At 34.7% G+C, this 71,236-nt stretch overlaps 6 protein-coding genes across 14 annotated transcripts; 3 read left to right on the plus strand and 3 right to left on the minus strand.

Annotated features, from left to right (window-relative positions):
• Positions 1 to 11,453: 11,453 nt before the first annotated feature.
• Positions 11,454 to 13,683, minus strand: LOC123899666. Of its 2 annotated transcripts, XM_045950874.1 has the most exons (3): positions 13,343 to 13,683; positions 11,959 to 12,051; positions 11,454 to 11,743 (listed from the first exon to the last, which is right to left on the minus strand). In XM_045950874.1, the coding sequence occupies exons 1-3, from the start codon at positions 13,409 to 13,411 to the stop codon at positions 11,669 to 11,671; spliced, it is 237 nt and encodes a 78-aa protein (XP_045806830.1). In that variant the 5' UTR covers positions 13,412 to 13,683; the 3' UTR covers positions 11,454 to 11,668. The 2 variants fall into 2 exon arrangements, with proteins under 2 accessions (XP_045806830.1, XP_045806820.1); XM_045950864.1 differs by lacking the exon at positions 13,343 to 13,683 and having other exon boundaries at positions 11,959 to 12,714.
• A 1,115-nt stretch (positions 13,684 to 14,798) lies between these two features.
• LOC123902105 (probable CoA ligase CCL10) lies at positions 14,799 to 20,981 on the minus strand. The gene is made up of 6 exons (XM_045951763.1): positions 19,640 to 20,981; positions 16,081 to 16,276; positions 15,633 to 15,778; positions 15,402 to 15,469; positions 15,192 to 15,294; positions 14,799 to 15,085 (listed from the first exon to the last, which is right to left on the minus strand). Exons 1-6 carry the CDS (start codon positions 20,654 to 20,656, stop codon positions 14,963 to 14,965), a joined length of 1,653 nt encoding a protein of 550 aa, XP_045807719.1. The 5' UTR covers positions 20,657 to 20,981; the 3' UTR covers positions 14,799 to 14,962.
• Positions 20,982 to 26,201: 5,220 nt separating this feature from the next.
• LOC123899066 lies at positions 26,202 to 30,787 on the plus strand. The gene is made up of 5 exons (XM_045950124.1): positions 26,202 to 26,534; positions 26,952 to 27,052; positions 28,614 to 28,727; positions 28,806 to 28,907; positions 30,465 to 30,787. Exons 1-5 carry the CDS (start codon positions 26,300 to 26,302, stop codon positions 30,633 to 30,635), a joined length of 723 nt encoding a protein of 240 aa, XP_045806080.1. The 5' UTR covers positions 26,202 to 26,299; the 3' UTR covers positions 30,636 to 30,787.
• A 3,824-nt stretch (positions 30,788 to 34,611) lies between these two features.
• Positions 34,612 to 39,483, minus strand: LOC123902299 (exosome complex component RRP45A-like). 6 transcript variants are annotated; one of them, XM_045951991.1, is made up of 8 exons: positions 39,163 to 39,483; positions 37,698 to 37,767; positions 37,079 to 37,537; positions 36,577 to 36,691; positions 36,416 to 36,496; positions 36,143 to 36,331; positions 35,386 to 35,648; positions 34,612 to 35,057 (listed from the first exon to the last, which is right to left on the minus strand). In XM_045951991.1, exons 3-8 carry the CDS (start codon positions 37,519 to 37,521, stop codon positions 34,994 to 34,996), a joined length of 1,155 nt encoding a protein of 384 aa, XP_045807947.1. In that variant the 5' UTR covers positions 37,522 to 37,537; positions 37,698 to 37,767; positions 39,163 to 39,483; the 3' UTR covers positions 34,612 to 34,993. The 6 variants fall into 6 exon arrangements, with proteins under 6 accessions (XP_045807947.1, XP_045807946.1, XP_045807942.1 ...); XM_045951990.1 differs by having other exon boundaries at positions 35,374 to 35,648; positions 37,079 to 37,528; positions 39,163 to 39,482; XM_045951986.1 differs by having other exon boundaries at positions 35,374 to 35,648; positions 39,163 to 39,482.
• A 1,786-nt stretch (positions 39,484 to 41,269) lies between these two features.
• LOC123921028 (protein PTST homolog 3, chloroplastic) lies at positions 41,270 to 52,301 on the plus strand. 3 transcript variants are annotated; one of them, XM_045973410.1, is made up of 13 exons: positions 41,270 to 41,654; positions 41,793 to 41,912; positions 42,666 to 42,820; positions 42,913 to 43,599; positions 44,173 to 44,272; positions 44,375 to 44,435; positions 44,513 to 44,563; positions 44,715 to 44,768; positions 45,604 to 45,723; positions 46,317 to 46,441; positions 51,144 to 51,195; positions 51,333 to 51,474; positions 51,845 to 52,301. In XM_045973410.1, the coding sequence occupies exons 1-12, from the start codon at positions 41,467 to 41,469 to the stop codon at positions 51,429 to 51,431; spliced, it is 1,812 nt and encodes a 603-aa protein (XP_045829366.1). In that variant the 5' UTR covers positions 41,270 to 41,466; the 3' UTR covers positions 51,432 to 51,474; positions 51,845 to 52,301. The 3 variants fall into 3 exon arrangements, with proteins under 3 accessions (XP_045829366.1, XP_045829376.1, XP_045829384.1); XM_045973420.1 differs by having other exon boundaries at positions 41,397 to 41,654; positions 44,721 to 44,768; XM_045973428.1 differs by lacking the exon at positions 41,270 to 41,654 and having other exon boundaries at positions 42,918 to 43,599.
• Positions 52,302 to 52,922: 621 nt separating this feature from the next.
• Positions 52,923 to 55,074, plus strand: LOC123922911. Its single transcript, XM_045975574.1, has 6 exons — positions 52,923 to 53,297; positions 53,412 to 53,509; positions 53,598 to 53,669; positions 54,110 to 54,234; positions 54,372 to 54,444; positions 54,854 to 55,074. Exons 1-6 carry the CDS (start codon positions 53,048 to 53,050, stop codon positions 54,956 to 54,958), a joined length of 723 nt encoding a protein of 240 aa, XP_045831530.1. The 5' UTR covers positions 52,923 to 53,047; the 3' UTR covers positions 54,959 to 55,074.
• Positions 55,075 to 71,236: the final 16,162 nt, after the last annotated feature.

Here is a 71,236-nt window from a genome sequence, read left to right on the forward strand (position 1 = left end):
GAGCTTCAGGGAAACTTTTTCTGGCAGGTATGGACAAAGAAGGAGGGCTTGTCACCAGACCACCTCTTCTGGTTGGTGCTTCAAATTATGACTATTGGAAGTCTCGTATGATGGCTTTCCTAAAACAAATTGATAGCAAGACATGGAAAGCAGCTCTGAGAGGGTGGACACCACCTGTGAAAATGGACAAAGATGGTAAACCAACTCTTGAGTTGAAACCTGATGAAGAATGGTCCAAAGAAGAGGATGCGCTTGCTCTTGAAAACTCAAAAGCATTATACGCATTGTATAATGGTGTTGACAAGCACATATTCAGACTCATCAAAAAGTGTGTCTCTGCTAAGGAAGCTTGGAACATCCTTGAAACTGTTCATGAAGGTACCTCTAAAGTGAAGATGTCAAGGCTACAACTCCTAACCACTAAGTTTGAGAATCTAAGAATGAATGATGATGAAACCATTCAGGAATTTCACATGACCATACTTGACTATGATAATCAGTTTGATGCCTTGGGTGAAAAGATACCTGAAGAAAAGCTGGTAAGGAAGATGCTTAGGTCTTTACCTAAGAAGTTTGATATGAAGGTCACAGCTATAGAAGAAGCCAAAGATATCTCAGAAATGAAGCTGGATGAACTGGTTGGTTCATTACAAACTTACGAGGTGACTACAAATGAAAGGATGGATAAGAAAACCAAGAGCATTGCCTTTGTCTCGAATGCTGAGGAAGAAGATCAACAGAGTGACACGGAGTCTGAGAATAGCATCTCTGATGCAATGGTTCTTCTAGGAAAATAATTTAATAAGGTGCTAAAAATAATGGACAAACGTCCAAAGACAAGTGCAGCTGACACTGGTCGCAACACTTACAGAAATTTCAGAAAACCTATGTCAGATGAGAAGACAACTCTTAATAAAAGTGTCCAATGTCTTGAATGTGAAGGGTATGGACACATTAGAACTGAATGTGCAACCTTCTTGAAGAAACAGAAAAAGGGGTTAACTGTTTCATGGTCAGATGAGGATTCTGAAGGAGAAACTGATACTGCAAAGTCTATTCATGCACTGACAGGTGTATGCACATCTGACACTGAATCATGTGATGAAGAGCTGACCTTTGATGAACTTGCTGAATCATACAAGGAGTTGTGTCTAAGGAGTGAAGAAGTCTGCAGAATCTCAGAAAAACAAAAGGAGACAATCTCAAAGTTGCAAACTGAAAGAATTGTCAATCTAACAAAAATCTCTGAGATTGGTGTTAAGTGTGAAGAAGGGTTGAAAACAATTGAGGAGCAGAAGGCAATCATCGCCAATCTGGAAACAGATAAGCTTGAGCAACTAGCAGAAATATCTAAGCTGAATGAAGAGGTAACTGAATTGAACTCTCATCTTGAGAATCTAAAGAAGCATGTTGTTATGTTATTTAAAGGAACTGACCTAGATGAAATCCTAGAAAAACTACCTACCCCTAGTAGAGCCAAAACAGGCATTGGGTATGAGTATAAAAGCGTTAATAGAATTAAGGATTACAACAAAGATGGAAAATATATGCATGAGATAAGTAAGCAACCCTCTCCAACAATGTATGGAAAAATGTCACCGCACTTGTCCACCGGACATCATACTACACACAGACAAGTGTTACCACATATGGCTCCACATCGTCAAAGAAGGCAGAATCCTAGATTTATACCAAGGCATAAAAGCAAATATCGTTCATGGAGATGTCATCACTGTGGAAGAAAGGGGCACATAAGACCTTACTGCTATAAGTTATATGGGTATCCAAATGAAACTATTCAAGAAAAACTTGATCCATCCATAACTAATGCAAAGAAGGAGTGGAAACAAAAGGTTGATGTAACCAACACCAAGGGTTGTGCAGCTGAAAGTTGTGAGAAAAGCTTGATTGCTCACACCTCTCTTAGAGTCTCATCAAAAGAAGATTGGTACTTTGATAGTGGTTGCTCTAGACACATGACCGATGTTGAAAAATATTTGATGGATATAAAATCCTATGCAACAAGTTTTGTAACATTCGGAGATTGAGCTAAAGGAGAAATTAAAGGTATAGGAAGGCTGATTGACAATGGTCTACCTAAACTTGAAAATGTTCTTATTGTAAAAGGGCTAACTGCTAATCTAATTAGTATACGCCAACTATGTGATCAAGGCATGCAAGTCAACTTTACAAAAAATGAATGTCTTGTTAGCAATGATGAAGGTGACATCCTGATGAAGGGTGTTAGATCGAAGGATAATTGTTACTTGTGGGTTCCTCTAGAAGAAGCTAATGTATCTACATGTCTCTTAACAAAAGAATATGAGGTTAAGTTGTGGCACCAAAAACTAGGACATCTCAACTTGAAGAATATGAAGAGAGCTATATCTGAGGAAGCTATCAGAGGCTTACCAAACTTACAGATAGAGGAAGGCAACATCTGTGGCGAATGTCAGATTGGCAAGCAAACCAAAGTGTCGCCCCAAAGGCTGCAACACCTGTCCACTTCTAGAGTTCTTGAGCTACTACACATGGACTTGATGAGTCATATGCAAGTTGAAAGCCTTGGAGGTCTTCAAATAAAACAAATGGAAGACACTATACTTATTTCTCAAGAGAAACATGCAAGAAACATTGTAAAGAAGTTTGGTATGGAAGGTAGGAGTCACAAAAGGATGCACCTACACATCTGAAACCTACCGAAGATGAGAAGGGAGTTGATGTAGATCAAAGTCTCTACAGAAGTATGATTGGAAGCTTGTTATATCTTACAGCTAGCAGACCTGATATCATGTTTGCAGTAGGAGTTTGTGCTAGATATCAATCTGAACCAAAGATGAGTCATCTAACTCAAGTGAAGAGAATCTTTAAATATGTGAATGGAACTTGTGGCTATGGGATATTATACTCTTATGGTAATAATTCTACCTTAGTTGGTTATTGTGATGCAGATTGGGAAGGAAGAGCTGATGATAGAAAAAGTACTTCAGGAGCATGTTTCTTCTTAAGAAGTAATCTCGTATCTTGGTTTAGTAAGAAGCAGAATAGTGTGTCTCTATCCACAGCTGAGGCTAAATATATAGCATCTGGTAGCAGTTGCTCACAATTATTATGGATGGAACAAATGTTGAAGGTGACAGATGTAGAGACTAATGCAGCAACATCTGACCAGCACTTAGATGTATCTATTTCTGAAGTATCTAATTCTGAACCAGTTAATGTCCCAACAAACAAAGGTCCATCAATCAGAGTTCAGAAGAACCACTCAAAAGAAATGTTTATTAGAAATCCTGACCAAGGAGTTACCATAAGAAGATCTACATATGTAATTCTCAAGAATTTGAAAGAAGAAGCTCAATCTGGAAAGTTAAGGGGCAAGCTAAGTATTTGCCTATTTAAAGAATTGTAACAGTTACTGCATGTAATGCGTGCACCCGCCTCTTTTCCCTCTCTCCATTGTATGGTGTACGTTAATCAAGGGAAATGTGATATGAGTTCTTCTTCTAAAGTTAATGTTAATGTTGGTGCTTCTGGTAAAGTCATGATTGACTATGTGATTGATTGGCTCAAGAAAATCGTTCTTGAGACTAATGTTGTGCAAGATGTTGACACATCTTTGGCCCGAGAGAATAAACTGGGTGAAACTGTTCCTGAAATCCCCGAACATGTGACTGTTCCTGGAAATGAAAATGGCCAGGTGATGACTGATAATAAGGAAGAAGTGTTTGACGAACACACTGATGTTAATTCCCCATCTAATGAGAAAAGTTGTTTGAACTTGAAGAAGTTCATATTGGTTGAATGGTCCCTAGAAGTGGAGGATGGACTATTCATGACAGGGTGTGTAATAGACTTGTCCATTATTATTCAGGCGTGTAGCTTTGGTGATGAATTGTTGTATAGTTTGATTTATTTTCAAACATATATTAACCTATTGCACCTAGAATGTGGAGTTTGTGCAGAGGTCATTATGTTGTGCCTGAAGTTTGTTGATGAGTTTTCTAGTTTGAATTCCGCTGCATATATATCTGATGGAAAACTAATGGTGGTTTTGGGTGCTGAGTATGCAAAACTATGTTGTTCTTTGAAGATGTAACCCTTGGTGTGGTGATATTCGATGAGAGGTCCAACTAACTTGTTAGAGATGCCAAAGATACTTGAGGGTGATCTCAAGTCCACTAAAAAAGGCACTCATATATGAGTTTGTTGAAGAGAGATCTGTAGGATGTTATCAGCAATTTATTTTTTTTCGACCTAAAAGCCAACCTCTAGTGGCTTTGATAAAAGATCTTGTTGTATGTTCCTTGAAAATGGAATTGATGTCCTCCCAAATGTTGGGACATCTGACCAGCAGATTATGCAGTTATTAAGGGGAAGTCCTTAATCTGAAGCTGGAAGACCTTGAAGACATGTCAGACTCAATGTCTTGACATCTTTATATCGAGAATTTATTTTTCTCAATATGAATGGTGGTATTTCTCTGAAACAGGACGGAGGTTGTTTACTCTAACTTGATATTATCAAGTCTATGAGAGCATGAAACTCTTGTTCTGTTGTAGTAAAAAGCACTTCAAGGGATTATGAACATTAGAGTTATTCAACTTATGTTCAATGGTTGATTGTTATCTGCACTTTGGAGTGTCATCCAAATCACCTAGGATGGGCATTCTAGTTGTTTCAAGCCACAAGTGAGTTGCTGCTGATTCACTCATGGAACTCGTCCCTAAGACGGATGTTGTGTCAGATGTAGACACATCTATGACATTGGAGACAAATGTTGTACCATGTGTAGGTACATCTGCTCAGCCAATGGTTAGTACTCTCACTATGAAGCAAATGAAAATTCTTATGTTCTGAATGTGCTCAGATATGGTTCCTCCACTACTGATTTATATATGATGAGGTATGTATCCCATTGTATTATCTTCGGTTGTAGTGGCTCCGTGCACTATGTGGTTGATGTGATGAAGATAGTATAAATTTATGCCTTATGACTTATGATCTTCATGCTATACTGTTGGAGTTTGGTTACGGTATTGTGGATAAAAGCTCGCATGTTCTCTTTCCACTACTTTTGTTCTCCGCATCTTTTGTGGGCTAGGCCCTGGATTTCTAGCACCTGTGTGTGCATTATGGTCTGTAATATGTGCACCCTGGACTTCTTTTGTCTGCTACTCTGTGTTTTGATATGCATCTTGTTTGTCAAAATTATGGCTAAAAAGGGGGAGTAGTGTGTGTGTGTGTGTGACAAGTGTGTGGACAGATGTTCTCACATCTGGTGACTATTTCTGTGCTGTGTGGACAGATGTTCTCACATCTGGTGACTGTTTCTGTGTTGATGATTTATGCTCGTATTGAGGGGGAGTATGAGTAATATGCATGTATTGAGGGGGAGTAGTGAATATTCTTTCTCTATCTAATGATAAGTATGCATGAATTCAGGGGGAGTGTGAGTGATAATATCTCTTGATCGCCTGAATGTATTTGATGACAAGTGTTGTGCCAAATGTAATGACATCTGACTAATGAATCCACTATTCACTATGACTGAGAATTTAGTTTTCTCAGATGTTTATGGGAATTTATTTTTCCTGATGTTCTTATGATGAATGGATGTGCTTTAAACTATTAGGAGTTTATTTCTCCTACTTCTTAGCATCCACTATGGGAGTTTGTTTCTCCCTTGTGTTGTTCCATGAGGCTAGTTGTGTTTTTATTCCGCTGTTGCATTGCCTCTGATGTTACTTAATTCTCTTGGAAGTAGTTTTATTATGTGTTACTTTCTTTCCTAGTTGTGTGATCATGTTGACTCGAAGGAAAGATAATACTGTATCTCTCTATATACTGGTCTAATATTGTTTTAGCCAAAATTTGCCAAAGGGGGAGATTGTTGGGTTTTTGTATGTTGGCTACATTTTGCAAAAACATATTTTAGTCAAGTGTTGAGACATATGTGCTAACCCCAAGTGTTGTGCCAAATGTGGGTACACTTTGGAACAACATATGTCTGTGTATCTGTGCGCGCCAGCTAGCGGGTTTTAATTTCTACTCAATCTTTTGAAGATTTGATTGAAGAATTGTTTCAAGGTTTCTTACAGAGGAAGGCGCACATGTTTAATGTGTTTCAGGAGGCAGCCAAACCCTAGTTATATTTTCTAAAGGAATTATATTTTTGGAAAATATATTTTTGTGTTTCAAAAATAGAACTATTATTTTCAAAAATATATCAGCTGCTGCCGCAATTCTAGAAGCCCTAATTTTGTCTTGAAGCCCAAGTCGTTCTACTACTATAAATATGAAGGCAAGCATATGGTTTCAAGTATCTAAAACCGTGTTCTTACAAAGCGTGTGTTATTAGGGTTTTAGAGTGTTAATTGTGAGCCTTTCTTGTATCTCATTGATGCAAGCTTAGGACCTGTGTTTTACTGAGTTGTAATTGTGAACTTCTCCCAAGCTTTGAAGTACGGCGATTGTTCTAGTGTTATGTGTGATTTGCTCGTAAGCTTTTAAGCAAGAGTAAATCTTAGTTTCATAGGAGTGTGTCTCCACCATTCGTGATCGTTGAGTTGATAACAACGCTGAATGTGTTGTTAAGGTGGGAATTGGGACATGGTCTCATATCTAGGAGTTCCTAGGTAGAAGTGTCATTGGGTAGTGATTAAGTGAGGAGTTGTAAACGGGTGAGTTTAGCTTCGAAGTAATACTGCTGATAGTGAACTTCATTCCTGGATTGGTATCCCCCAGAGTAGGCAGGTTGGCTGAACTGGGTTAACAACTCTTGTGTGTTATTTACGTTACTGTCTTTATTATTTTGTGTTCTGTGTTCTGTGTATAGACAAGTGTTGACGCACCTTGGTCAACATATGTCTACTACGTGACGGACAAGTGTTGACACACTTTGATCAACACATGTCTAACTGTGTGCCAGGAATTTCAGAACAATACACTTGTAAGTGTGTCCAAGTGACACGTGTCAGTCCACATATGCAAATTGGCTGTCACATGTGACAAAATTGACGGAAATAACTAACTTGAAACCTAAAATAAACGTAAGGGGCCAAATTGATACTTTTTAAACGTAAGGGGCCAAATTAAAACCTAAAAGAAACGGAAGGGACCAAATGTCTAGTTAAGTCTTAAGTTTAATATATATTGTTGGAATTCTCTCTATTTTCTATTTTTTTCACTTTTTAAGATATCAAAGTTTTTAAATATTTTGGAGTATATAAAAAATATTTAAACTTACTTAATGTCATATTTTTGCATTTATATTTTCAAAATATAGTATAACAATTCAGGAAATGGAAAGGATAAAAAATGAAGAATATCCTTAAAAAATTTGTAACACTGTTTGGCATAAGTGTTTTTTAATTATTTTTATAAATCCTCTAATGTAACTTAAAAAGAAAAAAGTTTATAGTATACCGTCGTATAAAATAATTTATATTTGACCCTACTTATTTATTTAATCTGATATCTTATATATTTCAATTTTTTCTAAGCATATCAGTTAAATAAATGAAAGCGTGTGTTTTACAATTTGTTTTATCGATTTTTTAATCCTTCGTATCAAATGTGGAAAATACAAATGAAGAACAACATGATGCTGAGTTGCTTGAGTCGCAAGCTAACGATGCTGAGCTGCTTGAATCACAAGATAGTGACCACAATAAGAGTCATAAGGAGAATGTATCGTAGTTTAGTCCTTAGACAACTTAGTTACGCCACGTCAGCAGGCAGTTAGAGTCTAATCACTTGTATATAAGGACATTGTAACTACAACACTTTGTAACAATTTTCATTTTCACTTCAATACAATTCTCTTGGTTTCACTATGAATCACATCTTATCTCATCTTCTTTACCATATTTGAGATAGTATCAAGCAATAAGCTTTGTTGCGCAACCGTAACAGTTTTCTAACCGTTTCTTTCATCCTTTGTTTCTTTCTTCCATGGCTCGCAACGCCGTTACCAGAGCTGTTGCACCGCCGGTGCAACCTCCACAAGATCCTTCACAAATCCCTGGGAATGTGTATCATGTTCACCCTTCTGATGGACCTGCTTCGGTGTCCATCAAACTTGTTATCACGCATTCGAACTATCATGCCTAGGCGCGTTCTATGTGTCGCGCTCTCGGTGTGAAGAACAGGTTCAATTTTGTTGACGGTACCATTTAGGTACCAGATCTGTTCGATCCAAGCTACAAGGCGTGGTCTCGCTGCAATATGATTGTGCATTCATGGATCATGAATTCGGTAGAAGAATCCATTGCTCAGAGCATTGTTTATCTTGACAACGCAATCAATGTTTGGAATGAATTGAAGGAACGTTTTCACGTGGTGATTTCATTCGCATATATGAGTTACAAGTGGAGATTTACAGCCTAAAACAAGGATTAAGATACGTTTCGGAGTTTTTCATTGCTCTCAAGGTACTTTGGGAAGAACTTGAAGCTTATCTTCTTGTACCGGTGTGTAATTGTCCTCGTAAGTGCGTTTGTGTGACTATAGTAGGTAACGCGAAATCTCAACATGATTTTCTTCGCGCTATTCGTTTTCTTAGTGGTTTAAATGATAATTTTGATCTAGTTCGTTCACAAATTTTACTAATGGATCCATTGCCTCAAATTAATAAGATTTTCTCTATGGTTATACAATTTTAATTCTTCATTCTTCATCTTTAAGCAAGGTTATTGTTGGACTGAAGAGAATGTAGTCAGCATCGTGTGACTATGCAATACCGTTTGCTTTTAGCATATGAGATAAAAATTCACTTCTCAAATATTAAATAAGAGAACCTCCATAAAAGACATGCCACCTCCTTGAATAAAACAGATAACTAATTATTGATGTTATGCTAGTGTTTCTATTTTAATTGGGTTCATTCATATATTTTCTATATTTTTAACTTGTTTCACTCATGTTTGATTTTGTTTAAACAATGACATAATCTCGCTGAATTATCATCGCGTACTTGTTGTCCAACACCTTGTCTCGCTATCAATCGTCATGGAAGCTACAACTTTGCTCGCCATCTGTTTCAAACATGGACATCATCGCTGTCAAAATCATGTTACTGTTTATTTGAAATCAGAACGCAAACAAAAATATTATCGGATAATTTGTTAGCTTGAACGATCATAATCCAGGTGATACGTATCAATCCAAACCCAGCGAGGAGGATATTCCAATCACTATGAGCGTTTTCTATCGTCTCCACGAAATGGTAAAATCGGCTACACCTGGTGATCTTGGCGTTTTTTATCATAGTGGTCATGGAAGTCGTGCACCTGCCGAACCAAACACAAATAGTACAAACTTTGTTGAAGGCATGAACTTAGTAGATCGTCATATGACTAATATTACGATAAGACAAATCGTTGAGTGTGTTTCTCAACGAACCCGTTTCGCTTTTCTTTTTGATTGTTGCCACTCAACTGGTTTGATTAAAGGAGCGGCATAGCGAATCGATTCTAGTAATCGCGTAATCAATCGAGTTCGTAACCCTCGTCCTCTCACTGGTGAGATCCCGACTGGCAGAGATCTAGGTGTATTGTTGGCTTCCAGTAAGAGTTGTTAATGGTCGCATTTTGGTTACTATATTCATGAGGGTAGAATTACGGCAATGTCGTACTTCACCAAAGGAATGTTGGATATTATATCAGAAACAGATGGTGCGACGATTCTGGCTTATGAAGACATGATTACCAGAATTAATCAGAAGTTTGAGGAGAGAGGTATTGAACAGAGAGTCAGGCTTTACGAAAGTGAAGAACAAGTTCGAGAACACTTTTTGCAGTAGAGTAGAGGACGAGATAAAAAATAAAAAATAGAAAAAGAAGAGAGAGAGAGAGAGAGAGAGAGAGAGAGAGAGAGAGAGAGAGAGAGAGAGAGAGAGAGAGAGAGAGAGAAGGAAAAGAAAGAAATAGAATATTTACTATTTATTTTGTGTTTTTTATGTTAATTTTAGTATTTGAACCAAAGACTTAGGGGGTGGTGTTTGTTTCAAGGTTAGGAATAATATTCCTGGGAATATATGGGTTGGAATAAATATACCTATGTTTGTTACAAGGTTGACATGAAATTATTCCTGGATATGAAGTTTCCTTGGAATAAAATAACTTCCAATAACTTCTCTTATTCCCATGATTTTATTCCCAAGGAAATGGGTGGGAAAGAAAAGTTCCCATGAAAATGGGAATACATTTTAAATAACTTCCAATAACTTCTCTTTTACCCACTTTTATCAATAATTCCTATGAATGTAGTTAATATGAACCAAACATGTTTTTTCTAAAATACCTGGGAATAAAGTTCCCATTATTATTTCCTGGAAATATGATTCCTGGGAGTAAAATTGACAACAATCATAAATATTACAAGACAACAAATAACTTTTATCATAGAAATTATATATTGAAGAACAATCCAAAGTATAATGTTATATGTTTGAACCCACAACTACAAGTAGCAAAAATATGTTATTCTGAATATTGAATTTCTTTCAACAATCCCATAAAAAAAACGTACATTGTCGATTATAAAGGTATGATTTCATGTTTCTGACAATTTATATACATATTGTTGCTTCTACTTGACGTGTTTAAGTGATTACCTTTGATAACTTTTATTATCAACAGATGTTGTTATTGTAATGAAAGTTTATGTTTATCGATTGAGTTATGTATCCTTTTGTCGATAGTCTAGATAAATTGATTTGAGATGTTATATGCTGTGAACAATTCTCAACACATCTTTATCTTCTCAATTATATTTATCAGTTTCATGGGAAAACATAAAGACCGACCAGTTTTTTTTTCTTTTTCCAATAGTAGTGAGTGACGACTTTTAATAAAAAATTGAGAAAAATCAAAGTCGTACATAGCAACAATGACTTTTTATTCTTCTTAAAAGTTAAAAAAAAAGGAAGCGGTGTGTAAGTCGTACATGTCAACGATGACTTACACCCATTTGGTAATTTTTTTTAAAACTGCACCTATGTGGTAATATGCTATAAAAACTACATCATTTTGCACCGCAACAAGTATGACATTCAGTAACATTTGAAAAATGTTACTAATTCAATTTAGTAACATTTTATCAAGTGTTACATAAAACCCATGTTACTAAAAAGCTTTAGTAACATTTCAGAGCACCATTAATAACATTTGATAAATGTTACCGATTTATATCTTTTGTAACACTTGAGTTTTTTTTTTTTGGTAGAGGTAACACTGGAGTTTTACCATTAGCAACATTAAAACAATGTTAGCGATTTATGTTTCTTGTAACATGCAAAAGTGTTACTAATTTGTGTTTGTACATTGGAAAACTTTAATCTTTTCTTGTATCATGCAAAAATGTTACTAATTTGTATTCATAGTTTTAATCTTCACAAATCATAAAGTTCTATCAAGAACATGTTTATCAACTTTAGTGATGTACACATGGCATGTAGTACAATAATTTTGGACCAAAATAACATTGAGAATCACCAAATATAAGGATTCATTACTAGAGGAGACAAAAAGAGTCTATAACATCACCAAACCATGCTAGATTGTCAGTAGTTACAATGAAATAAGAATTAATAACATTTTTGCAACTCCATCTTCACTGTATAAACAAGATTGCTAATCCATAATTGAGGTTTCATTCCTCACTGTCATCACTTCAACCCATCACCAAACCCCGGTGGCATTCCTAAGCTTTGAGCAAGATCACTCATCCTTTTTTTCATGGCCTGAAAACATAAGCAACATGTTTAAAGCAAATCAACATCAAACAGAGACAAATGAATTTCCGTTCATTGTTAAGCAAATCAACATGTTTAAACCGTGACCCTTTTTTTTTTAATATAGTCACTTTTTTTACCAACAAAAGTTCAGTCAAATACAACATCTCTGCATATAAAGGAAAATATCTCAAAACTTTGGCTAGAATGAGAAGTGAAGTTACCTTGCAAGATACTTTTCTCTTAGATTTTGGAACCTCGCGTTCTTTATACCTAGAAGCACCACACTTATGATATGTGTTTTTATTCTCAAACTCCTTCCGATATAGGATACAGTCATTAGGACAAACATTAATTTTCTCATAACTAATATCTAAGTACTTAATGATAAACTTGAAATCTTGGAAAGTTGATGGTAGACAAGAGTTTTCAGGAAGCAATTCTATTAGAAGTTGTAACAAGATATTAAAAGACAACATTGCTCTAACCATGAAGATTTTTAATATGCATTAAATGGATAGTGATTGATAGCCTAGTAAAATTTTTACAACCGGAATATACTTCTTGGTTGACATCATTTACTAATTTGTCAAACCTAGATGTATCCTCGTAAAAACTTTCACCATCATTGTCTTCATAAATATCATCAAACTCATTTTCCATAAATTGTGTCGCAATTAAAATATCATCTAGCAACATATCCAAATCATCGTGTAAGTTATATTTATGTTTTTTATCAAATGGTTTTCTTGAAGATATTCCTCATGAAAAATTCATTTCTTATATCTTGCATTAAATCCATCATAAAATAAATGCTCAAAAACATCCTCCCGATTATCCCAACTACAATTTTTACGATTTTTACAAGGACATAAAATTTTATTTTCTTGTGGTATGGTATGAAATGCAAACTTAATAATATTATGCAGTCCATACAAGTACCCGATGAATGACCTCTTCTCACCTAACCAACTTTTGTCCATGATTAATGTTAAACAAGCTTCAACCTAGGAACAAATGATACACTTCATTACCATATCTAATAAGATGATTGCACAAAAATAATAAAATGATATTTGATCAAATTTTCACTACACTACCATATTTAATACTATGTTGGAAACACCTCAAAACTGAAAATGGTAATCCTATAACTACATGGTACCCTTATATACAGTTTAGTTATCCTGTAAATTCAGGTCCTTTAATTCAGGTACAAAAGGAGCTAATAATATATGAGTCCTTTAATTTAAGTAATTTCCCTCAATCTAGCAGCTGAGAACCCTGAAATAATATCTCACTGTTGTTTTCAAACAACTATTAAATTTCAACTCATTTATCATAACAAAATAGTATCAAAATTAGTCAGTAATAACAATCGATATGCATAACTTTTTCCCATCCAATCCAATAGAGAGCAAGATCAACCTAATAACCAGATCAAACAAGACTTTGTGCATAACTTATTTAACTCTCTAATTTGGTTAACAAATACATGTGATATGCAAGTGATAAATTCATCTAACAAAATCAAATATTTAAACAAAAGTCACCAATTAGAGATGCAAAATTGTTATTACATTGCAATTGAATCAGAATAAAACTCACCAAATAGGTTTTGAGGAGGTGCGATTTGACGGCAAAAACGGTCGTGAAAACGTTTGTTGCGATTGACATCTTACGAGTTGTGATTGTGACTTAGAATCGAATTCAATAGAGATTTTGCGAGCTGTGATTGTGAACCCTAAGTGGCGTAACGTTTGCGATTGGGAGAAAGTGTGGAGTGAGATCGTTTGACAGAGAAAGTGTGAAACTGAGATCGTGAATCGTTTGAAGGGGAGCACAATTAAGAGGAAGGTTGGGAGAAAGTGAGAGCGTGATTTGGGAGAAAGTGAGAGCACAATTTTAGAAAGTGTAGAACGCGATTTGGGATTGTGTTGCTTCTTCGTTTGAGATCGGGAGGTATAGGCTAAGACGTGCGTTTTGGGATATATTAATTTAAAAAATATTTAAAAGCTAATTATAGTCATTCCAATGCAACATTTTATTTGAAATGTTACTGTAAAGGTATCATTACTAAAAATGTTAGCCAATACTATTACTAAATGACATAAGTGTAGTAGTGTTGGTAAAAAAATCACCTGACTTCCTTATATTGAAGTGATTTTAATTTTATGAATTTTGGAAAATTTAGGGTTTAATAAGAATTGGGGTTTAATTGAGAATTTGAAAATGATGAACATGAATTGGGGTTTGATTTGGGAATTTTGGGATAAAAAAGAAGAAGAAAAGAAAATGAGGTTTAAACCCCAAATAAATAAAATGAGGTTTATTTATATGTGCGTATTACAAAAGATAAAGGAATAAAATGGGAAAAAGAAAAGATAAAGGACTAAAAATATTACAAATAAATAAGATAAATGACCTATATGTTAAAAATAAAAAATAAAGGACTAAAATTTTACAAAGAAATATGATAAAAGACCACTAATGTATTTTTGCCTATTTTATACGACTAGAAGTCTTAAAATTTGAATTGCTATTGAAATTTTTGTTCAGATACAAAATTTTCACCGTTGATTAATAGTAATTAATTTCTATTGAGGAAATGTGAGATACACAACGCGAGTTACTATTTTTCAATCGATTGTTTTCCATACAAAAGAGTCGTGGATTGAACACCAAACTATTTGCTTAAATGGCAAAAAATTCTTACCACTTGGACCAATACATTGTTGCTTAAGTGACTCTTAGGATTTATTGTGTGCTTTATGAAGTATAAAGTGAATACAAATTTAAATTAAGTGGAGAATTGAAATACCATTAGTTTTGTTCATTTCTTAATCATTTAAAAATAAAATGAATTAATCTTGAAATACCAATTCATATTTTTTCAAGTAAATTTATTAGATTATATTGTTACAGTAAGAATCAGTTCATAAGATTATATGAATTAATCTTGAAATACCAATTCAATAAGAATCGATCATTTTGCACTTATTTTTAAATATGGTTACAAAATAAATTTACTAGAAAAAATGATGACTTTTAATTGAATATCGGTGTAAAAGAGTGTATCTTCCATTTATTTTATTTTATTTATAACCAGAAAACATAGCAATAATTGGTTACCGTACAATATCTTAATTATCATTGATACATGTTATGCAATGACGATAGATATACAAAATCTTCACAATAGAAATCCCAAGACATTACAATAACATACTATAACTTTGATGTTATTTGTTGATCAAGAGTTACGAGATCCTTTCTTAAGATCTTTCCTGTGGGTAACTTTGGAATCTTGTCTACAAAATTCACTCGCCGCAATCTTTTGTATGGTGCAACCTGGACAAAATGAATCAACATGTAAAGATAATATCCAAAATATAACCTACTTCGGCTCTTGATAAAGTATTTTTCTAGGTGTTTATCTGAATATAGTTTAACTTACTTGTTTTGCTACAAATTTTTGAATGTCTACTTCGGTTATCGAGCTATTGGGCGAGCGAACAACATAAGCCACCGGAACCTCACCAGCTTTGGCATCAGGGGATCTAATTTAGAATTGTCACCATGTATCCATGAGTCAATATTATTTCTTTCGATAAATGCTCATAAGTGGAAATAATGAATACAAATTCTGCATGACAATATGACTTACGGGATCACCCCAGCATCAGAAATTTCAGGGTGAGATTTTAGTAAATCTTCAAGTTCAGCTGGTGCCACCTGATAATGAAAATGTATATTTCATGAGCATCATGCTAATTAGGTTGGTGCTGCACACACATTCTTAATTATTCTATCTATATATGATTATATGTTATGTTATAAATTTGTATCTACTTTTATAATTCAAATCCTTTGATTATCTGATAAAGGAAAATCGTACTTGATACCCGTTACACTTGATGAGCTCTTTAATTCGATCCACAACAAATAACTGTCCATTTTCATCAAAATAACCAAGATCGCCTGTAATCATCCAACCCTCATCATTAATGGTATATTTTGTTGCTTCTGGATTGTTAAAGTATCCTGAAAAAGAAAAACATGTAATATAAAATTTTAATCAAAATCAATTTAATTTTAATGCAAATAGAAGAAGTAATAGATATAAATATAATTATAAGTTGTTCGAAAACATGACCATGTAATTACTAATTCGCCCTTAAAATGTCAAACTTAAAAGACAAGTAAACCTAATGGGGATTATTCAAATTTCCATTAGGAGAGTTTGTCCGCAACTTCACATTTAATATTTGTGTTTCGAATATGATTATCTCAATTCTCAAGTGAATGAACTTATGAAAAACAAATTAAAGTAATGTAAATCCTACCTTTCATCATAGTAGGTCCTCGTAGCCAGATTTCCCCTGTTTGATTGGGTGGGAGGGGATTCAATGTTTCCAAACTAACAATTCGGGATTCTATACTTGGAACTAATGTTCCAGTTGAACCTGAAATAAAGTTTCCATCCCGTTCCTTTGGATTTTCAAAGGAAATAAGTCCACATGCTTCAGTCATGCCATACCCCTGTCACACAACATCATTCATTAATGTCACAATCCATCACGCAGGCCATAGAGAAATTCGTAGGTGAGTCATCACCTAAGCATTAATGATTAGGCACGACCAATTAAAACATTACAACTCATTAATATATTAAATAATTAAAAATAATTAATAAAATATTTATGAAACCAAATCTGGACCAAATCTAAAAAAAATAGGAAGAGAAAAAAAAGTCATGTCCCAGTTTTTATTTTCTTTGCGGCATATTGTTATCAACTTATATTCCCTCCTAATTTGTATGTGTTGTTATCACCACCAACACTAAGAAAAATAAGAAGAGGAAATAACATATGTGAAGTTAATAATTTTTTGTTTCAAACACTGATATTTCGTTTAAGAAAAGCTATAATTTTTTCTTTTTGAGTCTTATATTTTTTTGAAATTCAGGGGCTATTCAAACTATAATTGTTGGATTTGATAAAAAGAAATATATTTAATTAATATTTAATCATTTTCAAATAAAAATTTAGCTGAAAAATTAATAAGCTATAAGCAAATTGAATTAAATAATAAAATATTAATGAAACTAAATGTGGACCAAATCTAAAAAAAATAGGAAGAGAAAAAAAAGTCATGTCCCAGTTTTTATTTTTTGATATTATTTGATAAGTTAATTCAATTTGCTTATTAATTTATTTTGATAAGTGATAACCTCTTAATTCTAGATCAATTTATTTTTTGATAATTTAGTGATCTAAATTTAATAAGGGCTTAAATGCAGTTTTGGTCCCTCAAGTTTCACAATTGCTTGATTTTGGCCCCCCACGTTTTAATTGCTTGATTTTAACCCTCTACGTTTCGCAATTGCTTGATTTTAGCCCTCCGGGTTTCAATTGCTCGATTTTGGTCCCCAAGTTTACCCCATTTTGCATTTGCTAGCCCCCTGTTGATTTTTTTGACTAAAAATTGCTTATGTGACATTTTAAAAAAAATTAAAATATGTTTTAATTAAAAAAATTAAAAAATAATAATATTTGCTTTTATAAAAATGTTTTAAAAATTGTTTTTTTAATAAAAGGTTTAATAATTCTTTTTTATTTAAAAAAAAGTTTACAAAGTTTTTAAAAAATAGTTCATAATTTTTTTTTACTTTTTTATATAACAAAATTATTTTATAAACTACATATAATAAAAAAAATATTTTATAATTTAGTTTTTAAAAAACAATTTGTAATTTATTTATATATTTTTAAATACTTATTTAATATAAAAATGCCACATAACCAATTTTTAATCAAAAAGTTCAACGGGGGCTAGCAAATGCAAAAGGGGGTAAACTTGGAGGACCAAAATCGAGCAATTGAAATTTGGAGGGCTAAAATCGAGCAATTGTGAAACTTATGGGATTAAAATCAAGCAATTGAAACGCGGGGGGCCAAAATCAAGCAATTGTGAAACTTGGGGGACCAAAACTGCATTTAAGCCAAATTTATATAATGATAAAATGATTCCTTAAATATGAAATGGCTTGTCAATCAATATCTATTTAAACTTAAATTTTAATAAAAGAAATTATATTTTTTTGGGAATCCAAAGATTTTAAAAAAAATCTTACATTTTTTTTACGTATATGTTTCTTTTTTTTTTTTTGGTACATTTTTACGTACATGTTTCTAATCACCAATAAAAAGGTTATCACCACCACCATTGATGGAAAATAGAAGCAGATGAATGTGTGATGAAAAAATTTGTTTGCCGTTGGAATTAATCAAAACTTTGTAAAAAAAATGTAGAATTTGTTAAAATATTTTTTTGCAAAAAAACATATTTGATAGGTAAAGAAGAAGAAAACCGGTATAATGATGATGAAAGTAAAAAGTCTTGAAGAGTTTCAAAAATTCTCAAGGCTTTTGGGGAGATTGTTGAAAAAGTGAACAAAGAAAAGAAAAAAAAACCGGGTGCAGTGATGATGAACTGTGAAGAAGAAGAAGAAGAAATTTGATACAGATGAAAGTAAAAAGTCTTGGAGAGTTCAAAAAAGTCTCAAGGCTTTTGGTGAGATTGTTGAAAAAGTCTGTCAAGTGTATTTTCAACTAAAAAGTCTCTCAAAATCCATTCCAAACAAGAAATTATCAAAATCGGTAGACTTTTGAATACCAATAGACATTTTAAAAGTAGGAACAAATCTCAATTGAATACCAACGGATTTTGTTGCCATGAAAAAAAAATCTTATTTGTCTTGATTGAATACCACAAGATTTATTTAACTTTTTTAAAAGTCTTGATTGAATACCTCAAGATTTTTTTGTCATAAAAAAGTCTTTTAAAATCCCATGAAATCCGAGTTAGGATCCTCTCCATTTCTCAACTCATGAAATCCCAAACAAAAATTAAACTTCACAAAAAAAAAAAAGAATTAAGAGGTTATCACTAATTGATCTAGATTTCTTTGTTGATGATAATTTAGAAATTCGGAAAATTTTGAATATTTATTAAAATTAAATTGCGATGCTTTTTAATATGAAGAAAAAAAAAAGAATTTATAAGATTTTTTTTTTTACAATTTTGTGTCTGAAAATTGCTAATGTGATATTCAAAAAAAATGTTTTTAAAAGGACACTTCAACCATTTCAATCAAAATGTCGATGAGAGACTAACAATTGTAAAATTTGAAGTTTTTCTTTTTTGACAAAATTTTAAAATTTGAAGTTAAAATCGAAAATTTGAAACTTTGAGACCAAAATCAAACAATTATAAAATAGTCAGATTTTAGGACATGATTCAATATATGCAAATTATGAACTCAAATTCTTTTCCTCATTGATTGCACACATTCACACAAACAATTGATTTGCGACTATTTAATCTAGGCAATCTAAATCTAACCCTTGATTTTATTTTATTTTTAGTTTTTATAGATGATCGGTATTTACTTAATTTTTAAACCGCATGATCTAAATCAAAAACTATAAATCTTCTGCCCGCATGAATTTAGCAACTATAGTAGTCGGGGGTTCACAAATTATTGAAATTGTTTAGTCTAATATGAAAAATTTCACGAAGTCTTTGACCATAGACTTCTCTCTACGATCAAGAGAAACCACATTGGAGACCCGACAATCTAAAAAAAAATGCAGATTGTAATTTTGTAATGATTAAATTAAATAAAAAAAAATTATCAATCCAACGATGAGGATTGTCTTGATGGCACTGAATAAAGGACCACAGGAATCGTCCTATTTGCAAATTATTATCCCTTTGTGGGGTCTTTTGCTGGACCTTACTCAATTGCTCCCCTATCATCATTCATCAGTTCTCTTGTTTTAAAAAAAAAATGACAAATCGTTCAGAAATTGAAAGTGTACTTTTTTACATAGCTCGTACCTGAATGATTTCAACTTGCGGAAGAATCTTAGCACACTCTTGCATCACATCTTTCCCCAACGGAGCAGCACCGCCGGCAAGTTGCTTCAGCGACGACAAGTCATAACCGCTCAAAATGTCACGCCGCTTGATCATCTCCACCATCACCGGTGGAGCAACATACAAATACGTCACTCTAAACTTCTCCACCGCCGCTAAAGTCTTCTCCAGATCAAATCTCGCCATCGTTACCACCGTGTTCCCTCTCCTCAACTGTGTGTAAGTTATAACCGCCAATCCCATCACGTGATACATCGGCACAAAACACAGGAACACGTTCTTCCCCTCACCGTAACGGTCTTGATCCGCCACTCCCGCCACCGCCGTCGCTATGAAGTTCCGATGAGTCAACATCACTCCCTTACTTCTCCCCGTGGTACCTGAAGAGTACAGAATCACCGCCACATCGGATTGCGAAACAACACAGTTCGCCGGAATCTCGTCGGAGCTATTGTAAAAATCTCCGATCAGATCATCATAGTTCAAAAACCTAGAACCGAACTTGTTCAAAGAATCGTTGAGCAATATGAAAGGTAAATCGATATTCAATTCTTCTATTTTGTCGAATAGCTCGGATACGGTTACAACGAGTTTGGGTTTGGAGTCTTGAATTTGCTTGGAGAGTTCGGAGACGGTATACAAAGGACTACAGGTGGTGACAATAGCACCTATAGCAGCTATAGCGAGAAAACAAACGGAGAAGCGTGTTGAGTTAGGTGCGAATAGCAAAATGATATCGCCTTGTCGAATTCCGATGCGGAGCAAGGATTGAGAGAGGGCGTAGACTTCGATTTTGAGTTGGCGGAAGGTTAGGGAGTCACCGGTGTGAGCGTCGGCAATGGCGATGGTATCGGCGAGGGAAGAAGTGGATTGGAAGAGGAAGGAGGTTAGGGAGAGGTTGGGGTCAGTTGGAAGGTGGATGGATTGTCTGGGTGAAGAATATGTCATTGTTTTGAGGTCGAAGCAGTTTTTGGCCATTGTTACTTTGTGTAATGAGTTTTTCTGTGTGTGAAGAAAGTGTGTTGTATAATGTGTTGAAGTTTGATATGGTTTTTATATTGGAAGAGAAATGTTGACTTTCTTTTTTTTTTTGATAGGAAGAGAAGTGTTGACTTTCATATTTCTTAATTGGTCTCATCGTGGATCCAATCCTTCAGGCAATTATCATCAATAAGTCAATGGATTCATGATCATTATGAATTTGTTTGTTTGAATTACTGCCAAAAACCAGCGTTGAATCCCATGCTATATGGCATGTGGCTTTGGTTTGCACACATTCACACCATTAACACATCTTCAACTCAAATACACTATTCTAAATTAGTTAATGCTAGGAACATACTATTCTTTAATATAGCATTTCAAATTTTCAATTCACTCTATTGGTTGAAATGTATATAGGTCCATAGGAAAATGTGGGTCGCAAATAAATTTTATGAGATTCATATGAATTTTAACGAGTAAAAGAGAATGTTGAGATGTGTGTGCTAGAGAGTGTGTCGCCAGTACTCCTCATACTAGTATAGATTTTATGTAATTAAATTTGTATAAAAAATATAGATTTGATGTAATATAGAATTGATGTAATTAAATTATAGCGTTGACATGCGGCAAGTGACTCTGCCACGTCCCCATGTCTTGTCACATGGATAGTGACTCATATGTCACGTCATCATGGCTTATTACATTTGGGTTGACTTGATTAGCGGGTCAAAATTGCAAGCTTGTGAAAGTAATGAGGCCAAAATTACTATTTTGAAAGTTAATAAACCAAAATCGCAAGTTTGTAAAAATTAGAGGTCAAAAGTACAATTTAGCCTATAAATTTTAACTTTAAGTATTAGATTTTTTACATTATTAAATATAGAATTTCTATATTATGATACTTTTAACACATTCCCTTAACAAGACCCAAAAAAAATTATGTGGAAAACTAACTATTAAATCAAGTTCTCTATGTTTTCTTAATTCCCTATTAATCACAAACTCCTTAAGAGTACTCCCTTCGGACACAATTATAAGTAAAAACCAATTTTTAGGTTCATTGAAAAAATAATATATTCAGTCTATATTATTGACCAGATTCATTACTTTTTCAATAAACCTAAAAAGTAATTTTTGCTTAAATTGTGTCCCGAGGGAGTTTTACACTAATTATAACTTACAAGTCCTTTATAATTCTATGTTTATCTATTAAACATCGTAAAAACTAATTATATTCTACGCCATTCCCAGGTCAAAAGAGAGGTTTTGAATCAATTATATTCACAACATAACTTTGCCCAACAATATTGACGTACTGTGTGAATCAATTCACAAATGCAGAGGGATGTTGTGAATCGATTCATGGATCCAATAAATAAATATTTCAGTATCCTAAACTGCATGACTCGATTCATGTATCTTGAGGTCATCACGACTCAAGTCATGGTTCCGGAAAATCAATGTTCAAGGCATTTTTCAAGTCCAAAATATTTTTAACATCGACCCTTTCATTCCTAGTTCATCACAACATTTCAATAACAACTTTCAAACATAATTTTAACATCATATTGAGCTTTGGGGTGAAAAGCACATCATACACCAAATTTTTATATGAATTCCAAAACTTGCACAATAATTGGGGAAAGGCTAGGATTATCATGCATATTTTATGTCATCTCAAAATCAGCATTTTGATGAAAATTAGGACTTATAATGGGCAGTGATGGAACTAAGACAAAAAATATGGGTGAGCCACTAAAATAAACTAGAATATTTAAAGGACAAAACTTACATGCATTTCCATACATGCATTTCTTACTTTTTCACTCACAAAGAGGTAGTTTTTTTTATTAAAAAATAATTTTCTTTTATTTTTTCAAAATGAAAAAACACAAATAACCACCTTTTTGTGAGTGGAAAAGTAAGAAATGCATGTGTAACACCCAAACCCGTTATTTAATTAACTCTGCCTTTATAAAATCTTTTTCGAAAATACGCAGCGGAAAAATTGAAAATATGATTATAAAGCGCTGGTTTGAATATCACAAACTTCATTCAAAGATAATACTAAATACATTTATCTAGTAAAATATTCGAATGAACTAAAACCAAAACCTCGCATCGAACGATGCGTTATTAGTTATACAAAACGGATACTTTTCAAATGAAAGCTTAAGACCAACAGAGTATACTAAGAGGACTACATGCATATACATATAAAAACCCCTTTTTCCCGTGTCTCAATCAGAGCAGAGCTTCACCATTGCACTCGGACGAGGCTAACATATAACCTGTCAACCTGGACCCCCAAAGGTCCAGCAATTAACACAAAGCAGAGAGTTAGAAAACATAAACATAAATATAAGTGTAAGTAGTATACTACACACTTCACACGCTATCATGCATTTCTAACTCACGCACATACATCGTCAAATACGACTACCAATTAATCATTCATTTACGAACACACCAATCATATAGTTTCACGTCTTCTCGGACACTACCAAAGTGTTCATTTTATAGTCATGACGGACTCTACGCTTGTTCATTTTATAGTCATGACGGACTCTACACTTATACCAAGACATGGCAACAATCACAGTATTAAACAATTAGTAAATACCAAAGTTTAACACATACGGAAAACACATTACAATCCAATTAGATAATGTCACATAACAATTATCAAATACATGTGCATTTACCCTAATGCATCTAATGCCAATTATCCAATGTCATGTCATCCCTAGACACGACTAATGCATGTGGTACCAATTTACATTGTTCAGATTTCAGTCATGACGGACTGTTCAGATTATAGTCATGTACGGACTGTTCAGATTATAGTCATGCACGGACTGTTCAGATTATAGTCATGCACGGACTCTACATCAGTTTTACATCATGCAGGATGCTGGCCAACTTAGACCATCTCATTCAGTTTTACATCGTTGCTGGATGGTGTCAGTTTTAGATCATGCAGGATCATCATCAATACAGTTTAAAATCATGTCGGATCTCGGTTATCATCAACCATCTCACTCATAAAGAGGAGTCACACAGTTTTATATCATGTTTGGATATGGGCTCCAGATCTCGGATAACATAATCCCATCTTCGGCCACTTTTGGAAAACATAGTCCATTTACTCTATTGGAATACACATGATTCCAATATCACAATTTATTCATGAATGCATGATTACTTTTAAACACATCAAATACATGACGCTATCTAGCTCGAAGCTATTCATTCACTGATGCGGAAACACAATTCCAACATCTAACACATTAGGATAACACAATATCCTATCACTCCAATCATAATTATTCACATGATAATTATCTGCATAACCATTTTTATACACATAAGGTTTCATTTACACTTATGTCATAAAACACACATCATTCTCTTATCATTGCAAATTAATGATAAAACATCACATTGCTCACTTTAAGCTACAACTTATTGCATACACGTTTATCAATCATATAACGATCAACAATAAGCATTAATAGTATCAACATGTATCAACAATCATGTAAGGATACCCTTAAACCATGTTACAAGTGCCTAGTTACACTTATAAACATCAACAACAATTGCTGTCACAGAGGCCTTCGCTAAGCGAAGCCTTAGCGAGACTTGGCGAACCACACCAGGAAGTCACCTGCTCATGGCGAGACTTGGCGAGACTTGGCGAGCTTCAACGAACTATTCGCTGAGCGAAGGCTTAGCGAGCCTAAGCGAACCTCACCCGGGAACCACCTGCTCATAGCGAGCTTCGGCGAGATCCAGCGAACCTGTTCGCTACAGCGAACTCCTGGTCGCTTAGCGAACCACACCAGAACAGAATATCTGTTCTTGAGTTATCTAAGGCGGTTTAACCTCAAATCAACTCAAAAATTCATCTAAACATGTTATAAATTCATATAAACAGCTATTCCAAACATATATGGTATCAAGGAACATTAATCATCCCTTCCAAACATCCAAATACCTCTAACAATCAAAATCATGTCAATTTCTTGCACTTTAAGCAAGTTTATCAAAATATGCAAATCATTGATCAAACATCTACATATTCCCATTTTCAACTCCCCAAAGTTGTTTACCTCATCTACCATGAGTTCACTACACATGTTAGGATCAAAAGAATCCATTTTCCATTAAGAAAATCACCCACAAAACCCACAAGAAAATAGAGTGGAAAGAGTTTGGGAATGGAGGAATCGACATCCTCCCCTCTTTCGAATCACTCACGAATATGTAATCTAACTCTCGTACCTTAGCTCGACGAATCCACAAGCTTGCTCTTCTCTTTCTCTCCCACGAGCTCTTCCTCTCCCTCATGAGCTCCTTGCCCTAGCTAAGCTCTTGAACTTCTCATGGAATTGTAACTTATGAGACTATTCATGGTTGACTTGCTACTTATAGCTCTCTCTATTCTCATGGATCAAAGCCCACTTGGCTTAGGCCCAATGCCTATTCCACGCCCAAAGGCCCAAACAACATAACTTCTCGCTCATTAACTTACGTTCTCGTTAAGTGATTATTCGCCGCTTAATAATTTAATTATAAATCACGCCCTCGCGTAATAAAATAATTAAATAACGAATACTAAATTTTGGGTCGTTACAGCATGTATGGAAATGCGTGTAAGTTTTGTCCATATTTAAATTAAATACAAAAATTATATTGCACACAAAAATTTAAGTCGTAATAAACACAAAATTGATTACTTAAAAAATTAAACTACACACCTTAAAATCATCATTAATATAATCTTAACTAATACTTGCACCAATTTCCATTTTGATGTAAATTTCTTGTTATCTCCTAGCAATCTCAACTAGATAAAATTGACAAGCAATAATAATGGCCTGTTTGTTATTGTTTTCTGATTTTAAATAGATTCTTATAGTGTAATATATTTTTGTGTAAAAATAAATTATAAAGAAACTTTTTATAAAAGTTTCAAATGCAAATTTGTTTTGAACATTTATTCTGAAAATGTTATTTCAGGTATTTCATCACTTTATTGGAAAAAAATTGGATATCAAAATTTCCAAAAATCTATTAATTTTGAAGTTATTCAAATAGATTTTCATAAAAATCATTTTTGAAAAACAAGTTTTTGAAAAAATTACGATTTTGACTATCTTTTCATATTCAATAATGTATCTTTATGTTATATGATGTCAAAATTAATATTTCAATCTAGAAAAAACAAATATAAAAAACTTGTAATATTTTGATTTTTTTTTATAAAATCTATTTTCAAAATAAATTAAAAAAAATCTAGAGTTGAAATCTATTAGTATCATATCATAAGATACTAATCCCTTCGGTCCTAAATATAAGAGAAAATTTACTTTTTAAATTCATCGAGAATTTAAATGCTTATAATATAGACCAGATACATTAGATTCTCAATTAATCTAAAAAGTAAAATTTTTGTTATATTTAGGACCGCAGGGATTAATTGCATAAATAACGACCTCAAACTGAGTGATAAACACAGTGGCTCTCGGAATTGGCGGCATGACCAACAAATTAATGAATAAATAAACAAAATCACCTATTTCATTTCGTGTGGTTCACTCCATTTCTTAATTTTCTTTCATTTTCTCTACCATGGCGGAAACCTCAACCCTATTCAGATTCAGATTCTCGTCTCCTCCATTCAATTCCATTTCTCCTTCCAAACCTTTCTCATTCATCAACAACAACTCTTTCACTCTCTCTTCACGTCCTTCTATCTCTCATCAACCTCTTCTCCGTTTCTCCCCCATAGCCAATCATTCCAATAACAACAACTCCTCCGCCGATGATTCTTTCGATTTCTTCCCTTGGTCCGATTCCGATAGCGGTGCGCCTTTCTTCATTCCCTTGTTCCTTATCATTCTTCATTTTGTGCCACACATTAAATTCAAAGATTAGGGATCTATTTTTATCAAATTAATTATGCGTCAAAATCAAGCAAGCTCAGATTTAGTTTATATTCTCTTGTATGTATCGTGTGGATATGCTTGATTTGATTTTTTTTTTTTTTAGACCAGAGATTTTCTAAGTATCGATTCATTGCTTCTATTGTAATTGAAAGAATGTCCTATACAATCAGTTAAGATGGTTTTATCTGAAAGTTTGCATTTTGGGGAAAATAATTGACTCGATTAATATGAAGTTTTAGAAATTGTCTTGGAATGAGATTTATTTGGTTTTTTCAATTTTGAAAATTGGTTAAATATTATCAGTTATATTTGTTTGTGTTTGTGACTTTTCACAGAAATCCAATGGGTTGCTCAGGACCGATTTACCTTCTTCACCGATGATGGATTGGTCCAGATCGGAGGCTCAGTGGTTCCTCGTCGCGTCAGGTCTTTGGATGTATGATTTTATCATTCAATTTTATTTTCCAGTGATAGTTATTTTGTATATTTTGATTGTATTGCATCTATCTTTTTGGTACATTGCTACATTAAAAACTTAAGCTGTAACCGGTGAAGGTCTGATCTGAGTCTGTAGTTCTTAGAGCTGGGTATGCGGGCTAGCCCGCCCCGTTTAACCCGCCCCGCATAAACCCGCATATTAAACGGGGCGAACAAGCCCGTCGGCAAATATAAACGAGTTATAATATTAAGCCCGAGTCCGGTCCGCATAAGCCCGCGGGTTAAACGGTTAACCCGCAGACTATTACCAAAAAAAAAATAAAAAATCATTTTTTTCAAAAAATAAACTAAATTAGTAAAATATTGATATAATGAAAGCTTAAAAAAATATATTATTAATAAATATATTAGTAAAATATTTATATGTTATAACATATAAATTGTAACTAACAAATAAAAATAAATAAAGTTTGTGATATCATTGAGTTTATCTATCTTCTCTTTGTAAGTAATGCAACTAAAATCAAATTCAACCGATTCTTATCGTCATATTTGTACCGTCCATTTTAGTAAGAAAAACTTTCTACATGTACCCAAAAAAACATAAAAAGATTAACAGATTCAACTTAACTAAATCACATCAAGGTAACCAAATTATTCAAAACATAATAGCGGAAAATACCCCCAAGAAAAATAACTACCCATTTGGACATGCATTTTTTAAATACTAGCAAATGTATATAAAGCTAAGACAAAGTAAAAGATAGTGAAAAAAAACAAAAGATTATAAGTAGAACAACATGTCTGAATCCTGATGTTTTGTGTTGTTGTCTACTTGATTAAAATTGGAGTGTGTTGTTGCTTTTTATAATTAGGGTTTAGACTAAGTTTTTTTTTTTTTTTTTTGTGGTTAAAAAAGTTGAATTTGGACATGGATCAAGTTATTTATATTTAATAAATTTTGTAATTAATTATATATAAAAAAGAAGGCGGGCCACGGGCTAACCCGCGAACCCGCGGATTTAACCCGCATAACCCGCGGTTTTAACGGTCCAACCCACACGGCCAAAAATGTAAACGGGCCAAAAAAAATTGGTCTTAAGTCCGTGCGGGCTGCGGGTTAAACGGGTCGGCCCGCGGACCTTGGTCCGTATACCCGGCTCTAAGTTCTTTACACTCTATTATAAGGATTTAATTATGTACTTGCTCCTTTTACCAAATTGTGTGCTGTAATAGAGATTTAGACTATTTTACCTTTTATCCCTCATGTGGAAAAGTATCTTGGTCTTTCATGTAGAACACTTGGCATCATAGAACCGGCTTTTAACTTTTAAAGCCAAAGATACAGTATGCAGTTATCCCTCATGTGGAAAAGTATCTTGGCCTTTCATGTAGAACACTTGGCATCATAGAATCGTCTTTTAACTTTTAAGGCCAAAGATGCAATATGCAGTTCTTTTGAATCTTTCTCCTCCCTGAAGTCTGAACTATCTTGTTTAAATCCATTTCAATGTCAGAGATGTTTTTAGATTGGCTAAGCAGGTTCTCATGTTTCACAGAAGCAAGGGAAATCCAGAACTGCTAAAAAATACCAACGGTATCAAGAAAGTAATTATATGGACCCCAATCAAGGCCTTTGTCTGGGTGCACTCTTTGATATTGCAGCTACAAATGTAAGTACCTATTCTTTTGACTAAACCTCCTTTGAGTTATCCTTTTTCATCTTACAAATTTGAATGTCCTCTTTCCAGGGACTAGATATGAGCAGAAGACTCTGCATTTTTGGTTTTTGCCGCTCCATTGAGATGCTTAGTGATGTAGTGGAAGATACTGTTTTGGAGCATGGTGGGGAGGTAGGTTATCCTATTTCCTAAGTAATATTTATTTATCTTTTAGCAATAAAATAATGGCTAATTCTAGTGAGCACAAGTGAGGTTGTGTACCATGCACAACATCACCACCGCTACATATACAATCCTACCAGATTTGATGCTACGCACACCCTCTTCATTCTTGGATGCAACTTGCACTGCATTGCAACTAAGTGTCGATTTTGGGTTCTCGGGAGAGGGTTCAAATTTGTTAGGGGTTTGAGCTTGTTGTTAAGACACATATGCTAATTGATGTTCTACAATTTGTAGTACATCTTCCTATCCTTTGATTCTTCGCAGAAGATATGAGAGCATTAATCTCCGATGCTTTGATTCCTCCATCCTTTCCTTTCACAATCTCATCATGTTTTGCATTTTCTACCTCCTCCAATAAAGTAAAACTTTTACACCCTCACAAAACAAAGCAACACAACAACTTTCGAACTCAGACAATGAGATTTCCCATGCACTTTTCAATGAAATGACTATGATTTTAGGTTCTGAAATCATAATCCCATAATATTCCCCATCTGGTTTCAATTCCTCTTCTGCTGAAATACTGGGTCGTGATTGTGATTTCTGATGCTAATTTGTCTTCTGGGTTTGTGCACTTTTGGTTGAGCGGAGCCCTACCCTTCTGAGGCGTTGAGTGAGCTATCTTTGAAATTGGGTTTGTATCGTCAATTACAGATGTGGTTATATCACAGGAGACTGAAGAATACGAAGGATGACAGTGGTTGAGAGGAAGACGGGGAATGATTTGGTTGATAGGGTGTAGCATCAAATCTGATGGGGTACTTGTTTATCTAGTGGTTTAAAAATGCTGACCACGGCATACAACCTATGTTACTTGTGCACACTAGAATCAATCTAAAATAATATGTCCTGTTTCTTACTATGTTTTAAAAAAATTAGTCACAGCTGCAAAAATTGTTAGAATTTTTTAGATGTTCTGCTTATACAACATCCTAACTTTGAAGAATAACGCTACAGCCAAAAATTAGGGATACCAAAACTCATTTTTCCAGACCATTAGATTTACCTTTAGATCTTTGAAGGGTAACGTCAGTAATTTTCTCCACATATCCACAAGCAAGCCAGCTTCTTTGTGAACTGATTGCCTTTAACTGTTGTTCCAACAAACCTGGCATGTTTACATCTTTTAATATACCAGTTCTTTAGTTCAATTTCCAAATTGCAATTGTTAGGATCTTGTTGAAGTTAAGGAAAATTTACAGGAGTTTGAATTATGAAACCATTCATTCACCTGCCATTGAGTAGAATAGGATGATGTGTTCTGCCTATTTTACCTTAGCAATTTATTAACTTTCATATTATCAGGTAACTGGAATTTGTTTGCAAACTTTCTGTTGATGTGTTGCATATTTAGATTTGTTTCCTTCACTTTTCTGTTATCATTTGATGTTATGACTTTTATTGTCGAGACTTATGTTGTTTTATTTATATCGTGAATGATGTGATCATGATGTCTCAAGCCAAATTATCTGATCATCAGAACTAATTTTGTATGGCACACAGGTTATTGCTGCAGAGAAGGCAAGCAGAGGTGATTTGCATGAAAAGCTAACCATGACTGTTGCGGTACCATTACTATGGGGCGTTCCTCCAGCTTCTGAGACACTTCACCTAGCTGTTAAAAGTGGAGGAGGGATTGTAGAGAAGGTCTATTGGCAATGGGACTTTCTGTAGATATATTATAGGTCTTCTAACCATTCTTTGTGCACTCTGTACATAAAATTAGTATCTCTGTATATGCACAAAAAAAGTTGTCATTGTATCTCTGTACATGTACAAAAGATTATTTTCATGTTAATGTTAATATCCAATTGTCCTTTCTATAAGCCACAATAAATTGTAAGTTGTGGCCTTGGATCTTAAAATTGAAATTGAATCTCATTAGTCATTTGAATATATTTGCCTGCACGGAGTAGTGAATAACGAAAGTGAGACTGAGATGTGCTTGGTTGTTGTTGACCAACAAAAAGGATGCATGGGAAAAAGAAAGATTCACAAACGAACAAGATCTTGACGCCAGGGAGTTGAACCTGGAATCAAGCTTTGACGGAGCGGCACATGCAACCTCAGTCATCTTGTCATAGGTAATTAGAGATGCCCATCACTCCGCGGTTTTGGAGTAGGAATCGTCTTTCACTACCATGAGATGGAAGTGCTACAACGAAAGTGGTTCGCATCACCTACGTAATTTCAACAATTGCGACTAGTTAAGGCTGTTTTACCTACCTCTCCTTAATAGTCGATCATCGCTAAAGCCCTCTCTCTACCGGTCTACTATCTTCGTTCCTAACTAAATGACGGGTCGACTTGCATGTGTTAAGCATATAGCTGAAGTAGCATTTCAAGAGCTTTGCCTTAGTATGAATCCCATCTACGGCTGAGTCAATAGCACCCTCCAACTTTAGTGATTCAATTGCAAACAGAAAAACAACTGTTGTTGCTGGACTAGCACTTCAATTAGTTGTGATTGTGACAATATCCGTTGGTGCGAGTGAGTGTTCCTGCTGCATCGAGAATGGTAAAGTCTTCAATTAACCGGTGTAATCTTATCCACTCTTACTGTGAGTGAGAGTTTCCGGCAGGAAATTCCACTATCCTCTGTCTCACTCAAGTGAATTGGTTTTGAGAGCATTCCACCAGTTTTTGAGTAACGTTTCCATTCGGTTTCAAAATTTCAACATCCTTAACTGGTCTCTTTTAAGGTGTTTTTTTTTCCTCAATAGCTTTTGTTATTTCATTAATATAGCTTGAGTAAAATAATTTTATTTTGTCAAAGGAAAAGTAATCAATGGAAGAAATTTACTTTGCTACCTTCCCGCTTATAAACGATGCAAGTTGAACAGTGCTCTGCTGAATATTTTTTTAGAGAGTTTTTCAAAGAAAATAGTAAAATGTTAACGAAAATATATATATATATTTTTTTTGGCTTTCACCACCAGTTAAATCTTGTTCGGGGGTCAGTTCTGCTATCAAGTGATTCCAGCCCCCTCCCGATCATAATTGCGGGGGATCGAAGCGTGACTCTCCCTACCAAGTTCAGCGACAATCACCACTGAACCAACTAACAATTGGTTAACGAAAATATTTAGCACCAAAGGCATGATAATATGAAGTGGGATTTTGGTGGGGTTTTGTACACTATATATTTATTTATTTTTATAATATGTCGTACGAAATATTCTTAAATGGTCACGTGACTAAATAAATTGCATTTGATCACACTAAAAAATTATTATATTATTTAATAATTTAAAAAATTGGCAGTCATTTCTATCGTGTCCAAAGTTCATAAACTATACTATACTATCATATCGTATATATTTAAGAAAATAAAATATCTATAACGTCAAAAAAAAAACTATGAAATTTTCAAAATAGCCCTCTTCATTTTTTTTTACACATACATATTCTATAAAATAAAGTCTTTTGAATCTATATGTCTTACATTGATTCATTGTTATTTTAATTTTGGGTCATGCTAAACAGTGCATTAAGAGCACTTGTTAAACATACCAAAAATAAAAAAAAAAATAATATAAATGATCTCTCGGTCTCCTCTCATGAGCCAACATCGTCATTATTAGTTGGTCAATTAGTTTGAAATCTCTCCACTAGACAGGAGAGATGGTTTGAACTTTAAAAACGACAAAAGAAAAAGAAATAAATAAAAAAAACAAAGGAAAACAAAAAATTGAATAGAATTGAAGGAATATATAATTTTATTCATGAAGTTCTATAGTCTACAAGACTAAAACACTATTTTATTGCATGGCATTATTTGCCGTACAATTTGAGTAGTACACGGACTACAAATTTATTTTGCCTTATTTTCTTACAAGGGTTTTGAACAAAGGAAATTAAAGGACTATATATATCGTTTGGATCTTGTTGGTGGCTCAAAAACTCTATTCCCCTTATCATCATAAAATATTGCACCTGGAAATTGCATTGGTTGGCATTTCTCACCCATCAATATGGTCTTCTTCCACAAACATCTATCATCCTCTTGCTTCTTTAATTTCTTGCATTTGTATTTGACTGCCTTGCCCATTGTTTTGAAGTAACTATATGGGATGATTGCCTTGGAGATTTTGTTTATAATCTTCTTTGGGGTATGGGATAATTTGTGAACATTTGTTTTAAATGTTTGGTTAGAATCATGTATGGCACCTAATGGTATAACACATGTGAAATGGAAGAAAATTGTTGACATTCTCATATGGTTGTTGGAATGACTAATGCGATCCATTTGTGTTGTGTAGTAGAGGTATTGTAATTGAAAATATATCTGCACATAGATTGTGGGTTTATGTATATATGCTAGAGGTTGGTGAAAGGAAATAAGGATATATATTATATAATTATTCTTAAAGTAAATATGGCATTAAATAAGTAGATTTTCTTAAAAATAAATATGATACTTGAGTACATATTTTAAGAGAAAAAATAATGAAAAGGTCAAACTATATCAATTCTGAAAAAGAAAATGTTTGAAAATATTAAAAAGAAACCGAGACAAGTAAAAAAAAACACTTTAAAAAATATAGTCAAATTATTTTAAAATTTTCCTTTTAATAATAGCTAGTCAAAGTAAAAGTATTCAAACTAGTAAATATATGAAATCATTAATATCCAATTTTAAAAAAGAAAATATAAAAATGTCTTAAAAGAGATAACATTTTTTTGTGACAAATAGAGCAACCTACATGGAGAGCAACTCTTTGATTTATAAACAAAGTTGACATCTTGGGCATAACTCAGTTGGTTGGGACCGGAGTTCGAACCCTGATACTTCTACTTATTCATCTTTAAAAGTGAAATTCTAGACACTATGGTACTAGAACAAAAAAAAATAGAAAAAAAGAGATTACATTTTTTCATAAGTGATCAGTTGTTTTTTCAGATCAATGGTATAAAAGTTTAACTTCGTAATATAAAAAAACATATTTCAAGTTCCCTTGCTGAAAATAATTGAATAATAGTCAATAGCGACACTTAATTAATAATAATTTCTTTCATTTTTTAGTATGAAAATGAGATAAAATATTATTAATTAAAATGACACTAATAACTGTTTTATAAATATTTATTTTAAATTTGAAATATAATGTTTATTAATATCACAAATTTCAACTCATATAACAGTGAGCTGACCCCGTGAATAAAAGAGTGCACGAGACATTCCAATAATAATCTTATTAAAGTATATATTGATAATAACTGCCAAAAAAAAAGTATATATTGATAATGTATAATACAAACACATCAAAATATTGAAAATATCTTGAGTAAAACGAAATAATTTTTTATTTATCAAAAATTAGGTAAGGGAACAATATTAGTAAAACGAAATTAGGACAATGTTTTGGATGTAGTTTACATTTACATAATAGTAAGACAAAATATTAAATAAAACAGTATTAGCGTAATGTTTTAAGACAAAAATATTAACATATCTGTCTAATGCATATACACATAATTAATTAGAGGGTATAATTAGAAGTAATATTGTGTCTTCTAAGTCAGTGAATGTGATTTTTAGGAGGATTGATTTTGCCATCCAAAAAAATTTAACGGCACAGCTTGTTGCACGCCTACCTTCTATCCATGTGTAATTATCTTGGATAAATATATAAGTAAATGCGAATAATTAGAAGTAAAATAATAATTTTATATTGGAAAATGCAAATGACATTCATTTTATAGTGTATTCCACGTCTCTCCAATAAAACAGTGAACAAGAAACAATGCAATAACTTTGTCAAAAAAAAGAAACAACGCAATAACAGTTTTTTTGTATTGTCATTACTTTGTCACAAAAAAAAAAAAAACATTGACAAAGTGTGTTTTGTTAAGTTTCTCTTCACCACAAGAGTGACATTCTCCACCTTATGGGACACCTTTGATGAAAGCTTCCCTTCCTTCTGTGAAAATCGATTTCTGCATGCCTAAATGCACAAACAGACTCTATCATTCACTGTCCATTGAATTTTTACAACATTCCGAACATTCTGTCCTCACTACTTTAACATTTAACATTCACTGTCCATTGGAGCTTTTAGAAGATCTGAATTGACACACTCTGAGTAGGGATCCCTGAGAAATGAAAGAACAATATTAGCAAGATGTGAAACGTATTTTTACTAAGGTATAAATGAGCAAGTATACATTGTTCCCCAACATAAACAAAACTCAGAATGGAAGAACCAAAATAACTGATGATAGTACTTATTAATTTCAGCAGTTCACTTTCTATAATTGTTACTTTAACATTCTTCTGCCATATTATCAATCCATCGGCTATAAATAACGGTCTTCGGTTTAATAAATTGTTCTTATAATAGATTTATATGAATAAATCGAACTAGAAACAACTAGACTATAGATAAATTCCATAAACATTAGTTCTTACTTCTTGCCATACCAACTTGAGGGACCACCCGTGAAATTCTTTGAGCCTTCATCCTTCTTGTTAATTTGTACTTGTCCTGATGATGTGGCGTCACATTCCATAAAATTTGCTTCATCTTTCGGCTTCAGTTGGTCTAGATGACTATTATCTTTACCACCACCTGATTGGTTTTGTTTCCCCCGTAATCTGGCAGTGGTTCCACATACATCTACGGAAACAGATGAAGAACGGCGTTTAATCTTCTGCAGTGCCCTTTCATTGTTGTGCTTTTCAACCTACATCAATTCAGACAACAAAAGAAATTAACAAATGATATACATTCCATGCAAAATTTATATGGCAATTGAGACAGATCGCTTGTCATATGGCATCTAGAAAAAACAATATATTAAAGCAACACTTCAATGCAATGAAAAGCAAGTAGAGGGCAACTCATATACTATATAGTTCCTCCTGTAACTATAACTAAACAACCAGAGAACTTACAAGCAGAATCTTAAATAATGTACTTGTTTTAATATTTTGTACCAGCAGGGCTTAGCACCTATAACACAAAATGTGAGCTGATATTAACTAAATGTATTATTCGTCCCACCAGCTAGCCGCCAGCTCAATCGGTGAGATGAGAGACACCGAAGGAGGACTAACTCAGGTCAAGAGTTAAAACCTTGAAAAGTAACATAACCTAATAACATTTTCCTATAAAAATAAATAAATAAATAAATGTATCATTCACTTCATAAGCATTAAAAATAAATAGACAACTCACTGCATCTTTTATCTTGGCTGTAATATCACCGGCTTTAACATGAGCAAGTTTTAAGCAATGCATGATAATATGTTGAAAGATTCCTTGCTCCCCAGGCTTTTGAATGGCGCAAACATCGCCATTTGCATTAAGTGTTGCAGTCATACGTCCAGTCATTACAGCCTCTTCATGGTATGTCGGATCCAAGACCTAAAGATCGTCATATATAATCAGAGGACCATTACCTCATTATGTACCAAAATCAAGAAAAGTGTGCATTAGAGAGATCTTTACCACAAGATTTTCATTACTGAAAAATCCAAAGGTGACAGCAACTGGAAGATGATGTAAAATCAAAGGGAGTGGCTCGCGCACCTGGAATGCATATTAACTTAATTATAACTAACAGAAGTTACATGGGCGAAAGGAAACAGTGTTAAACTGAAGAAGCTAACCTCAGGTGGATGCACTACCACTTGTTGACCATCCTCTCCCCCCAACGAACATTCAGGCCTTCTGAATGTCAACAGAGAAGCCAATGCAGCAATATTTGCAGCATCAACAAGATTCCTGTTCACAATTAAAACATAATAATAGTTAGCATTGTCCTATTTAGATAAACAACTTAATTGAGCCCTTAAAGCATAAGTGCTTACGCATAAGCTATTTCTCTAATAAAAGATAAAATAAATTCAAACTATTTTCATATAAGCTATAAACCTTTTTCATAAATTACTATGGAGCTTATGTTATGGATATAAGTTAATAACAACTTATGGACATGTCATAAATTGTTTTCATAAGCTCTCTCAAACGGTCTTACAAGTGCTTATACCAGTAACTAAGCTCAAATTAGCCAATCCAAACAGACTGTTAGTTGTAGATATGCAAAATTAACAGGTTGGGCAAGAAAGAAGAAGAGAACAAAAGCAAAGCTGAAATCTGATTCTAACTCACCCTGCATTGTCCAGTATATGGATATCAATGCGAATGGCCCAGACAAGCTTGGCAGAAAGAATGCAAAGTGATTCAGTGTCAATGGCTCTGCTTTCACGTAGACCACGGTCTATAATGCGTCCTAATTCAACAGCAGATTCTCCAGGACGGCCAGGCTCAAATGAAGGATCAGCCATGGGAGAGAATTCAGTGAAGATGGAAAGTGTGCCTTCATTAGGCCTATCTTTGTAAGGCTGCACAAGTTGAGCACTCACAAAACTCATCACACGTGTCTCACCCAATTGGACCTCGGCAGAACCATCATCCTTCCCAAATTTAATGCTCAACTTGCGATACTCCAACGGGCCACGACCATCCACTCGAAGCTCTGATAGTAGAGCGTTTTCAATGAATTGTTTTTCATTAACTGTTAATTGCACACAATTTGCTAATCTCTGTTCCATGCCTCTACTTTAAGTACTTAACAAAAAGAAAAAGGTTGATGATAACCAAGTAAGAATGCACTTAAAAAAAAGGTAGACATGAAAGAAGCAAATGGAGATCGATGTGGCTAAACAATAATCAAATTTGTACTTCGAGAGACACAAATATTGTTTATATAATGATTTAAATTTGGTACCTGTGAAATCAGCAACCTTGACAAAATTCCAGGAGTAGACCGATGATTTAAAAAATAAACAAAAGTCAATCTGCTAAACAACATAAACAAGTATATATTTCAGATGAATATTAAATATTAATAGATATGACTACAAAAAGAAAATAGAAAAAAATAATCAAACAACAAAGAGATGGTAAAATAACTATTAGCTTTTTGAAAGGTTATAAAACTATGTATCACTTTCCAAAAATATATTTTCCATGCTTTGATTGTATGCTGCATTTTCTTTCTTGATGGTCGGTTATGGTATGATTACCAAATTTCATAATACTAATAGCTTCCAGTTTAAACAAGAAATAAAGTTCATTAATGCATATTTGTTCTCTAAATCCTTCTAAGTGTATGTTTGGAGGGAAAGTCTAACCTAGGCACAAACACAACACCTCAATGTTAGGCACACTCACATAAAAAATTAAAGAGAAATAAATAAATTGATATTGATTGATTTGACTATTATATTTTCCTTTTAATTTATTAGATTCATGTGTGTGTGCCTAAATAAATTTGATTTGTGATTGTGCCCATACAAGAATGCCTCAGGTTTGGAACTGTGGCAGAAATTTCATTCTCACATCCCGAGACATTTTTGCCATGAAAACAACTAAGCTACAAATGTAACTTTACTACGACGCACACTCGGTGAGCTTCCACCATAAACAAACAAGCACTAAACAGAACAAATATTTCAGAGACTTGTCATGAGCAACTGAAGTCAACAAAGAATAAAATTGAACATATCTTAACCTATTGATTCTATTCACAATCTAAATTCCGGCGACGAGGTATATGACTCCATCACATGTAACATGTAGTTATATTCAATCACTTTGTCTTCTTAAACTATTACTCCCTCCGGTCCTTTTTATAAGGAACACTTTGAAAAAATTACACATACCCAGAAAGCACATTTTACATAGTTATTTTCATTTAATACTGTTATAAATTTAAATTTATTCCATGTATAACCTTATTTAATTACTCTTAAACATTTAAAACATTTGAAAATTGGTCAAAGTTTCTTATAAAAAGAACCAATTTTTTTCCCAAAACGTTTCTTATAAAAAGGACCGGAGGGAGTATTGGTGTCTATGTGTCAGTCTCGTGTCCATTGTCTATGTTAGTAATTCACGATCTAGGCAAAAATCAAACAACATTGCATGCATAGTAAAGTCAGAAGCATTTTTCTACCCTAATACTTTTTTACCAAACCCCTAATTCTATTTTATTTATTTTTTGGTCCAATAGTTTAATGTCCCTAGTAGTAACCAACTGAGCTCTAAGGAGTAAGGACAAAACCCTAATTCTATACTTGAAAGTTGAAAGTAAGTAAATGAAGTAACACTCCCAATTATTGTATCCATAACTGATTTTATCATTGTTGTGATTTATAAGAAACGGAATAGTGTGAATGGAAAGAAAGTACCTGAAGCTGAGGCTATAGATGGTATCTTCCTCTGCGTGGGATTGTTCTTCTAAGAGAGAGAGAGAGAGAGAGAGAGAGGGAGGAAGCAAGTGAACACACGTCGCGCGCAAAACTGTTTGCTTCGAAAGGGCAAAGACTGTGTTAAGCAATGTGCATCTGTACCGCTACTACTGGCGGACGAGGAGTAACTCCGGCGGCGTTTCCAGGTAGCCGAGTTCAGTGTTGCGACCCCCAAGTCCAACTTACAAAACAATGGTGAAAGCGGCAGCGGCTGGTTTTTTTTTGTTTTGTTTTTGTTGACGGAGCTGCTAATTGTTTGAATTTTTTTCATTTTACTGAATGAATAGTGGGTCTATTGGGCCTTTGATTAGAATTGCATCCTATTTTTATTTGAATATTTCTCTTCCCCACTCACATGTTTCTCCCATACCCCCTCCCCCAAATTTCCCATTTTACCCTTAATTTGATTCGGAAAACGTTTTCCGAAGCACATAAAACTTAGGATTCTATTTTCCATTTGCCACATTTTGGAAAATGTTTTACCAAGTAACCCTTTATACACACTATTTTTTAACCAATGTACGTTCACTTCTTCATCACTCAATTTCAACAATAACAAAAAAGCTTGCATTATTTTGGGGGTTTTAGGGTCTACAATCAACATTGGAGCATTGACAAAGGTTTTCTACATTTATTTCGGGTGAAATATAAGGTAATATATTTTTCCAACTTATTCTTTTGTGCATTCTAGTTTCAAACTCTATAACCTGTACTGGTTTACTTCGGAAAACATTTTCTAAGGTGACTTTGTATCCTGTGTTCCGAAGTTATCTAGAATGTTCAAAACTTGCATAATTGTGCAGATCTGTGTTTTATTGACTTATTTTATTGTTTAATTGTAGCTATAGGTGATGAATCAAAATTGTCCGATGAATTGAAACCTAATGTAACGTGGACAAAGAAGACATATTATGTTGGGTTTACTTTTTGACTAATGAAAAAGAGGACAATTTTACTTGAGTGCTACAAAAGTGTTGTAGTCTTTTGAGGAGTAATGACATCACACTAACTTGAATCCTTTTAAAAAAAGTCAAGCTCCACTGTTTTCTTCATTAAGGACCCTAGTCCTTCTGCTACTAATAAAAACAAAAAAGGAACGAGTGGATCTCCTTGTTTAAGTCCCTTGTGAATGTCAAATTGATCCGCTAGGCAACCATTAACAAGCACCAATAGACTCCCTAAAGACACAAGCTTTCATCCAACTCTCTCATTTATCATCAAATCAAAATCTCTGCAACATATAATCCAAAAAGCTCCAACTTATCGAGTTGTAAGCTTTTTCATAGTCAATTTTGAAGATTAGACACTTTTTTGTTCGCTTCATCCAATCCACTCGTTCATTCACCACTAAACCCCTATCAACAAGAAGTTTTCCCTAATGAAAGCGGATTTATTCTTAAAGATTAGACAATTCATTACCGAACTAAGTCGCTTTGTCAACACCTTAGGCAACAACTTATAGATACTTCCTAGGAGGGAAATCGGTCAAAATTCTTCCAAAGTATGACGAATCAACACCTTAGGAATAAGAGCAATAAAATAGGAAGTAAACGCTTTAGGTAATCTTGCATTGTCATGAAAATCCCTTAGAAACTCCACAATGTCACCGCTAATTACATCCCACGAGGATTTGATAAAAGCAAAGTTGAAGCTATCTAGACTCAGACACTTGTTCTATCTGATTCATTCACCACACACTTAACCTCCTCTTCTAATAAGCTTTTCACAAGGTTATCCCTTCGTACTTATGTGAGTATCGGAAATTCCACCCCATCCAGTTGTGGCTCCCTCCAACCACCCTTCGCAACATAATGACTTATAGAGAACCTTACAATCTCTTTATCTAGTTTTTTTTTTTTTTAACACAAATCTCATTTTATTCGATTGTTTAGTTTCTTTTTGGACTCCAACTCTTCTTTATTACAAAAAAAAAACTTATAAATTAACTCAAAAACTTAATTTATTTTCATAGGCTTATTTATTGTATTCAATTTTAAGTTTGTTTTTATTTATCTTTTTATGGATCAACCAAGAGACGGCCATGATTGAACACATTCACCCATGAACACGATCAAAGTGATGAAGAGACAGCAGGTAAATTAATTATTATTAAAGCAATTTTACTAACACAAACAAAAAAGCATAAAAAATAAAAATAAAAATGAACAGTATCATCCTTGTTTTCTGGGGTTCCTTTTGAGTTGAACCGAGAAAGGAAAGGAAGAGAAAGAGGTGGTAGTGTAAATGGGCACCACCACCATGTGGCTATGTTACTTCCCAAATTGCTTTTTCACACACCCCTCTGGCAGTATCAAGTGCATGTTCTTCTCTCCGACGCAACACCAAACTACTACCTCTCTCCCTCTCAGTTCCCCTACTCATTTCCATCTCCTCGCTTCCCAATCCAACAACACCACAACCACAACCACACGGTACGGTTGGTTAACCTTCTCATTCTTCTTCTTCTTCGTTACTGTAACAAACTAACTAACTAACTAGTGATATTGTTTTTTTGAACAAACTAGTGATATTGTTGAGTGATTTTTAATTCCGAATTTGAATTATTTCAGGAGAAGTCGAAGGCTGAAAACCGATGACGAGATCTGTTCCGACATTCGTCAATTTCTCGCCGATGCTGGACTCCCTAGCGACCACATTCCCTCTACTAAGGACCTTTTACAACACGGAAGGTCATTTTATTTTTCCAATTTTATTTATTTATGGTAAATAATAGAGATGAAATTTCAATTCTGAACTGTTATTATTTGAGAAAAAATGAAGAATCTGAGCCCTGAGTTTACAATTGCGTCTCAACTATATGTAGTAGTGAGTAGCGACTGGAGGAGACTATGCAATGCAACTGAATTGAGTTTGTTACAGATTTTAATTACAATATTTCTGAACACTGGCTAAGCTTTAACTAAATCTGGAAAACAAAACTGAAACTATGCAAGCTACTGCAACTAATACAATGCTAAAAAAGATATAGGGTTAAATACGTTTTTAGTCACGGTAGTTAATAGTTATCTTATCTTGAATTTTGTTTAGTCTTTCTACCCACTTTTAAGCCTCTACAAATTACAAACTTGCATGATATTAGTCACTCTTTAGGTTTCTTAGTTTTTGATAAATTTAACAAAATAACGACACTATTTGTTGGCTGAGCATCTCTAAAGTCTAAACTTCGATGATTTGTTTGTCAGTAATCAATCTTTAATTGTTCATAGTAACAATAATATTTTTCCTTTTAAATTACACAATATTATTAAAGTATGATGTTAAATGACATTTTTCCTTTTAGGGAGTCCAATTGCTGAATTTCAAACTGGACAATTCATTATTATTGTTTTATTTGTTTTTTGCAAATCATCTCGAGTAGGGGGTTATGTGTATTTGAGGACTACTTTTTAATTATCTCAACTATTTAACCCTTGTGTTTATAGGAATGACCTAGCAAACATTGTCAGACGGAGAGGTCATAAAAAGATTCAGGACCTTCTCACAAGCTCATTATATGGCGACATTGATTCTTTAAACACAGAAAAAAGTTCAGATGAAATACTTGATGCTGCAAACGATAGTCAGGATCAATTATCAGGTCAACAATTTTTTTTCCTTCTTTCTTAATGGGCTATTTTTTCTGTATTATTCACAATCATGACTGATGACTAAACTCAATACAATTTAAAGGTCAGAATGAGATGGTTGACGGCTCAGTCGATGATGTCATTTCAACAAGTGAAGTTCTTCAGGGTGACAGTTTTAGTAGTATGTATGCTGACTCAACTCTGAGTTTAGATGAATGCACTTCCATCCTTGTAGAATCTGTGGAGGATGGCTTAGGTGAACTCAAAGATCATTTTGAAGAAGTCAATAACGTGGCAGAAGGGGATTTCCGCCCGACAGAAGTGACCACTGTGGATAAGGATTTCAGTAGTTCAATGCCAACAGAAATTTCTGGTGAATCACCATTTGAGTCAACATTGTCTGGAAATTCGGAGCGTGAAGACACTTTAATGGCAAAAGTGGTTGGAGATATAACCTTTCCAATGGAAGTTCCTTCCATGGAAAACCATTCCATTACTTCATTTAATGATCCTGATCTTGAGACTGGAAACAAAGAGTTCGATCATTTGGAACCATCAATTGATTTGTCCGTGGAGCAAAAGGACCGGGGTGCATTTGAAGGTGTAGATGACTACAATAACACTGTTACAGAAGATGTTCCCTCAACCTCTGAATTTTCAGAGAACCAAACTGTTTCGATTATTCGATCTGCAGACATCAGTGATATACATCTTGACACTTTCTCCAACTTATCTTTGGAGAAAAGGGTTGCAAATTTTATTCAGAATGGAGATTTAGATCCAGTCGAAGGTAAGTCTAATACGTAGTTTGATGTCGTTGTGATGAATGCCTACAATAACCATGTCTTTGACAACACGAGCTTGTGATTTGAGTTTCAGCATATATATTGAGTAAAAAGAAAAGTAGAAAAAGAAGCTGTGTTCTTTTTTTATTACTTGCCAGGACATATTTGTTTTTGTGATTACCTTATTTCTCTATTAGTAAATTTTATAATACTATGCAATTATGCAAGTGACTAAAGAAATAGATATCTATCTACCTTGCTTCAACTCTAATTTTCAATTTAGTGCCGGGTTACATTGCCTAGATTACGAACATTTTAAAATTGAAAGAATCATTGGCAACAACTTCCTGGGCTTTAGTCAAAGTCATTGTAATGGATCGATTAAGTAAGGAAGTTAAAAATCATTTCTCTCTTCAGTATACATTTTATGGACATTTTCCTTCTTTTATTTTTGGACAATGCATACATAAACCTAGTTGTTTAATTCTTAGAACATATCTCTCGCATTTAAAACGGAGATGATTCTTAGAAAAGTAAACTGTCTATTGAATCAGAACCTATTGTTGATATGCCACTAGGTACCCATTCTCCTAAAGAGAATAATGTCATGGCACATAATGGGAACTCACCGACTTCCAATCAAGTTGTTCCATCTGGAAAATTAGACCAGCCTCTTTGGTAAGTGTTTTGCATTATATATGGAATCGTCAACTACCATTGTTGGATGTTTGAATCTGAACTGAGATCCCCTTTCTTAACCTGTATTCGAATTATATACAGGGATGATCACATGCCACATGAGGATCCAAAAACTCATTTTGACAAGGATTTGGATGCAGAGGTCACTATAAATTCTATCCTGACTAATAGCATTTTGAGATTTAAATATTTGCTTTTTTACTTAATCTCATTATGCAGGCTCCAACTGTACAAAATGAAAGTGAGATAAATCATCTCAAGTTCGCGCTGGTAGTAATTATGAAGTTTCTATTGTAATTTAGATATTTATCAATTATTGGCTAATTTTTGTTTAGAATAGTTATAGTTATGAATATAACTTGTTATCATACTTTTTTTTTTTCCTTTTTCTCTTCCTTTTGCAATGCTATTTGGTGCATAGTACCAGAAGGAGTTGGAGCTGTCTCAGCTGAAGGAACAGATTGAGAAGGAAAAGGTAGATGATCAATTATTGAAGAACTATTTTTTTCGATGACTGCTGTTTGATTTTACTCTCTTTTCAATGGAGGGGAAAAATGTTCCAAAAATAAATCATGACACGACATCTTAATTCCTAATGTGTATATATGATGTTTTCTTTCATGAGAGAACTTTGTAAAGGGTCTCTACCTTCTGTTATGACTGATGGAAGCACTTGAACCTCCTAAAATTTATGCCATACCTGCAACCCATTTTTAACCTGGATGATTATAGATCAACATGTGTAACAGGCAGGTTATTAAAATTTGAAACTAGATGGGTAATCGCTCGGTCTTCTAAAGGATATGTGACTCACAATTTTAAACACTCTGATCGTAAGAAATTGCATATGATTGTTTGAAGTTTGTATGAATTTGTTGTCTGGTCTTAGTGTTGGGATGTATACTATCGCGTTGAACTTAATTTATTGTACTAGGGTTTCAGAAATTAAGTGTACTTGTCAAGCCAAATATGTGTCCCAAATCTAATAACTTTATACATATTATGTTTTTTAGTGTTGTGCTAACAAGGTCTGAGCTTGCTAAAGAAAATTGCTAAAAAAATTAGCAAAGAAAAAAGAGAATGATAACATGTTATGCCAATAATTGTGCTAATATAGTTGTGAATCTTATATTAGCACTTGAATGTTAAAAAATTGTTTCTTACGGATCTATTGTACAGAAGAAGGGATTTTTCTTTCTTTTTTTTTTTTTTTTATGAAAGATATCATGTTAAGCCTCTCTCCCATCCCTCTTTGTAATGTTTGAGAGCTATTTCATAAAACTTGCTTACCCACATGTTTTTGCTTTCAGCATGCTTTGTCTCTCTTGCAAATCAAGGCAGAGGAAGAAATCAGCAAAGCCAGAAAACTATTATCTGAAAAAGATGCAGAGTTGCACGAGGCTGAGGAAAGTCTTTCTGGACTCAAGGAGGTATTGCATTTGTGTTTTTGTGGACTTTTTTTTAGTCCACTAATGTATTCGGAGGATCTTGCATTATCTTGTCCTAGTGGTTAGCTTCTTCTTGTTTTTTTTTCTCAAGCAGTTTTGGATAGGAATAATTTATTAAATTGAAGACTAAACTAAATAAATTTCTACATACATTTGAACTATACACATAAAGGATGCACGAGAAGGCAACTTTTTTGTAGGCTAATTCTGGCAGTTATTATTAGGAGTTAGAACTAAGTAAGGTTTAGCTGATTATATGTGTACTATTGTGAACCTATTTTATCATTGGACTGATTTACATGTGACAATCAAATTCGTATTTTCATTATGAAAATCTAGAATTCAAACTTTAATCAATTTATTTGGCCATTATCTTCAATAACTGCATTGTGATAGAAGTATGCATTTTCACACAAAAGAGTTATTGGTTCTAATGATCCTTTATATGGTGTATTTGGTAATCAATTAGTGAAATTATACATTCCCTTTCCAAAATGATCAAAATATTATAAAAAAGTTGTGATTAAAATCTGCAGAGCTACTACTGATTAGCAATGTGTTTCTTATATTTCCAGGTTCTTATTGAGTTCTGTGGCGATGCCGATATTGTGGAGGTGGCTGGTAGCTTCAATGGCTGGCATCACCCAATAAAGATGGATCCTCAATCATTAACTAGTGCTGTTGACCATGGTGGATCAAGGTTCTAAATATTTTAACGACCTACGATACTTGCATTTGTTTTGAGTTTTCAAATTCAATTGAAATTTTAACTAGTAACTATTGGCTGATTAATTTTTCCCATCATACTGTTCTTGTTGATTATGTTTTGCTGTTTGATCTTATAAAAAGAAAGTTTAAAGTAATTCTTTTTATTATCTGGCATTTAAGGCTGACAGTATCATTGCAATGATTTGATATTTGGATAAGCTAATACCATATGGGATAGAGCGTCAGACTCGTTGCACACCTTCCTAAACTAACAACACTCAGATTATTAAGAATTAACCGGTCTTATTAATAATATTGATGTTGGAAAATATCTAGTTTCCTAGTTTGTTATTTCTAGGAGATTCTAAGCTTATCTATTATTTTCTTTTATGTTTGTACTCTTCCTATTTAAACCAGCCTTAAGCTGAGGAATAACACACAACAGTATTCACTTATTATTTTCTACATGGTATCGAGATCTCCCGATTTTGGGGGTCTCGCTTCCGCAAAACCCTAGCCGCCGTCGTGTTTACAATCCGACCACGACAATTGATTTTGTGCGGCACTGTTCACCTGTGGTACTGTTCATACGGCACTGTTCATCTGGTGGTATTGTTCATACGACACTGTTCACCGACGTCACTGTTCACGCGCACTGTTCACGGAATTACTGTTCGCGCGAACTGTTCACCGGCGTTACTTTTTTCTTTGCTGCTTCCGGTACTACTTGGCTAAGATTATTAATTATGACGCTTTTTTATTCTCGACGACGATCATCCACTTTCAAATACCGTCGTGAATGCAAATATTGTCATCGTTTGGGACATACTATTTTTCAATGTTGGAAATTACATGGTCTTCCGCGACCTTCAAATCGGAAGAACAAAGGTGGAGGTGAGGGTCATACATTCCAAGCCAGTAATTCTGATCAAGAGCAACAATCTTCTTCAATTCAGCTTTCATTCACGATGGAACAACTAGACAGACTGTACAAAATTCTTGAATCTAACACTCTTTCTGGCTCTGTTGCCCCAAAAGGTACTTATGCCCTTTTTAGTGTCAGTCCCAGTCGTGCTTGGATAGTAGATTCTGGTGCAAGTGATCACATGACAGGTGATTCTACTCTGTTTTCTTCTTATAGTCCATGTGCAGGTAACCATAAAATAAAAATTGCGGATAGATCCTTTTCAGCCATTGCGGGTAAAGGTTCGGTTGTGTTGTTTCCAAGTCTAACCCTTAAAGATGTTCTTCATGTCCCAAATCTATCTTGTAGTCTCATGTCTGTCAGTAAATTAGCCCAAGATAGAAATTGTCAAACTAATTTTTTCCGTACTCATTGTGTTTTTCAGGATTTGAACTCGGGGAAGATGATTGGTAGTGCTAAGGAGAGTGGAGGACTCTACTACTTCGACATTGAACCTGAATCACAACTACCTTCCAAACCAATAAGTTCATGCTTTGAATCTTTTTTAGTTCTGAATAATAATAATGATGATGTTATGTTATGGCATTCACGATTAGGTCATCCTAGTTTTCTTTATTTAAAACACTTATTTCCTGAGTTATTTCGTAATAAGGATTTGTCTTTGTTTAAATGTGAAGCATGTGAATTTGCAAAACATCATCGTTCTCATTTTCCATTACAGCCCTACAAACCATCAAAACCTTTTTCTGTTATTCATAGTGATGTTTGGGGCCCTAACCGAACGAGTACACTTTCTCATAAAAAATGGTTTATCACATTTATAGATGATCACTCAAGAGTTTGTTGGGTGTACTTGTTAAAGGGGAAATCTGACGTTTGTCAGGCCGTAAAAGATTTTGTTAAAATGGTGCAAAATCAATTTCAAACAAATATTCAAGTATTTAGAAGTGATAACGGCAAAGAATATTTTAACACAATGTTGAGTGATTTTTTTCGTGAAAATGGAATTGTGCATCAAAGTTCATGTCCTAACACTCCCCAACAAAATGGAGTTGCAGAAAGGAAAAATAGGCACTTGTTGGAGGTGGCTAGAGCTTTACTTTTCGCAAGTAAAGTACCAAATTATTTGTGGGGTGAAGCAGTTTTAACTGCTGCATACTTAATTAACAGAGTGCCCTCCAAAGTTCTTAATTTTCAAACTCCAATTCATATTTTCAAAGAATGTTTTCCTAATGATCGTGTTTCAAATGATTTGACCTTAAAAATCTTTGGTTGCACTGCATTTGTTCATGAACATAAGAATATTAGCAAACTCGAACCGCGTGCTATAAAATGTGTTTTTGTTGGGTATTCTCCAACCCAGAAGGGATATAAATGTTTTGATCCAAAAAACCAGAAAATGTTTGTCACCATGGATGTTACATTCTTTGAAAACAAACCTTTTTTTGACACGCATCTTCAGGGGGGGAATTTAAATGAAGATTCGTTTCAAACTGAGGACATGAGTTTTTTTAATAATTTATCTTTGCCGGTATCACAAAGTTCTAAGACTTATACTTCTGCACCAACAAAAAATGGTCATGATTCTTTATCTAATCCTACTCCTGTTATGAGTAGTGAACTTGGTGAATCCGAGCCTAAATTTTCTCATGAAGAAAACAATGAGAATCTTGAAAACGATGATAATGGTGATCTAATTGAAATGCCACAAAATAATGAGTCATATAAAGATAATAGGTTTGAAGCAGGAAACAAGACTTGGAAAGGAAAGGTTTTTGTGAGAAAGAATCACAAAGAAAGTGATGAGTCCACATCTCAACACTGTCATGAATCTGAACCGGGGGATGATCAACTTCCTAAAAAAAGAAAAGGTAAGTCTATCTCTGTTTCTGAGAGTCGTATTTTGTATCCTGATATCGATGATCCTGTGGCTGTTAGAAAACCTGTTAGATCTTGCACTAAATACCCATTGTCCAATTTTATATCATATTCAAATTTGTCTTCGTCTTTTTCTGCCTTCACCTCAAAATTGTCTAGTGTAGAGATTCCAAAAAATGTACAGGTTGCTCTAGAAGTTCCAAAGTGGAGGGAAGCTGTACTTGAGGAGATGAAAGCTCTTGAAAAGAACAAAACCTGGAGTGTTATGACACTACCGGATGGCAAGAAGACGGTTGGATGCAAATGGGTGTTTACTGTGAAGTATAATTCAGATGGGTCAATCGAAAGGTACAAGGCTCGATTGGTGGCTAAGGGTTTTACTCAAACCTATGGTATAGACTACTCGGAGACTTTTGCTCCTGTTGCAAAATTGAACACTGTCAGAATTCTCTTGTCTCTTGCTGCTAACTTAGATTGGCCCCTACATCAGTTGGATGTTAAGAATGCTTTTCTCAATGGTGATTTAGAAGAAGAAGTATATATGGACATTCCTCCTGGCTTTGAAGACAAGTTTGGATCAAATGTATGCAAACTAAATAAGTCTTTGTATGGATTAAAGCAGTCTCCTAGAGCTTGGTTTGAAAAATTCACTTATTCCATGAAGAAACAAGGGTACATTCAAGGACAAGCTGACCACACCTTGTTCACAAAGTTCTCACAAGATGGAAAAATTGCTGTCCTAATTGTTTATGTTGATGATATCGTCCTTACTGGAGATGATATAGTTGAAATGGCAAGAGTAAAAGAGAAATTAGCATTAGACTTTGAAATCAAGGACCTGGGATCCATGAGATATTTTCTTGGTATGGAGGTTGCTCGATCAAAAGATGGTATTGTAGTTTCCCAACAAAAATACATTCTAGATTTATTGAAAGAAACAGGAATGAGTGGATGTCGACCAGCAGATACTCCCATGGATCCTAATGCAAAACTTTGGGAAGAAGGTAGTGTTCCTGTTGATACTGGAAGGTACCAGAGATTGGTTGAGAAACTGATTTATTTGTCACACACTAGACCTGACATTGCTTTCTCGGTTAGTTTAGTAAGTCAGTTTATGCATTCTCCTTTTGAAGAACATCTTGAGGCAGTCTATAGGATACTGCGATATTTGAAAGCAAATCCTGGAAAGGGATTATTTTTTAAGAAGACTAGTGAAAGGAATGTGTCTATCTTTACCGATGCTGATTGGGCAGGTTCGATTACTGATAGAAGATCAACCTCTGGATATTGTGCCTATGTTTGGGGTAATCTTGTGACATGGAGGAGCAAGAAACAAGGAGTTGTAGCAAGAAGTAGTGCAGAAGCTGAGTTTAGAGCTATGACTCAAGGTATATGTGAAGGATTATGGATCCACAGAGTCCTAGAAGAGCTTAAGATGAAAATTGAGCTTCCATTGAAATTATACTCTGACAGTAAAGCCGCTATTAGCATAGCTCATAACCCAGTTCAACATGACAGAACCAAGCATATTGAGATCGATCGACATTTCATAAAAGAGAAGTTAGATGCCGGAATCATATGTCTACCTTTTGTAACTTCGAGTCAGCAAACTGCATATATCTTAACCAAAAGTTTGGCAAGACCCACCTTTGAGCATTTGATCGGCAAGTTGGGCATGACAGATATCTATGCACCAACTTGAGGGGGGGTGTTGGAAAATATTTAGTTTCCTAGTTTGTTATTTCTAGGAGATTCTAAGCTTATCTATTATTTCCTTTTATGTTTGTACTCTTCCTATTTAAACCAGCCTTAAGCTGAGGAATAACACACAACAGTATTCACTTATTATTTTCTACAATTGATATCTGCTGTTTGTTGTGATAATATCCAGGAAATCAAGATTTTGGTCAGTGGAGCTGTGGCTTTATCCTGGTGTATACGAGGTGTGTGCATCTTCCACTAATGTTTATGCTATTGACATCTGCCATGTTCCCAAATGGGTATAATTAATTGAATTTACTTCTGGATATAATTGCAGTTTGAAAAAAACATTGACTACTTAACTACTTGTTTGTTGTAGATAAAATTTGTTGTTGATGGCCACTGGAGAACAGATCCGCAAAGGGAGTCGGTAACAAGGGGTCACATATGTAACAACATTTTAAGAGTAGATAGATGATGCATTATGGTTCAGGTCATAACTTCTAGATGTACATAACAAGGTAAGATGATAGTTTCCATCTCGACTCTTAACCATCAATTTAAATAAATGTTTGGAATCAATGTGAGTTTGACGAAATCACTATGAAATTCTGATTTTTTGTTGATGCTCCGAAGTGTATCTTTTAGCAAAATCACCGTGATTTTGCCAAATCCACCGTCACTTCAAACATGCACTAATGTCCCCCAAATATATTCCAAAAGTAACAGAATCAAACTAAGGATCTTAAGTTCTTAATTGATAGACATGCATTTAAATCAGTTAGGGCTTATAGGGACTTTTGTTATTGTCAATGCAATCTTGTAAATTTTTAAACCTAATAAATTGAAATTGTGCTTGACATAACCTAATATTATTGCGAACTGTTGTAGGGTACATATCAATTGAAGATAATGGTTTGCTGTGAACTTCCAAATTATCAATTTTGACAGCAATATGGACATAGGGCGACACAACTCACAAGCATGCAAGAAAGAGCAGCATTTGGATTGAGATTAGTGTTTGATGTCCCGACATCTTCCAAATATGTGCAAGGATTAGTTTGTAGTTAGGAGAAAATAAACCATTAGTCCCTGGGCTAACCGCGAGGGATTTAGATAGTTTTAGTAAGAGGTCATAGGTTTTAACTTTTAATGTCCAAGCCATCACTATATCTATTAGGGAAAACTAGTTGCTTCATTAGTATTCATCTCTTCTTCCGTCATTTTTGGTGGTTCATTTTCAAAGTGGCTCACATGAACCATGATACAAATTCATTTCGCTGAGCACTGTAAATTTAAGATGCAATGTAGTATATGATGGATGGTAGAGTAACTATGTTTTCATGTTTTCAAGTTAAAAATACAAATATGATTATGAGTATTTAGTGCAAACTTTACTATATTTGAACAAGTCAAATTTAAGGTTGGGTGGACTCGCTTAAAAATTAAATATTGTCAAGAAAGATGTGTATATAACAATGTACTCTGTGTAAAAATGTAAAATAATTGCATGCAAGTTAAATCTCATAAATATAGGGATAATCAACAAAAAGAGGATCTAGGATAAGAAAAATACTTGGGTGGTAACAGCAATTTAGACACATAAAAATACATATTAGTCCATTATTTTTTAATTAATTTTTCTTTCTACTTTTTTAAAGTGCACCTGTCTCCATATGGTGTCCACCAAAACTTATCAATAGTAACTTTAAAATAAATGTATTGTAGTAACTCACACGGTAATCAAGAACATATGATGGTATTTTCGTAAAAATGTTTTAGAAGATACTAGTACGTTCCAAAATTATAAGGGTATTTTTGTAAGTTTGGTGGCCTAAATAGCAGGTTTCTGCTAGCAATGTGAAAAAGCCCAGGAATATAATATAGACCCAACCCAATAAAAGAAGAGAGGAGCGTGTTGAAACCACGTGGAAAAGTAACTCAATAAGTCGTGTCTGTTTCTTCACCTTTCCACTCTCATCTTACTATTAACAATAACTTTTCAATTTCCATCACAAATCACAACAACAGAGCTTCTCGTTCATTCTAATTTGTGTTGTTGTTGTTGTTCCCCCTCATTCCATTCCTTACTCAATGACAATGCTAACTGCTACTTCCATTGCCATGAATCTCCGTCCTCTATCACAATCTTCTCCAATTCCATTTCATAATTCGCGCCAAATCTCTTCTCGATCCGCGCAGCTTCGTTTCAACCTCAAATGTGACGCCACAAAGGAAGACTCACCGGAATCATCCCTAGAATCGAGAACAACAAACACTGAAACGATCTTACACTCTTTCTCTCCGTTGCCATTGCTTTACACCGCCGCTCTCATTCCCGGAGGTACTTTACTTTACATTACAATTTTCCATCCTAATTAATCCTCCAATTAATCATAATTAGCTAATTAATTGAAAATTTTAAAATAGTAATATTGAATTAAACTAAACTAAACAGATGGAGCTGTGAGATCTGTGTTTGCTCCTTTCGTTGAGATAGTGAAGTCGTTGAATTTGCCTGATTGGCTTGTACATTGGGGTCACCCTGCCAACATGGTTAGTACAAATTCCGTTACAGAGATAAATAAATTGAGTTAGTTAGTTAGTTAGTTAGTTAATGATTTGTTTGAACTTGCACTTGCAGGCAGTTGTGCTTTTTGCTATGGGTGGTTATGGTACCTACCTGGGTTTCCGCATACGTTACTCTGATGACGTGGTACACTTCTATTTATTATGCCATTTTTAAAAATTAATTTACTAATTACTATATTAATTTTATGTTCAATTATTACTAGGGCCCATTGTTAGATCTCCGTAGCACAGACATGTGTCGGACACGAAACCATATAATTACATTTAATTATGTCATTTTCATATGTCGGTATATGTGAGTGTGTGTCTAGTGTCCTTGTCTGGATGCTTCATAGCTAAAAATTTCATAAACAAAAGTAAGTAACTTCATTTGTGAGTGAGAAATGCTTGTTGTAACATTGTATTGTTCTCTCCTAGTAGTCTTTTAGGATTTATTTATTGTCTTTTTTATAAATAAAAGTTCAAATCTATTGAGAAATTGCTTTTAGTTAGAGATTTAATTGGATTGGATTTGAATACAGGACCAAACTGATTAACTATATGGTAAAATAATTAAATTTGTAGGAGGAAAAGGCTAAGGCCAAGGACTTGCATCCCAAGCTTTTAGCTGGTATGTTTTTCTTTTTTGCTCTAGGAGCTACTGGTGGAGTAACATCTCTACTCACATCAGACAAACCCATTTTTGACAGGTATAAATTCAGCAGCTTCTTTTTGACCCTGAAGATTATTAGTTGTTAATTTAATTCTAACTTTCCTATCACATAATTCATTTACTCATTCTCAATAGTAAAATCAATAGTCTTCATATCATCTTGTTTGCATGCAGTCCTCACGCTGTTACTGGCGTTATTGGCCTTGCTTTGTTGACAATACAGACTATATTACCTTCACTGTTTGAGGTAACAGGCATTTCCAATGAGCTAGCTAGTTTTGATTTCATTTACTCCTCTTCAATTTGTTGTGTTTTGAATAATGTTAGATACACATAATATAGGTACTCATTTTTCATCCATTCTTCGCACCATCAACACTGAAACTTGTTTTTCAATTCGTAATGATCGAGTTCCTTCATAAATTAATAAATTCGAACGTGTCTTAAGAGTGTACTTGTGCAAATAATTACACAGTCACAGTATTGTTTTGCTGTTAACAATATCAAGAAGCTACTGAACTAAAGTAACCAGTATAGCAGCTAAGAATGAGTTAAAAGCATTACATTGTTGATTTGTTTGTTATCCACTTATTCCTTTTCATTGAATTTGTTACCATTTTACACCTCTCACTTTCAGTTACCTGAATGATATGCAGGGAAGTCCTGGATTAAGGAATGTTCATGGAATCTTGGGTAGTGGTATCATGACACTTTTTCTCATTCATGCTGCCCTTGGACTTCAGTTAGGCCTCAGTACCTAATTCCACTTTTCCATTGAATCGTACTAGTTATAACAACGTTATTTATTTTAGTTATATTGTATATTCTTTCCTGTACCGGTTCTTCAAACTTCAATTGAGAATTTTGATTACAAGCATGATATATTATCTTCTCTCATTTTGTTTAAAATAATTCAGTTTGGTTGATGATTCACACTATTCGTGGCAAAATGGCCATAACTTTACTACAAGCTTTTTCAAATGGAAAAAAGAGTGATAACTTTTTTTTTTTATTTTTTATTTTTTATTTTGAACGGCAAAATATTATTAATAATAACCGGTCTCCGCACAAGACGAATAGAGGCTGGAATAAACGGAAATACAAAATAAAGACGCTGTATATAGGCGGAACACCAAAGAGTGAGAACTTAAGAGTTTACTATAAGGCGCCGTACATTGGTTTAAAGAAGCCACGGTTTTGGAGTCTTATGAAGCTACATAAAGTCTGTGACCGGGCTAGACCACATCAGAATCAGCTTCAACATCAGCATCAATGAGCTAGGAAGGGAAAATTTGTATAGTCTGTCTATGAGCACAGACACAGTCCTCAATTAATTAAAAGAAAATAGGTAAATTATAAGAAAATTTGTATAGTCTATCTATGCCATTGTAGGAGGTTGATAAGTTGCGAAAGCAATTCCACTGTTGCGGTGTTGTCTTGCTTAATTGGCGTTGGAGTGGCGCTGGATATTCCATAGGGAATGATGGAGGAGTCAAGATCTCCATTGTAGCCTCAAGCTCTATCATCGGAGATGGAATAAAAAACGATTAAAACGTTGAAAAAAAAGGTTCAGAAAGATTTAGGGAAGTAATGTTTCCACATATGACACCACTGCTCTAAACGGAATAAAACTAGATGACTTTGACAATGAGGCTCAAAACAGCTACAGTGGCGCTAGACTTTTTGTTGTATAACGGTTTACCGACTTTATAAAAAAACAGAAAAACGAATTTTCAAAATTGGCAACGAAACAAATTATTGGCTGAGTCGCGTACTAGGTCGCTTTCTTTAAGACGTTTCGCGGAACTACTCGAAGAAGTGCACTGTAGTATATCAATCGCGAAGTCCCCAGGATAAAACAGCCGTTTTCAAAGGAAATACCGATAAACTACTGCACTGTAGTATCGGCCAGAATAACACCAAGTATGGTCGAAAAGTTCGAACCACTCTAATTGATATGCGAATATCAATTCTACGGTTTACAACCGTTCAAAATATGAAACAACAAAATAATTTTCGAAGAAGGAAAAATAAGAGAAGGAAAGAAGCAGTTTTTTCAGAATGCAGAGAAAAGGAAGTGATTTAAAACTGAAGAAAGTGAAGTGTATTTATAGGCAAGTAGGGAGCTGAAATCAGAGGATTTTTAGGAGCTGAGATAACTCAGTCAAAATTCCAAACGTGGCAAAAAAATAGGACACGCAGGCACACATATTATTTGACCGTTTAACAGATACAAATCTGTTCAGACTTGGTCTTAGCACATTTAACATGTGCGAATTAAGGGACACACTAAAAGAAATTTAAATTTCAAAAATTTCTTTTTCTTAGTATTAATAATATATCACCCAAGCCCAAGCCCGGCCCGAACCGAGCCGAGCCGGCCGGTCGGACGGCGGCGCGCGCGCGTGTGATATTCGACATTGTGTGTGGTCTCCCTTTCTTACAAAAGTGGGTACCCCAAGGGCACACCCTTGGATTGCCACCTTGTGGTATATAAACACTACCAAGTGGTGTGATTTTTTCAATGTGGGACTCAAAGAGCCTTTTTTCAATTCACACTACACATGGTTCTAACAAATGTGTTTACTTCAATACCAAGTTTCCTCTTATTCCTTCATCATGTTCCAACAATCCCCCACTTGAATTTAAAAAAGTTGTTTCAGTCATAACGTTAAACGTTTCAGTAAGATTGTGCATAAGCGAAGGTGAGCTAAGTCTTGGAACCTTCACGTAGCCAGTAAGAGCCTGATTAAGCAAGAGTGACGTTTAGTCTTGGAACTCTATCTCAGATTTTCCTCAAACCAGCACACAACCTTTCTTAAGGTGTTTTCTAAGGCCCGTGCATTAATGGCCCTGCACGTCTATCCCAGTTTCATGAATGCTCTAGGAATTCGCCCCGAAATTCCAGAGAAACCGGCCTCAGTTCCACATTCATATAGGTGATTCTATCAAGAGTACTCCTGATGTACTCCACTCCTATAGAGTATAGATTTCATTAAGAGTTTTGCTAACTCAACCTTTCTCATTTCAGGATTCATGCTTCTCAATTTGCATGTTCATCTCATATTACTCACAACTTGTTGTTTACCCATTGGAACCTAATTCTTGGGATCTCCAGTCTTTTAGGTTGGGTTACCATCATAAGTAATTCACTTCATAGGCATTAGTCCCATCTTGACAGATGTATTTTGGACTTTCTCTCTAGCCAGTCCTTTCGTCAAAGGATCTGCTAGGTTATCATTAGTGCGTACATGATCCACTCTCACAGCACCTGTAGTGATGAGCTCTCTCACTGTGCTGTGCTTCCTTCTAATTTGACGTCTTTTACCGTTATAAAAACGATTCTCAATTTTAGCGATAGCTGCAGTACTATCACAATGGATCAAGACAGCAGGCATAGGTTTTTCCCATAAGGGAATCTCAGATAACAAGCATCTCAACCAGCTTGCTTCTTCACTAGCAGTTGCTAGTGCTATCATTTCAGATTCCATAGTGGACTGTGCCAAAATGGTCTGTTTCTTAGACTTCCATGATACAGCTCCACCGGCTATACTAAATATAAAGCCACTAGTTGCTTTGGAATCATCTGACAAGGTGTTCCAATCAGCATCACTGTACCCTTCAAGTACAGCTGGAAATCTCTGATAGTGTAATCCGAGATTCATGGTCCTTTTCAGGTATCTCATGACTCTCTCAATAGCGTGCCAATGCTCATTACTGGGTCTGCTGGTAAACCTACACAAGAGTCCCACGACATAGGCGATGTCGGGTCTAGTACAATCAGTGGCATACCTAAGACTACCAATGATGCTCGCGTATTCTGTTTGTCTTACGCTATCACCAGTGTTCTTAAACAGTTTTACACTGGGATCATAAGGTGTGCAGGCAGGTTTACAGTTAAAGTAACCGTATTTCTTTAGGATCTTTTCCACATAATGTGATTGATCTAGGGATATCCCCTTCTCAGACCTAGTGATTTTTATTCCAAGAATCACACTAGCTTCTCCGAGGTCTTTCATATCAAAGTTGTTACTCAACAGTGATTTCACATTATTTACGGCAGAAAGGTTTGAGCCAAATATCAACATGTCATCTACATAGAGACATATTATAGTGCAAATGTTGCCATCACATTTATAGTAAATGCATTTGTCACTCTCATTGAGTCTGAACCCATTCAATATCATTAAGTTATCAAACTTTTCATGCCATTGTTTCGGAGCTTGTTTAAGACCATACAGAGATTTATCTAACTTGCAGACCTTAGTTTCTTGTCCATGTATAACAAACCCTTCGGGTTGTTCCATATAGATTTCTTCTTCTAAGTCACCATTTAAAAAAGCAGTTTTAACGTCCATTTGGTGTACAATTAAGTTATAAATAGCTGCTATTGAAATAAGTACTCGAATGGACGTTATTCTAGTGACAGGTGAAAATGTGTCGAAGAAATCTATATTTTCTCTTTGTCTAAAACCTTTGGCTACAAGGCGAGCCTTGTATTTTTCAACCGTGCCGTCGGGTTTTAGTTTCTTTTTCAAAATCCATTTGCAACCAATTGGTTTGCAACCGGGAGGTAAGTCTACTAAGTGCCATGTTTTGTTAGATTCTAGAGAATCCATCTCATCATTAATAGCTTCTTGCCAAAGATCTGCATCCATCGATGACAAGGCTTCTTGAAGATTTGCTGGATCTTCATTCAATGTAAAGGTCGCATAGTCTGGACCATAGTCTTTAGCAACTCTTACACGTTTGCTTCTACGAAGTTCATTTTCTACTTCGTCATTGCTATCATCATTTGGTATCACTGGTAAGTGACTCGACTCAGGAATATTATCCTGTTCAGTGCCCCCACTATTTCTTGATTTAAAGGGAAATTTATTTTCATAGAAATCTGCATCATTAGATTCTATGATCACTTTTTCATTTAGGTCGTAAAACCTATATGCTTTACTGTTTGCTGCGTAACCAATGAATACACATTCATAGGCTCTACTAGCGAGTTTAACTCGCTTCGGGTCCGGTTTACGGACATAGGCTAGACATCCCCAAGTTCTCAAATAAGACAAGTTTGATTGTCTTTTCTTCAATATTTCATAAGCAGATTCGCTTCTTTTAGATTTGGGAATTCTATTCAAAACAAAGCAGACAGTCAAAATTATTTCCCCCCACCAATGTTTAGCGGCACCGGAATTTAACATAATAGCAACAACTAATTCAGTAAGAGTTCTATTCTTTCTTTCTGCTTTACCATTCATTTCAGGGGAATATGGTGCAGTCGTTTCATGTATAATTCCGTGTTGTTTATAAAAATCATTAAATAAACTAGAATTATATTCGGTTCCCCTATCACTACGAAGTCTTTTGATTTTCGTATTAAATTGATTTTCTATTTCTTTCACAAAAATTTTGAACATGTCAAAAGCATCACTTTTATTTTTCATTAAATAAACAAAAGTATAATCTGAACAATCATCAATAAAAGTGATAAAATAACGTTTGTTATTCCTAGTCATGGTTCCATCTAGTTCACATATATCAGAATGTATAAGGTCCATTGGTTCAGATTCTCGTATTACTGATTTATGTTTGCTCTTTGTTATTTTAGCTTGACTACAAAATTCACATTTTTCTATGTCATTAAAACTAAGTTTAGGAATTAATCCTAAGTTACTAATATTCAAAATAGATCGTTTATTAACATGACAAAGTCTAGAATGCCAAATATTAAAATCACACAAAGAGTAAACAGAAGGAGAAATTTTATTAATAATCATTTCATCAACATTAAGCTTAAACATGCCATCAGAGGCGTACCCTTTCCCAATAAAAATACCATTCTTAGTGATGGTGTACATATCAGCCCCAATAGTTTGATTAAACCCAGCCTTATTTAAGAGGAAACCAGAAACAAGATTCTTCTTCATCTCAGGAACATGAAGGACTTCCTTCAAGATAAGAGTCTTTCCAGATGTGAACTTCAGAACCACATCTCCAACACCAGCAACATCAGAGGTGTGAGCATTACCCATCTGCACCTTCTTATTTTCAGCATTCGTGTATGTTTTAAACATAGCACGATCATAACAGACATGGCGGGTAGCGCCAGTATCTATCCACCATCCATCAGTACCACCGACCATATTAATTTCGGTGATCATAGCAGCATATGGCTCATCAGCCACATTCACATTAATATGTGCAAGATTGGCCGGTTTAGGCCTCTTTGGATTTCTGCACTTCTTTGATATATGACCTGTTTTCCAGCAATTGAAGCAGTAAAATGGCTCAACAGCGTCATTTCTAGGAGGTGGTTGTTGCTGATGTTGCTTAGCAATATGGCCCCTAACCGGGTTACCATTCTTAACTCGGTTTTGTACGCGGTTCTGATTCTGATTTTTCAAAGGTTTGCCCGTAGGCTTCAGAGCTGCACCGAATTTCTTTTTATTGGTGTTAGAAACAACCAATATCTTTTCTTCCTCTTTCATATCCTGTTTCCGGGATTCTTCTTCTATACGAAGACGGGTAATCAGACCCTCAATGGAAAATTCCTTTGTCTTATGACGGAGCTGATTCTTAAAATCCTTCCAACTGGGGGGCAGCTTATCAATAATGACAGAAATTTGAAACTGCTCATGTAAAGGCATACCTTCGGTTATTATTTCATGAGCAATCTTCTGCAGTTCATGTGACTGCACTTCCACTGACCTTTCATCAACCATCTGGTATTTCAAATACCTACTCACAGCATACTTCTTCACTCCAGCTTCCTCAGTATCATACTTCTTACTCAGAGCCTCCCACACATCACTGGCTGTATTATAGGTTCTGTAATAATCATACAGATCATCCTCCAATCCATTAATGATATAGTTTTTGCAAACATAATCATTATCACTCCAGAGCTGCCTATCTATTTCTAGTTGCAGCGCTTTTTCTTTAAGCTGTTCTGCCGTTGCCTTGCCTTTGTCTTTCTCGGCAGAGACAGCATCACCGTTGGTGTTAACGGTCTGTTCATTAGTTCCAGAAGCCGAAGCTTCAGCAGGAACCACAAGAATGGGCTGTTTCAAAACGTAGGCACATTTTTTAAGAGTCAGGAAGAAAAACATTTTTTGCTGCCAACGTTTGAAATGATTGCCCTCAAACTTAAACGGCCTTTCGGTAGCACCGACAGATGAATTACCAATAATCTCTTCGTTTGCCATGATATTTTCGAAACGTCTTAAAATTGTTGTATAACGGTTTACTGACTTTATAAAAAAACAGAAAAACGAATTTTCAAAATTGGCAACGAAACAAATTATTGGCTGAGTCGCGTACTAGGTCGCTTTCTTTAAGACGTTTCGCGGAACTACTCGAAGAAGTGCACTGTAGTATATCAACCGCGAAGTCCCCAGGATAAAACAGCCGTTTTCAAAGGAAATACCGATAAACTACTGCACTGTAGTATCGGCCAGAATAACACCAAGTATGGTCGAAAAGTTCGAACCACTCTAATTGATATGCGAATATCAATTCTACGGTTTACAACCGTTCAAAATATGAAACAACAAAATAATTTTCGAAGAAGGAAAAATAAGAGAAGGAAAGAAGCAGTTTTTTCATAATGCAGAGAAAAGGAAGTGATTTAAAACTGAAGAAAGTGAAGTGTATTTATAGGCAAGTAGGGAGCTGAAATCAGAGGATTTTTAGGAGCTGAGATAACTCAGTCAAAATTCCAAACGTGGCAAAAAAATAGGACACGCAGGCACACGTATTATTTGACCGTTTAACAGATACAAATCTGTTCAGACTTGGTCTTAGCACATTTAACATGTGCGAATTAAGGGACACACTAAAAGAAATTTAAATTTCAAAAATTTCTTTTTCTTAGTATTAAAAAATTAATATATCACCCAAGCCCAAGCCCGGCCCGAACCGAGCCGGCCGGTCGGACGGACGGCGGCGGCGGCGCGCGCGTGTGTGATATTCGACATTGTGTGTGGTCTCCCTTTCTTACAAAAGTGGGTACCCCAAGGGCACACCCTTGGATTGCCACCTTGTGGTATATAAACACTACCAAGTGGTGTGATTTTTCCAATGTGGGACTCAAAGAGCCTTTTTTCAATTCACACTACACATGGTTCTAACAAATGTGTTTACTTCAATACCAAGTTTCCTCTTATTCCTTCATCATGTTCCAACACTTTTGGTATGGTGATTCATGGTGGGGAACGATAACTGTAAAACATGTTAGGCTTAATTAGTAAAATGGTCCCTTAAAGATATTTTTGATTTCATATTGGTCTCTTAAAGAAAAAAAAGTCTGAATTGGTCCCTTAAAGACTTCTCCGTTAAACATTTTGGTCCTTTCCGTCCATTTTTACCATAAACCGTTAAATTGTGTACAGGTGGCACTATTGCTGTGTATGGTGAGTCAATATACTTAGTGGTACACCAAAAACCTTAATAATATTTTAGTTTTATCCGTTTGATATTTTTGACAAAACTAAAACCATTAGATCTTATTGGTCTATTATATCTAATAGTGAACCACCAACTGAAGGAAAATAGTGAGTTAAAAGGCAGCGGAATTTAAAATTTTCCTTTGTTGATCCTTACGAATGAGCATGATTCGTGTTAAGAACTTTTACCTCTTGTGAAGGATGAGATTTGATTCACAATCAAAATTGATCACGAGCGTTGAAGATGAACGGCAACGCCTCTAACTAGTCCACACGAACAACAACCTTCAAGAAGAGTGCTAGCTCCAAGGATGAAGGTTTTTAGTGAGAGGTGGGAGAAATTAGGATTTAGGGTTTAGCAAGAGAATTTGCTTCAAGTAATTTTCTCACTATCACAAGGGTTCTATTTATAGAATTCCTTGTCTTGTGCACCAAGACAAAAAACACTTGTCACTGGGCACAAATTACACTAAAGCCCTTTTCATTAAATAACCAAAGAGGCGCTTGCCCCATGTGTCATGTACACATGGACGCTCCCTCACCATACCATATGGTGTACCGCTTATTTAATTACTGTGATACCCTTATCACATCTCCATATTCCTCTGAGGTACATCGTACCTTACGGTGTTCCTTATCTCACACTAGGCTGTCCTTATGTGTGTGACCCTTGTAGGTTTCCGTAACGTTGGCAGTTATACATTTAATTATAACAAACAGTGAGCGGTATCTAGCAACACATCACTGCTACCCAAGTCACGGAATTGTCTTGTGATCTGACAAACCTTATCCGTGATAATGCTTATATGCATAATTACCCTTTTGCCCCTATGTCTATATTGAACACAGGGCATACACTGTGTCACCCTTGTTCGATTCAATATTGGGCCCTTAGACATTTATCCTGTTATGCAGGACGGGCAAATTCCATCTAGGTCACTCATGTCCCTCAGCATGCTTTGTGAAGTACCCATTAACTGTCTTTATGGTTATCCTGTTACGGACAATGTTTGATCAGCAACAAAGTACCCGACTCTACATTTAGGGTCCATAGTGGTTTCAGGTCGGAGGGTGGTATACACCACTATCACCATGAGAGCAACTTATGACATCTTGCATAACATTATATGTAGTACTCTCATAGCGGGTCAATCCAGTATAAATATTACTCCTAATATTTATACCTATGTCAAGACTTGATAACTCCTTATCCTATGATCCATGAGATGTGATCATCAGTCTATCTTCATAATAGTCTCTATGTTTTATTATTATCCCAATTCATAATAAAACTCGACTACGGATACTTTAAGAATAGTTAATTGGATTCAACTATTCTAGGGACTTTATCATTTTGGACATACAAACATAATAAAGAAATGCCTTATTATATATATTAAATATATAAATCAAAGTCATCATACAAAAGACGATTCTATCAAAAATAGATTGGCTTTTAGGGCTTACTCCAACAATCTTCCACTAGCACTAAAGCCAATCAGATATTAACTCAACATCTATTGGACTAGTGTCATCATCAAGCATCTTCTATGCAAGATTTTCTATTAGTGGATAAGGAACTCTTTCCTATGTTGGTACCCGATACATCTTCCAATTTACACTTTTGATCTTCTATCAAAAGGAAATAAAGTGTCAAAACTTGTATTTGAATCGTTGGTGAGATCTGGTTTTCCGTTGCTTGCAAGATTAAACCATTACAATATTTAATGAGGTCAAGGGAATTTGCAACGTAAGGAAAAACAATTTTCTTCCTCATCTTATGAGACGAACGATTCAAATCATATATTTGACCTTTGTAATAGATATATCAATCTTCTGAAGCTTGTAAGCTTACAGAGTTGACATCCGAGCATAAATTTTATTCCAGACTACAATCTGGGTATACTGTTCTTCGATTTGGAAAATCAGTATCATTGTAACTCATTTACAATGATCCTTTCCAGATCCAATCAAGAAGCCATCCTTAGTCCTTTTAAGATATCCATGGATATTCTTGATGGTGATCTAATGACAATCACTAGAAATAATTTGGTACATGTTGTTTATGCTAATAGCATATAGTACATCTGGTCTAGTACATATCATGATGTACATGATAAATCTAATTGCCAAAGTATTTGGATACTCCTCATGCATCCCTTTCCCATCTAATGAGGTTGGATATTGTCTTTGAGACAAAATACATAATGTGACGTATGCAATAATTTCAATAAAACTAAGCACACGAGGTGTCTGTACACTTCATCAAATATGTATGTAGGCTAAGGTTGAGATATGTCAACAATCTATCTCTATAGATTTTGATTCCTATCTTTTAGGAAGTCTCACCTAAGTATTTCATTAAGAAATAATTACCTAATCATGTCTTACATGTGTAGTGTATGAAAAATGTCTTGATGATCAGTATGTCATCCACATATAATACCAGATTAATTTAAATACTCCCACTGAGTTTCTTGTGTGCACAAGATTTCCTTTATTAATCTTAGTTTTCATAAAACTTGATCAACAAAACCGATAATTCAACTTTGAGAAATTTGAACAAATTCATAAATGAATTTTGTAATTTTTACACTTTCTAGCATCCTTTAGATTAACGAAACCCCATCCATATGTCAAATACATATGTAAGGTCATTCCAATTAAGGAATGTAACCTCGTTGTCCATCTGCCAGAACTCGTAGTAAAACATACAATAATTGCAAGTGGAATCAAATGAGTTTAAGCACTATGATTGAAATAAAGGTTTCATCATATTTGCATCATGATTTGTGTGAAACCTTTCACATTCAATCACATCTTAAAGGTATTCACAATACCATCCATGTGAGTCTTTACAACAAGACTCATATTTATCCTTTGAGTCTTACTCAATTGGATGACAAAACAATATCCATATATGTTTTGTGTACATGGACTCTTTATAAGTCACACTCTCATCTTCCATGAGCATCATATATCACCTTGTCGAGTCATGGTAAAACCGTGACACTCAATTGTGTGATATGACATATCCGACTTATATAGGTCTTGTGCTACTCGAACTGGTGATCCAACAACAACTATTGTTGAACCGATTCATGTTCCATTCTCAAAAACATGTGTTTTGTGGTACTCGAATTTACTCAAGTTCTACATCACTCCCACTATCTCTTCTAGAGACACATTCCTTCTAAAGGAATATTTTAATTCTAGTAACAAAACAACTTTTGTCCTAGAGAGTATTGTAGAATTAGTATTTCTAAGTTTCTTTAGGATCCCTCCACAATTACACATTAATCCAAGTTGGAATTATGTTTATCTTATAAACCGTACAATCCCAAACTACCATAAAGTCAAACTAGGTACTTTTACCTCCATATCAAATATGGTGTCTTTATGATTTCTTTTATTGGAACTTTTGTGGGTAAAGAATAACTCTAATTAAAATAATTTTTCGAAAGAGTCGTCGGAGATAAACGAACTATCTTATTTGTAATCATGTCAAACATGATGTAATATAAATAGTTATTACTATACTCCTTATCTAAATATTTACCATTACGACTTGTTTGTATGGTCTTAATATTTTTTTTCAAAATTATTCATTTACTTCATAAATTCTTTGAACAAATTCAAAGAATCATACTTTGTGTCAACCACACATATTCACATCTACTAAGCTAATTAGTAACGTAAATGAAGTAAAAGAAATAAAATTATATCTAGCAAATAATTAGTTTAGTAGTTCATATACATCTCGTATGTATATATTTCAAATAGATCAAATGTCACTTTGCCTTAGTTGGTAATTGACATACTGAACTATTTTCAAAAGTGGAACTCACATCCTTCAAATGATATAAATCAAATGAGTCCAAAATTCCTATCTATGGAATCTAGAAATGTGTGACTCACTTATTAATACTAAACAATATTGCTACTAATATGCATAAGGTTCAAATCTTATTTGATTCCTTTTCATGATTGTTATATATAAGGTTATCAAGTTGATGGAACTCAATTCCATTACTTGATTAGAACACTAGAATAGAAAACATTGTTGGAATAATGTAACAACACTTGTCTATTATTCATGCAAGCAGTCATTTTTCTTGTCAATACAAGGTTTAGGTTCAACGTTTCTATTATTAAAGGAAACTTAATAACAATTATTTGGTTCCATGTCAAACTCAACTTCTACGATCAATGAAACTATTTCATTCTAATCGTAGGTTGATTTTATCTATAGTCAAATTTTCACTTCTTTAAAACAACTTCATATTTCAACAAATATGAAATTAACAACCGGTATCATATACCTAAGATAAAAGGTGGATAATTTAACTTTCTATAACAAGGTCAATGAAGAAGTCTTACTTCTTTCTTCAACTTTAACTCTTTCAAAATCATTAGCAGTTTTTCTCGTATTTGAGAGAACGATTCTTGTAACACCCAAACCCGTTATTTAATTAACTCTGCCTTTATAAAATCTTTTTCGAAAATACGCAGCGGAAAAATTGAAAATATGATTATAAAGCGCTGGTTTGAATATCACAAACTTCATTCAAAGATAATACTAAATACATTTATCTAGTAAAATATTCGAATGAACTAAAACCAAAACCTCGCATCGAACGATGCGTTATTAGTTATACAAAACGGATACTTTTCAAATGAAAGCTTAAGACCAACAGAGTATACTAAGAGGACTACATGCATATACATATAAAAACCCCTTTTTCCCGTGTCTCAATCAGAGCAGAGCTTCACCATTGCACTCGGACGAGGCTAACATATAACCTGTCAACCTGGACCCCCAAAGGTCCAGCAATTAACACAAAGCAGAGAGTTAGAAAACATAAACATAAATATAAGTGTAAGTAGTATACTACACACTTCACACGCTATCATGCATTTCTAACTCACGCACATACATCGTCAAATACGACTACCAATTAATCATTCATTTACGAACACACCAATCATATAGTTTCACGTCTTCTCGGACACTACCAAAGTGTTCATTTTATAGTCATGACGGACTCTACGCTTGTTCATTTTATAGTCATGACGGACTCTACACTTATACCAAGACATGGCAACAATCACAGTATTAAACAATTAGTAAATACCAAAGTTTAACACATACGGAAAACACATTACAATCCAATTAGATAATGTCACATAACAATTATCAAATACATGTGCATTTACCCTAATGCATCTAATGCCAATTATCCAATGTCATGTCATCCCTAGACACGACTAATGCATGTGGTACCAATTTACATTGTTCAGATTTCAGTCATGACGGACTGTTCAGATTATAGTCATGTACGGACTGTTCAGATTATAGTCATGCACGGACTGTTCAGATTATAGTCATGCACGGACTCTACATCAGTTTTACATCATGCAGGATGCTGGCCAACTTAGACCATCTCATTCAGTTTTACATCGTTGCTGGATGGTGTCAGTTTTAGATCATGCAGGATCATCATCAATACAGTTTAAAATCATGTCGGATCTCGGTTATCATCAACCATCTCACTCATAAAGAGGAGTCACACAGTTTTATATCATGTTTGGATATGGGCTCCAGATCTCGGATAACATAATCCCATCTTCGGCCACTTTTGGAAAACATAGTCCATTTACTCTATTGGAATACACATGATTCCAATATCACAATTTATTCATGAATGCATGATTACTTTTAAACACATCAAATACATGACGCTATCTAGCTCGAAGCTATTCATTCACTGATGCGGAAACACAATTCCAACATCTAACACATTAGGATAACACAATATCCTATCACTCCAATCATAATTATTCACATGATAATTATCTGCATAACCATTTTTATACACATAAGGTTTCATTTACACTTATGTCATAAAACACACATCATTCTCTTATCATTGCAAATTAATGATAAAACATCACATTGCTCACTTTAAGCTACAACTTATTGCATACACGTTTATCAATCATATAACGATCAACAATAAGCATTAATAGTATCAACATGTATCAACAATCATGTAAGGATACCCTTAAACCATGTTACAAGTGCCTAGTTACACTTATAAACATCAACAACAATTGCTGTCACAGAGGCCTTCGCTAAGCGAAGCCTTAGCGAGACTTGGCGAACCACACCAGGAAGTCACCTGCTCATGGCGAGACTTGGCGAGACTTGGCGAGCTTCAACGAACTATTCGCTGAGCGAAGGCTTAGCGAGCCTAAGCGAACCTCACCCGGGAACCACCTGCTCATAGCGAGCTTCGGCGAGATCCAGCGAACCTGTTCGCTACAGCGAACTCCTGGTCGCTTAGCGAACCACACCAGAACAGAATATCTGTTCTTGAGTTATCTAAGGCGGTTTAACCTCAAATCAACTCAAAAATTCATCTAAACATGTTATAAATTCATATAAACAGCTATTCCAAACATATATGGTATCAAGGAACATTAATCATCCCTTCCAAACATCCAAATACCTCTAACAATCAAAATCATGTCAATTTCTTGCACTTTAAGCAAGTTTATCAAAATATGCAAATCATTGATCAAACATCTACATATTCCCATTTTCAACTCCCCAAAGTTGTTTACCTCATCTACCATGAGTTCACTACACATGTTAGGATCAAAAGAATCCATTTTCCATTAAGAAAATCACCCACAAAACCCACAAGAAAATAGAGTGGAAAGAGTTTGGGAATGGAGGAATCGACATCCTCCCCTCTTTCGAATCACTCACGAATATGTAATCTAACTCTCGTACCTTAGCTCGACGAATCCACAAGCTTGCTCTTCTCTTTCTCTCCCACGAGCTCTTCCTCTCCCTCATGAGCTCCTTGCCCTAGCTAAGCTCTTGAACTTCTCATGGAATTGTAACTTATGAGACTATTCATGGTTGACTTGCTACTTATAGCTCTCTCTATTCTCATGGATCAAAGCCCACTTGGCTTAGGCCCAATGCCTATTCCACGCCCAAAGGCCCAAACAACATAACTTCTCGCTCATTAACTTACGTTCTCGTTAAGTGATTATTCGCCGCTTAATAATTTAATTATAAATCACGCCCTCGCGTAATAAAATAATTAAATAACGAATACTAAATTTTGGGTCGTTACAACTCTACCCCCCTTAAAAGATTTTCGCCCTCGAAAATTACCCGACTAAAACACAACTCCGGATAAACTCCCTCATCCGACTTTCTAATTTCCAACTTGCATTCTAACCAACGGGTTTTCTAGTCATAATACCTTAACCGATACGGTCTCTTACACAAACTCCGATTCAAAATCACGCTTCTTCTGAATTCGTACCAACAAAACATACAAACTCCAAACCAAACCAAGTTTGACAAAATCAGTCAATCCCAATCCACACAATCTCGTCTACTCATCAACAATAGATCAAGGACAGCTAATCCCTTGATTTGTCGATAGATAGTCAACAATCGTGATGATGGCGTAAACCATTCTCATCAAACTACTTAAAACTTTCTCTTAACATCTTACGGTACTCGCAGCACCACTCCAAAACAAAACCACTTAACCCAAAATACTCCGAAAGACCCTTCCGTTGCATACTTCACAACTCTTCAAACTCCATAAGTTCTTAACTGCGTCGAATCTCACTCCAACCATTCATTCGGTAGCACAACTTCTACACTCATTCGTTGTCCAACTTCTCAAAGTTCTCAACACATTCCAAAAATATATTATCTCCAACCGTCAAATTCCTTTTTCCTTGCAATTCCCCAAATCATCGCGTCGAACATTCAACATAACTGTTTTATTTTCCAAATAATCTCTTATCCAATTTCTGACTTCCTTAACATGACCTTTCCAATGTCACTTTTCCGTCAAGGTACTTTTATCCAAAATATTACCTTAAGTCACTCGCCGACTAACTATCATTTCATCGTCCATGATGAAAATATCCAAAATATTTTATTTCCTTACCACATAATATTACTATACTACTCCAACATATACGATGTCCCCAACATCACTTAGTTTCCAATTGCTACAAAACATCTCTGATACTTACTTCAAGCATCACTTCCAAATTCTCAACACACATTTTCCAAACACAACAATCACTTATGTGTGAGATAGTCCTTTCCGCAAATTCTTACTTGACATAAGTCACTCCCATATGCCTTTCTAGTGCTCGTGCTCGACACGTTTCCAACGGTTAACTTCCTTATTTCCAATTATTCAAATACGACACTTCACACTTAGCTTCATTTCAACCTCCAAAGGTTCATCCACCCTCGACACTAATTGTCCGATCACCATCTAAATGAAAATATTTCCTTCTCGACAAACTCTTACAAAATCCATCAAATTGTTATCCCATTTCCATCTCGGAATAACTCTACCATTTGTACAATCCACTACTACTTGATAACTTAACAAGTATACCAATCATAACACGGTATTTCTTAATTCCATTCTCATCTACTTCTGAGAATTCACTTCTTTTCCTTGGTTAAATAACACTAACGGTTCTCCAACCTTCACATCTATTTTCTAAGCTTCTCAAATCTTTCCAAGAAATGACTACTCG

Source organism: Trifolium pratense, linkage group LG1 (assembly GCF_020283565.1).
Source record: "Trifolium pratense cultivar HEN17-A07 linkage group LG1, ARS_RC_1.1, whole genome shotgun sequence".
NCBI classification, from domain to species: Eukaryota; Viridiplantae; Streptophyta; class Magnoliopsida; order Fabales; family Fabaceae; genus Trifolium; species Trifolium pratense.

What these genes read in the sequence shown, in the direction of transcription:
- LOC123899666 (XM_045950864.1), bottom strand. Translation starts at nt 12,225, where the DNA reads ATGGTTAGAGCAATGTTGTCTTTTAATATCTTGTTACAACTTCTAATA. An exon ending in AGAGAAAAGTATCTTGCAAG is followed by an intron (nt 11,744 to 11,958) that starts GTAACTTCACTT and finishes TTATGTTTTCAG; the next exon opens with GCCATGAAAAAAAGGATGAG.
- LOC123902105 (XM_045951763.1), bottom strand. Translation starts at nt 20,656, where the DNA reads ATGGCCAAAAACTGCTTCGACCTCAAAACAATGACATATTCTTCACCC. An exon ending in TCAAGTGTAACGGGTATCAA is followed by an intron (nt 15,470 to 15,632) that starts GTACGATTTTCC and finishes TTTCATTATCAG; the next exon opens with GTGGCACCAGCTGAACTTGA. An exon ending in AAAAATTTGTAGCAAAACAA is followed by an intron (nt 15,086 to 15,191) that starts GTAAGTTAAACT and finishes CATTTTGTCCAG; the next exon opens with GTTGCACCATACAAAAGATT.
- LOC123899066 (XM_045950124.1), top strand. Translation starts at nt 26,300, where the DNA reads ATGGCGGAAACCTCAACCCTATTCAGATTCAGATTCTCGTCTCCTCCA. An exon ending in TTGGTCCGATTCCGATAGCG is followed by an intron (nt 26,535 to 26,951) that starts GTGCGCCTTTCT and finishes GACTTTTCACAG; the next exon opens with AAATCCAATGGGTTGCTCAG. An exon ending in GTCGCGTCAGGTCTTTGGAT is followed by an intron (nt 27,053 to 28,613) that starts GTATGATTTTAT and finishes CATGTTTCACAG; the next exon opens with AAGCAAGGGAAATCCAGAAC.
- LOC123902299 (XM_045951990.1), bottom strand. Translation starts at nt 37,521, where the DNA reads ATGGAACAGAGATTAGCAAATTGTGTGCAATTAACAGTTAATGAAAAA. An exon ending in TGGTAGTGCATCCACCTGAG is followed by an intron (nt 36,497 to 36,576) that starts GTTAGCTTCTTC and finishes TATGCATTCCAG; the next exon opens with GTGCGCGAGCCACTCCCTTT. An exon ending in CAGCCAAGATAAAAGATGCA is followed by an intron (nt 35,649 to 36,142) that starts GTGAGTTGTCTA and finishes GAATTGATGTAG; the next exon opens with GTTGAAAAGCACAACAATGA.
- LOC123921028 (XM_045973410.1), top strand. Translation starts at nt 41,467, where the DNA reads ATGGGCACCACCACCATGTGGCTATGTTACTTCCCAAATTGCTTTTTC. An exon ending in AGATTTAGATCCAGTCGAAG is followed by an intron (nt 43,600 to 44,172) that starts GTAAGTCTAATA and finishes ATATGCCACTAG; the next exon opens with GTACCCATTCTCCTAAAGAG. An exon ending in AACAGATTGAGAAGGAAAAG is followed by an intron (nt 44,769 to 45,603) that starts GTAGATGATCAA and finishes TTTTGCTTTCAG; the next exon opens with CATGCTTTGTCTCTCTTGCA.
- LOC123922911 (XM_045975574.1), top strand. Translation starts at nt 53,048, where the DNA reads ATGACAATGCTAACTGCTACTTCCATTGCCATGAATCTCCGTCCTCTA. An exon ending in TACGTTACTCTGATGACGTG is followed by an intron (nt 53,670 to 54,109) that starts GTACACTTCTAT and finishes TTAAATTTGTAG; the next exon opens with GAGGAAAAGGCTAAGGCCAA. An exon ending in TATTACCTTCACTGTTTGAG is followed by an intron (nt 54,445 to 54,853) that starts GTAACAGGCATT and finishes AATGATATGCAG; the next exon opens with GGAAGTCCTGGATTAAGGAA.